Source organism: Hirundo rustica, chromosome 12, assembly GCF_015227805.2.
Source record: "Hirundo rustica isolate bHirRus1 chromosome 12, bHirRus1.pri.v3, whole genome shotgun sequence".
Lineage (NCBI taxonomy): Eukaryota > Metazoa > Chordata > Aves > Passeriformes > Hirundinidae > Hirundo > Hirundo rustica.
In genome coordinates this window covers 8,787,839-8,849,391 of record NC_053461.1, presented here as the reverse complement: position 1 = coordinate 8,849,391, position 61,553 = coordinate 8,787,839, and the positions used below count along the sequence as shown (strand labels likewise).

Sequence of the window (61,553 nt, the reverse complement as noted above, 5' to 3'; positions counted from 1 at the left end):
GGAAATGCTGCCTTGAATTCTCTGTGCTAACTTGAGGAAACACGCTTCTTAACAGAGTTAATGTGTGTTACACTTCTTAATTACACCACTTTTTCCTTTAAGAGGAAAAATCAGAAAATAGTAATTAGGACTCAGTTTTAATTCATGCATGCTTGGCAGTTGCTACACATTCAACCAATGAGCACCACATGGGCTAGATACCTTTTTAGACTTATTTTTGTACTGTGTGCAAGGCTCTAGGACTCAGATGACTTGATTTACACCCTCTTTCAACAGCCACAGCCTCCAAAATGAGATGACGATGTACAGACAGAATATTCACGGCAGCCCTGTGCAGACCTGGCACACATCCTTACCTTAAAGGCCATGTGTTCCATAAAGAAACTGGCCCCATTGGTCTTTGCATCTTCATAGCGGCTCCCAGCCTCGATCCACAAACCCACCTGTCAGCAAAACCAGTGAGTACCAACATTAGAGAAGAAAACAATCACCATTCCAACGACACAAACATAACAGCAGGGACAAGAAGTCTGCTCCACAGACATTACACTAGAAGAACCAAAATAAGAACAAACTAGCAAGTGTTTCCTGCACATATTTTGGCTTTTTCTCTCTCAGCTTCACCAAATCTGGTTTTGCCAGAGTGATAACTTTTACTGATCACTTACTGCTCATACAAAAACTGTAAGGCTGAGCAAATTTGTAGAACATGAAAACTTGTCTAAACACAATACAAACCAGTCTGGGCCTCCTGCTGCTATATTAATCCCACCCGTTCACAAAGAGAAGCAGTGGGGTCTCTGTCGAAAGTGCTGATTTAGACAGAGGTCTGTCCCTTTTGGAAGACCAGCTGCAGGCTAGGAAAGGCTGACTGTTTCAAAGAAGCCCCTAACTTATGTTAAACTTACCGTGCAGGTTGGCTGGCTGGACTCCTCTGAGGCTACACGGAGGCCGTTCTCCAGGGTGGTGACCTGGGTCTCAGGGATATTCTGGAGTGTTTGGGCATAGGTGGCAGCACCTCGCTTCCTCGTCACAGTCAATAAAGCTGCCTGTAAAAATAAAGGCTGTCACCACTACTAACAGACAGTTCCTCTCGGCAGAGCCGGGAACTCAAAAGGCTTGAAAAGGTGGGAAACCCCAGGGAAAAGCCGCACGAACCGGTCACACTCCAGTACCGGGGCGCAGAGAGGACAGCAGCTCGGCGGCAAGCCCCGCATTAGGTGACAGTGTCAGTCGCCGCTGCCCCCCAGCCGCCTGGCCCCGCTCCGGGACCCGGGGGCTCCCACAGCCACCACCGCCCAGCCTCCACCGCTCGCCGCGTCCCCATGACCTTCCCGGCCGGGGCACGGGCGGGGCCCGACAGCCATTCCGCACAGCGGCGCCGCCCGCGGCCCCGCCGGACTCCCCCTTCCCCCGCGCTGTCCCCGCGGGGCACAGTGACTCACGAAGGGGCGCGGGCCCCACAGCAGCGCCCGCCCAGCCGCGCTACCCGCCCTGCACACTGAGCGCGCCGCCATCTTCTTCCGCAGATTGAGCCACAGAAGGACAGCGCCGCGCCTGCGCAGGGGCGGGGCCGCGGCGGCGCGGGCAGCGGCTACAAGGGCGCGAAGAGCGGGCGGCCAGGCGGCCGTGCCTCCTGGTGGCGGGAGGGCGCAGTGGGCGTACCGGGCAGCCCAGGATGGGGGGCTGCCGGAAACGGGGGTTCCGGTGGATTAGGGTCCAGGGAATGGGCGAACCGGGAAAATGGCGGGGACAGGTCCTGGTGAATGTGGGTTCCGCGGAATGAGCATTCCGGGAATAGGAATCCAAGAGAATGGATATCCTGAAATGGGCATCCTGGGCATTCTCTGAGGGGGGAATGTGAGAGAGAACAGGAGAGTACTATCTTTTTTCGATTCCTAAGCAGCACCGAAATCAGCAACAGGGCTAACTCCTTAAAAATAAAAATTAACACAAGTCCTCCGAGGGGTAATTCTTGCAAAATGCAAAGACTTCCTTTTGTGTTCAAAGGCCTGGAATATTTATCTTTGGAAAATCAATTCATTTACAAATGTAACTGCAGGGGTAGCCATCATTACCATAATTAACCTTTATATGTGTATAACCTTTAGTGGGGATCCATCCTTGTGATGCACTGTATTTTATAAGGGAAGAGGTGTTGCTGAATGGCCTCAGTGAAAAAAAAAAAAATTAATTGCACTCTGAATAGAATTAGAGCAATAGAAAAGAGGAAGTGTTTCAGAAAAGCCTGAGATACTGCCTTTGATGAGATACTTCTTAGAGGTTCACTTAAGGGACTCAATGCTCCATCCAAATACTGGCAGATTAGTCAGAGGAGAAAAGCCATCTTTTTTAACGGTCCTTTGGGAAGACAGGGCTTGCAGGGAATTTGCAGGTACTTTCTGGTCTATTGCTTACATTCCAAGAAAGGGTATTAAATACTGAAACGGCCTAGGAAGGTGAAGTGATTGTGAATGTGAAAGTCCAGTGTATGGCAGTCTCAGAAAGGGAAACCCATCAAATGTGAGAGAGAGAGAGAGGACACAGCAATCAGAGATCTCTGGAATCCAGGGCAGCTCTTGAAACATGGTTTATTGCAAGAGCTTTGCTTAAGCTGCCAGCCACAGCTAAAAGCGTGCCCAGTTGTTGTTACAATACACTTTATTTCCTTCTGCGTTGAATATTCTAGTTTACACTAGTACAAGACACAAATGCTACAGAATTTAAATACAGCCTATAGGAACTACTGCATTACCATACTATGCCATATTCCAAACCCTAAAAGCTCGTTTCTAGACTCCTTTGCCCTGCCACCTTGGCATCCTTTTGTCTGTTAGGGGTATTGCTCAATCAGCAGGGATCTTGCCTTCAGCTAACTCAATCACTGTCTTCCGGCTTGGCGTCCTACATCTCAAAGCTTGCTTTCATTTCTATTTCACTCATAGGTTTCATGCTGTTAGAATCTTTTGCCAAGCAGTCATATTTGCAAGGTTTTCCTGTTTCATCCTCTCCAACAATCAAAGCCTTTTAAATCCCAACACAGAAGTTGTGAGTTGGCAGTGTATGCCACTTTTTACCAAACCACAGCAAAATGTAGATGACAAAAAGAGGCTGTTATAAATGAAGCTCTATATGTCTAATATAATAAACAACAAAGTTGAATTTAGCAGTAATGCAATTTTATTTAAGTAGCACTTTATAATGAAGCATATACAAAAATTTGGCAGTGATTAATTAAAGATAAGTAATGTTCAGATAAATCATAAACAAAACTGACCGGGGTACGGAGGGGGGTTTCTCACCCTACCTCACATACAAAAAGTAATCCAACTTAAACTTATATACTGTATGCTAATACATATTCATTAAGATTTCTTGTAAATCTTCCATTTTCCATTTGTAAAATCTACATCACTATACTGCACAGCGCATGCTCCACTTGTTGGAGGGGGTCTTCTTGGCTTTTTGGTGGTCTTCTTCAGATGAAGGCTGATCATCTTCCTCACATCCTCTGAATAACCTTACCGGTTGCGCATGTGCTCTAAGTTTTGTGTTACATATAACTAAGCATTATGTTCCAAAAAGTAATTATTTCATGGATCAAACCACCACTCAAACTCCCTACCTTGGAATAGTCCCAACTTTGTCCATCTCAAGGCAAGTTCTATCTTAAGACATCCTGTACCCCATAACAACTGCAAATGGCCCATCTCCCTACCTTGGAGTAGTCCCACCTTTGGCCAATCCAGCTTTGAAGTTCTTACTTATCTCAAACTGCATCCTGTATCTTATTTTTCTCATGTAGCATCTGCCAAGGGGCCCATCAGCTTTGTAACACTAATCACATATACTTTTTCCTTTACTACTTTAAAACAAATATTTTCTAAAATTTATATTTCTAAAATATTGATATAAGCTACAATTAGCATGAAGAATTTTCATTTATTACAAGGCCATTAGGTCAGATACAGTATGAAGCAGTATGAAAGAGGAAAGCAGCTGAGAGTGTCAACCCTGATAAGTGGTATAAGAAAAGTCAGTATTCTTATTGACATTAGCAGAGATTTGCAATGAGTTTATGAAAATTACAAACTGAGCAAAAGAAAAGGGGACTGATGACTACTCTGGCATATAGTTTCCTAACAGGTATTTTTAAAATGTAAAGATTGTATCATCCTTTGATCTGAAGGAAGGTATTAAAACGACAGTAAGGAAATGGCATCAAATGCTCAAAAGATTTAGGGCAGCATACTTACAGACAGAAATGCCACTGATAACACTGGGAAAACTGACACCAATGCAGCAACATTGTATTAAACTGCAGAAATGTCCACTGCTTCACTGTCTGGCATTTCATTAATACGCACATAGCTCTGCAACATTTCTACTGATGCCCTTCTTAGCAAACCACTCGTTTCTTCAGTGCCAAGATTTTAGGTAGATGATCTTAGAGATATAAATCTACGCCCTTCAAGTGAAACATATTATGGAGAGAAGATCCTGTCTGAGATGTTCAGTCATTCCATTTTCTAGACAGACCAAATAAAAAGAAAAGCAAGCGATAGGATTGTGTACTTGCTATTACAAAATGCCTGCTGGCATTGGAAAATGCAGGAAATCAGCATAAATGAGACTTGAGGCAAACAACTCTTTCAAGAGAATAATGGTGTGATAAATAAAAACAATACATTTCCAGGCGATTGAGATACTTTAATGTCAGAAAAAGATTGAGAGCAGAGGCTGAACTAATGGGAAGAGATTAAAAGAATCCCAAGAAAAACTTGACCAAAAATTCTGAATTATATGGGCAACTGACCTGTTTAAAACTTCAGGAAATCAGTAACTGGTGATTTAGATAGATTATTAAAGTAATTTGCACCTTCTGCTCGTTTTTCACCTGTCAACACAGGGTGAATTGTGCCCATGGAGTCAAGATTATTTATACTTTGTTTTAAGCTTTAGGAGAGAAGCACAGCAGCTGAAGTACGTATTAGTAATGTGATACCCAGGAACACAGATTTGACACATTTTATTCAAGTCCAGTTACAAACAGTAATACTAAGAGGATAGGATTGGTCTTTTTCTTTATGCTCTTCTTGTTTTACAGCCTACGCTGATCCTGGTGAAACTATTTAATTAGCTTCTCCATAAATGGGGGAAGTCAAATTTCCTTCCCTACTGGTGGAAGTTTAACATTTGGGTTGCTGAGCTTAAAAATGGAACTGGAACTAGCAGGAATGACTGTATTTTAAATGTCCTTTAAGACCATCTCAGTTTGATAAAAGCTTACATGCAAGTGACTAAAGAATATTCTGTTTCCCTCAAGACCAGATGCATGCAATTTAATAAAACTTTCTGCAGTAACCGTAGTAATACATATTAGTCACAAAGAGCAGGAAGAATTATTTCTCCATTTAGGGAACCAACCTTCTCACCCTCTTTTGGAGTCAGCAAAATCTGGTAGCTGAAGTAACAAACTTGAGAACAAAAACCTCCCTTCTACTGAAGTTGCCGAAACAAGAACCACCTAAGCTCTTTGACTTTCTCCTTTACATTCACTAGGCGTAGTAGACTAAAATTGACGGGTCATTCAAAGACTAATGCTAACCCAGTCAGAGGTCTATGAAAAGTCCAAAAATAATCTGAGTTGTTCTTAGAAAATGAGAAATGGAACCAGAACTACCAATATGGTTACTTGCAACATATCTCTAAAACTTAATTCCCTTCTATTTTTATCTAATGTATAGCCATCAGTAAACCAGGAAAAGATGAAAGTTACTGATGTCAGCAAGAGAAATATTATCAAGAACTAGTCCCATTAATAATCATGAAGACAATAACTCTACCATTAAAATGTAAGCACTTTTAATATCACCATCTGGAAATTTGGTATTAAACAGCATTTATAAATATTGTAAGATATATATGAATTTACATGTGCTGTAAAGCATATATGCCTGAAAAAAATCCAGACATTTTTCATTTTTTGTGCATCTTAGTGAGGTTGTTCTCCAACAGAGAGGACACATAAAAGATTTCCATATTGCATCTATGCACTTTCTGGAAAATTATGATTCTTGTCCAAAAGCAATGCAATGCAGTAATAAACAGAACTAAGATGACTTAAGATTCTAGAATGGCAGTAGTCAGAAACATTTTGGGAAGGCATCTGTTTTCTGTTGACTAAAACTTTTTGCTGAAATCTATATTTTCTTTATTTCCCTTTCCCTCTCATGCAAAAAACAAACCAAAACCCCAAACCATAAACAAATAACACACACACACACACACACAGAGAACAAACAAACAAAAACCCCACAACCAACCAAGCCTGAAGTCCTAAAATAACACTGTGAGTCACAAGCATAAAAAAAGGACAAGTGTTCTCTAATTGGAACTTATTTAAAACAATACATCATCTCAAGGACCTAAATCATGCAGAGGAAAAATTACTTTGATTTTTTCCCCCTTTCATACAAATGCCCTGACATGCTTCTCTCTCTCTTTCTCCTGCCTATTTTATCTTCCTATGTTTCTCCCAATCTCCAACTTCGCCTTTTTTCCTTACGCATAAAAATATTCTGATCAATTGTTTTTCCTCACTCACTTCAAAGGAAACTAATGCCAAAACAATGAATTTTTTTCTGTCAAACAGAATTCCTAGTTTATCACCAGCCCTTAGGAAATACAGACTCATTTCCAGCTCTGCTGGAGACATCATTGTGATCTTGAATAAATAATTTAATCTCCCTCCAACCCTCTTTTACACTGCCTGTGAAAAGAGCAAGTTCTTCAGTCTCCCTGGCATACTTCAGTTCTAGGCTTTGGGACACTACGGTAATGCAAATAACTGCAGATGATGCTCTGCAGTACAAACTAGTTTTCAGTTACTTGCTGATGGGCTCTATCACAACACTTACCCAAATATACAGTAATCACTTTCAATACCTGCTTACAAGCTTTTGGAACACTAGGCAAAGTCATCTCAGATTAGCAACCTCCTATTATAGCAGCTGATGGAAAAAGTAATTGAGAAAAATGTTACACAGTTCAAATCCCCCATAACTGCTGACCCATACACATCAGCCTAAATGCAATCTTGCAAGTACTGTTACTCTCTATCGCCATCTTCAACACGTCCCATCTCACGAGTGTATGACACCATGAAGGAAAATCACATCATATGAAATGAATAGCAGGACTTGAGAAAAAACACTATCTGATGTGATACATGAAGAGACGAAACCCACCAGCAGAGACAGAGAGACTGAGTGAATCTGGGTGAATATAAAGTTTATTCTGAAGCATCAGGATATATATCTTTATTTCTAAGAGGGGTTTTTTTGTGGTTACATCTTACAGAAGTGATCACAGTCCTACAAGAAATCTGTCCTCCTGACATTTCCCATTGTTCTCTCCAAAGCCATGGTAAAGGAGCATGAAGAGAGTGTGTGAGGAGTATGCATCTATGTTGATGCAGAAGCAGCAACTTGTCCATTCAGTTCTGTCTCAGATACACTCCATGTCAGAGAGACCTTCTGCTGGTGCTGCTGCTATCGTTCTCTGTTTAACTTTTCTTACATCAACATGTGTTAACCCCACAATCAGATTTACAATCAGATTGCAAGTCTTCTGTACGCTGAATTATAATGGTGTAAGTTGTTATTGTGGGATTTATAGGAGATGATTATACACGACTTACATCTGACTGATGATAGCTTCCATTTGAAGTCAGGATCTTCACCTTTGCAATTGACTGTTTCATTCTGTGCTGCAAATTGACTGGCTGAGGCACTTTCCTCTGTCAGGAAAATTAATCCACAAACACGGTTTTGGAGAGGTTTATGTCCAAAAGGGAAACAGAGGAGTTCTGTTACTTTATTCAAATAAAGGGAGAGTCCATGGGTGTGGGCCTGATATTTCTGGTCTAAGAGATTTTAGCCTGCTAGCAGCTGCTAATTTCTCCTAAGGGAAAAGTTCTTAAGAAAGCTTCTTCTCAAAACAATTTTGGCAAAACAACTATCCTTTCTCAATACAATCTTTCTCCAGATGGTGTTTTGCTGCTTCTCTAGTTTAACCAATGGAATTAGAGAAATGTCATTCCTATTCACCAATCATGTTAAGTCTGTATTGGAACACCTTGTAAAGGTGGTAAGAATTAGACAATAAAGCTTTTCTATACTCTTTGCCTTCTGAAATATTTGGAGTCTTTTGTCTTTCTTTTGTGTCCTACAGCAACACATGGGGCATTCCCCTGGGGTCTCTCAAATTTTTAGAGGACTCTGCTTCATCCTCCCCAACACTCTACCTCCTTTTTTTCCTAATTTCCCATCTGCACTTCCCTCTCTCTTTCCCCATTGGCTGAGGTACTTGAGAGGTACAGACTTCCCAAAACGCCTAATACCTAAGACCCCCTTGTAATGTATACTCCCCACCTTTTTCTTTTCCTTGTGTCAACCAGTGGAATTCCTGTGGAAATTATGGTTCTTCCCATTGTTCCTTTCATCCCTCAGTATGTAACATTATTTATCAGCAGATCCACAGTTTGTTTGTAAAGACAAATCTCTCTCATTCCATTCATCAATCAGTGGAATCCTTCTCACTGTTTCTTTTAGCTCTCAGTATCTACTTTTATCTGCCAGCAGACCCAGTTTGTTTATAAAGACAAATCCCTCATTCCTTTCACCTTTCCACTGTCCTCCCTAAGGATTCATATTAAAACCACTGATTTCAGAGCATATATATTCTGTCCATATATGCTCTGTCTGAGCATAATGCGAACTAAATATTTCAGAAAATAATTTAAAAGCAACAATTTGATGGAAAAAATCCCCCAAAATACACACTAAATAAAACCACAAATTAATCCCTCCAGAATCACTGAGGCTTGAAGACAAGACAAGTTCAAAAATCAACTGATTTTCAAAGCCTAGTGGAACCCTTGCCTACAGTTTCAGAAAAGGGTCAGTCTTGAAAGAATTGCAAGGCCTTTTGAAACCCACCAAATGCTATTGTAAATGAAGGACTGAGACTAGAAAGCCCTCAAACTATAGCTTGGTCGCAAAAAAACCAAACCAAAACAAAACAAAAAAACCCCACGCCTCAGTGCAATTTATGTTCCTTCTTGAGAGGAAATATCAAATCCCAGACTAGAATTACACACCACTGGGTCACTTAAAACAGAAGTCCAGAATAATACAAACACTGATGTTCACATTCAGGACTAAATTAGACCCAATAAAAAAAGCTTTTTTTTTTGTCTCAAGCTTTTCACTTCTGGCAATGACCAATCGTCTCTATAACTTACACATGGATTGAACTTGGCGGCATAAACAGGCTCTGGGCTTTGTAATGCCACTCTAATGCATTGCCAGAACTTAATAAGAATTCCAGAAAACTGCACCCAGTTTCCCTGAAGGATACATCCCAGGACATTCCGAATCCTTTGTCAGAAAAGTGCATGGAGTTTTCTTGATAGCACATCAAGTGCTTTTATTTTCTTCTTCTTCATTTTAGTCCACATTTTTAGAAACTAGCAAACCTGAGAATTAGTACACCTCGAAACCACAGACCTCTGCAACCAGAAAAAAAGATTTTAGTAGATTACTAGGAAAGCAATGTTACACCTTTATCTGGAGATTTCCTTCTTTTAAGCTAAAGGTAAAGCAAGTCAGTAATATTTGCTTTGCATTTTGTATATTGTTTTGTACAAAAGGACTCATCTTTTTCATAACCTAAAACATGCATGGAGGAGCACACTGGTTCCTATCATCAAATATTCCAGAGCAAAGGCTAAGTCATATAAGGAGAATGGTAAAATAGACATTTCTGACAGCTCTCTTGAGTATTCATAATTCTGGGAGTGGGTGGCAGGAAATCCAGAACACTGGTGTGAACTCAAGTCTATCCTTAATTCTGTCACGCTGACAAAGATTTCTCCTCTTGTTCTTCAATGCAAAGAATTCCAAATGGATGCACTCTGAACACATGCCTGTCGATGTTTGCTTTGCCAGTGTTTGCTGGTGCTCGTTCCTCACACAGGGCACCAGCTGATGGTGGACTCTGACAATGGACTCAAATGACTGATGCTGGAAGATGGTGGCAAGTGTCAGCCCCTTACTATCCCTTACTGTAAAACTTTCATCTTTCCCCATTGACAGTGGGCTCAAATGACTGACGCTAAAGACGGTAGCAGGCATCAGCGTTTTATTATCCTCTACAGTAAACTTTCATACCTTTCCCCTGCAAATTCTCACAGGCAGCATCATGCAACACTCCTTGACTCATCTCTTTCCTTCTTCCTTTTTCTTCCTTCTTCTATGACTGGTCAACTAACTCTGACCAGTCAACCCACTCTGTTATAACACAGATCCTTATTGGACATAGCTTTGACATATTAAGGGCAAGGCTTCTTCCACTCTTTGGTAATTAGTACAACTGCAACTCATCAGGGCGAGGTTGCCTACATCACCATCTCTATTCTCTTACAATCCATTCTCCCACACATGCCCCTTTTTCTTTAATTATGAAGTTGTAGCATCTCCAGAAAGACACATTTAAGTAAACTGATATTATGACACATTTACGTATTTCACTTAACTGAGAGTTATACAAATGTTTAGGCAACACGTCACAGTAAGAACATATGCTTCCAATCTTGGTCCTCCCAAGTAGTCTGCCTAACTTTGCTTTACGATTGTTTCTTTCAGCAGGTCCTTACATTTATGCTGTGAGAATTAATTATTTTATGTTTATTTTCTGCATTATGTAGATTATCATATAGCTCTTTTAAATAAATCAGATATTCATCTTTCTTCAGAGCCAAGAGTTTTATCTCACTCAAGTTTCTCCTCACGTATGAAACTATTCTGTATGTTAAAACTCTCTCGCTGCCATGTACTCTATATCTTCCTTTGGATGGGCTGCCTGTGTTATTCAAAATGTAGACTCAAAGTGAAAGTTTACAGTGGCATAACAACCTTTTCCAATTCAATCTGTGTTCTTTTCTCATTAACTATTAACACTCTCTTTTTGTTTGTTTTGGTTTAGTTTTGCTTTTAACAGTATAGAACATCAACCTACGGATTTTCATAAATTAATGCTGTGTTTACCATCCTCTGCAGGGCCCTTCACAGAGAAGACAGCAAACACGGTACAAGCATCTTTTGTGTAATTTCCATTAACTCCCAAACACGTCTGTGAATTGACCTGGATTCATTCCCCAAATTCATAGAGTACACATCATCAAAATATTCATACCTATGCCTATGGGATAAAAAATTAATAGCTGCATGACTTTATAAAGTAACATGCAAAAATAAGCTAGCAGCTATGCATTCCCATCACCCAAACATTTTTGCTATTCATACACCAGTCCCAATAATCAGAAGTTAAGGGTACAGTAATATACAAACATCTACAATCCTCATCCATTAAAATAGGGACATTCCATCAATGACCAATATGATTCAAATTCCACACCCAAATTGTTACTTAAGCAGTTTTCAAGCTAGTCAGCAGAAGCTTGACTCCATATTTCGGACGTCCCAGGGCTTCTCTGGCTACCTCTCGGTCTCTGCTTAAGAGCTAATTTTGTGTCACCTGGTCTGCATGTTATGGTCCATTCCTTGGGTTCTTCTACCAGGCCTTTAATTCAGTTTGCATGAGTCCATCCCAGCTCCGCAGTTCACACAGCTGATTCAGTGGTGAGCAATACCTAAAAGGGACCCTCCCACTGAGGGGTAAGGAATTGGTCTCTCCATGACGTGATCAGTATCCAATCTCCAGGGTTAACATTATGAATGCTGAAATCCAGGGTAGTAGTTTGAGGGATCATCCATTTATGCCTTAGCTCTTCTAAGGTCTGTGCTGTAGATATAATATATTTTCTGTCACTGGCTTCCCCTCCTCCTAAGTGGCAACTCACTGGGCTGAGGTCAAAAAGGGTAGTCCAAACATAATTTCATAGGGTGAGATGTCACCCTGGTTTTTCTGAGTTTTTTTAAAGCCTTCTACTTGTTCGTAAGATGGAGTCAGTTTCTTTAGTTTCTGCACAATATTAGGAGCAGTGTTTCGCATTTCTCACGCAAGGGAAAATAAACAAACCTTTTGGTTTTGTTCCCTGTCCTTTGTTTACATATTTCTAGCCTGAAAATAATGTTAGTTGACAGCTAGTCTGGCTAGTGGGGTGAAGGGGTAGTAACCCCAGAAGCCACTCCACAACCAGACCCAAAAATGTATAAAAATGAAAGAAATAAATAGGCTTATTCTCTCTGCTTGGGGAGCAGCTCTGCACTGCAGACCTCTTGTCTCCGTGTTATCGCTTTATGTGCCGCTACCACAGTGAGACTCCTAAATCTGACCAGGGTTGGGTCCTAATTCTTACCAGGGCTAAAGGGGGGCATTTCATCCATGAGATTTAGGTTTCAATCATCAGCCTAATCAGAGTTCTTTTAAGAGTTTGATTCATCCTTTCAACCCGGCCCGAACTCTGCAGATGCCATGGAGCATGTAACTCCCATCTTACCCCCAGGGCTTGAACAACTCGCTGTAATATTTTAGAAGTGAAATGAGTTCCTCAATCCGAACCAATTCTATTCACCACCCCGTATCAGGGAATGACTAACTCCAAAAGGGTTTTACTTATAACATTGGCATTGGCTATAACAGTGGACACCGCCTCTACCCAATGGGTTAAGTGATCTATGATCACTAGCAAAAATTTCCACTGTTGTATCTGGGGAAGCTCAGTAAAGTCTACCTGGATGTTTGGAAAAGGTCGTAAGGCTAGTTCCCACCCTGCTCTGGGTGTTTTCCTCATGACTTTCCTATTCACTGGTTAACATATCACACATCACTCAGTTACTTGCTTAGCTGTTCCAAAAAATCCCTATACAGCCCCTGTCCTTTAAGAACTGATCAGTCAGCGCTTGCGTACCCCAATGTGTACCATGCGTGCCTTCTAGCATTTTCCTAGCAAGTAGTTTATTTAACAACTGTCTCCCATCTAATAACTTCCCTTCATTATCTTTCTTTGCTCCCATTTGGAGTTCTCTCTCTTCAATTTCACTAAACACTGGGAGTTCCTGCATTTCTCACATGGGTGTTAACACCATCATCAATTTTTCTGTACCAAATTCGGCCACATCCTTAGCTTCCAAATCTGCTAAACTGTTTCTCCATGCCTCCAGGGTCATCCCTTTTTGATGTCCCTTAACATATACTGCTGTCACTTCTTCTGGTAATTGTTAAGGTTTCCAGTACCTTCAGAATAAGCTTTTTGTGAACCAATCCCTTCCCCTTTGAATAACCCTCTCTCTTCCCAAATTCTTCCAAAGGTATGCACCACCCCAAAGGTATACTTTGAATCTGTATATTCCGTTCCCCTCTTCTTGTGTTAATATTTCTACAGCTTGGTTTAGGGCATATAACTCACACACTTGGGCTGACCAGTTGGAAGGTAACTTTCCCTTTTCTATGGGTACTAGACTTTCACTCATCATAGCATACATTCAGTGTCCGTGGGTTACCTTTGAAGATCCATCAGTCTACAACCGCTTCCCCCCCTGGCATGGTTGATTTGTTAGATCCTCTCTTAACTTAGTTTGATAGTTAATGACCTCTAGGCAGTCATGTACTAGTTCTTCCACTGGTTCTTCATACAAAAACTGGGCAGAATTGAATGGCTATCCATGATTAGCTCTAAATCATCCTTATCTATTAAAATGGCTTCATACTTTAACACTCAGGAATCGGTAAGCCATTTCTCAGCCTTTTGACTTAGGATGTTGTTAACTGAGTGTGGGGTGTATATTTTCAATTTTCCTCCAAAGGTTAGTTTTCTGCTTTCCTCTACTAGTAGGGCGGTCATGGCTACTGCTTGAACACAAGCTCGTCACCCTCTGCTGACAGGGTCTAGCAGTTTTGATAGATAGGCCACTGGTTTCCTGGACCCTCCCCAGTCCTGGGCCAACACTCCATGTGCTACGCCGTTTTCTGCATCCACAAACAGATAAAAAAGTTTGTCTAAGGCAGGAAGACTCAATACCAGTGCACTAATTTCTGTTTTAAATCTTCAAATTTCTGCTTATCCTCCTTTCCCAACCCAATTTCATCAACTAGCTTTTCATACAAGAACTTGATGGCCTGAGTGTACCCTTCAATCCACGGCCTGCAATATCCTAACAAGCCTAAAAGCCTCCTAATCTCCCTCTTAGTTTTTAGCCGCAGGAGTGAGACTATCCCCTTAATTCTTTCAGGACTCAGTCTCCAGCTCCCTTGATAAATTATATGTCCTAGATATTTTACCTCACACTGTACAAACTGAAGTTTCACTTTTGATACCTTTAGTCTTTGGTTTCCCAGAAAATTTAATAGCACTGTGGTGGATTCCGAGACTTTCTTTTTATCCTCTCCTGAGAGAAATAAATCATCCACATACTGGATAAGTTTTATTTATTTAAGGTGTGGTGGAGAAAAGTTGTAGTACTTTCCCTAGGGCTTCACTGAATAATGGGGGATTCAGAAAATCCCTGGGGCAACCTTGTCTATTGAAATTGTTGCTTTCTTCCTGAATCAGGGTTCTCCCATTCAAAAGCAAACATATCTCTACTTCTCTCTGCTAATGGACAAGCCCAAAAAGCATCTTTTAGGTCTATCAGACTTAACTACTCATGTAATGGAAGAATATTACTTAATAGTATTTTTGGTTTGGGGACAGCTGGATATCAATTCACAGTTCTTTTATTTACCTCCCTCAAGTCTTGGACAAGCTGGTAAGTGCCATCTGGTTTTCTTACTGGCAATATAGGTGAATTATGGAGGGACATACATGATTTTAATGTCCCTTCTTTAATCAGTTCCTGGACCACCAGCTGCAATCCTTGTCTCCCCTCCAGGGAGAGTGGGTATCGCCATACCCGAACTGGGAGGTTTTTATTACTATTTTTATTACTATAGGAGTCATATTTAACTTGCCTCAGTTTCCAGGTCTTGCCCACACTATTTCATGAATCCTTTTCTTGTCTTCTTCCCTTAGATTGAAAAGCTTAACTACCATTTTGCCTTCCTTTGGAAGCACCCTGATGGCCAACTGCACCTGTAAATCCCACCCCAAGAGATTACACCCTGCTTCTGGAACTAAAAGAATATCCCTAATTCCTAACTTATTTGTCCCTTCAGATCTTACTTTTTTATGGTTAATGCTTTGAACTCTTTCCCTTTTGCACCCACTGCTTGCACAGTATTTTGACTCTTCTTGCATCCCTTTGGAATTCTACAGAGACAAGTTCTTTCAGCTCCCGTGTCTACCAAAAATTCATATTCTTCCTCCTGAGGACCTATTTTTAAACTTATCAAGGGCTCCTGATGGTACTCTGTCCCTAGGAGGTAGAGCTCCTGACACCCCTAGTCTTCCACCACCCCTTTTCACTCATTCTCATAAACCTTCAGGCCCCTTTCTCTTCGGGTGCAATTTCTCTTGAGGCATCCATTTTTCTTACAATACAATACAATTTTCTTACAATACAATACCATTTTCTTACAATAACAAAAAATCTGTCTTAGATTTCCCAGTTCCCCAATTTCCCTCTCAGGGGTTCTGTCCCAAAGAACCATATCCCACTTGTGCCTCTCTTCTCCTGACTGAGGTCTTTCTCCCTTACAGGTGTTAATCCTTACATGCTGGTTTCCTTCCTTCAATAAAGGATTTTCCTTTGCAACTGCTGCAGGGAGTCAGTGGTTTTTTATTCATCATTGCTACAACCATCCTCTGTAAAAACTGCATTTTCCAGCTCTGAAACTAATCCTTATTTCCCTTACCCTGATTTTAAAATAACTCACAAAATAATTATGCAAGAAAACTGCTATATCAGTAGATTGATCTTGCTCTATCATTATAATTTTTTTCTCCACAAGATTTTATTGTTACAAAAAAACAGCCTAATGACAGGTCCAATAGCAACACAAATGTCCCTAATCTAACTAAATTACTTACTGAAAAAAAATTATTTGTGAAGCTTAACAATTCAGAACTTAGGTTGATAGCCTGAGACTGATGATCATGTTTATTTCTCTATTCTGAAGAAACATCCTCTTTGACTTGATGTACAGTTTTAAGGCCCAGACCCTAAAAGACAGCAGTAATGATACAACTTTTGTAGAAAGGACAGACAGTAGTATCATGCCATTTGATTATCAAAAAACTCAAGAAGTTTTTACTACTGTGTAATGGTTTTAGTTACAAACTGGGCAGAAATACTAATTAATGTAGTGGTTTCACGTTTGCCAAATTCTGCTTGCTAAATTTAGTGTAGTGGTGTTAGTGTTTACTTTCTTTTTGTGGGGGAGGATCAGGAGGAGTAAAGCAGGCTTAAGCTAAAAAATAAACAAATAGTTTTATTAACACACACTAAAAGAATGGAAAAGTTGGAAAAACAAACAAAATTAAATTTTAAAACACTCTTCCCTTCCCTTACAAACTGTTAACTTTCCAACAAATAACATAGAGAGACACAACTTGTGATTTTCAGTCAGTTTCACCATTTAAACATAATCTTTCATCGTCTTGGGAGAAGAGTCTCTCTACAGTCTTATGGAGACACTCGCCACAAGACAAAAACAGTCTTTTGGCTCCCAATGTCACAAATCTGCAACTGCTTGAAGTTTTTTGCAGGTTGTGCTGTTCCATCCATTAGCAGCCTTTCCCCTGGCTTCCTATGGGCCTCTCAGTGTATCTGGGGTACTGTTTAAGAATGCCTCTTCTAGTACAAAACAAGGATTCTCTTCCATCTCTAAAACTGTCTCTATCTCAAAAGAAAATAAACACCTCTTTTTACCCTAGGAGCCAAGGGCTTCAAATCACTTTGTCTTTAAAATCATCTTTGTCTCAAAGGCTGAGACTCCCTTTTACCCCAGGAGTGACGGGCTTTAAGATTCCCACTTAAATCTCAATCACATTAATCTTCAACTTTGACTAAAACTAGCATTCCCCCAAAACAATATTAAGATGCTACAAGAAAGTCCATTTCTCCATCGTTTACCCCAGAGAAGTCTGGTTAAAAATGTCTACCTCTTCAATCCCTCCTTCTAATAATCTTTATCAGTTCGTTCACTCTTGTTCCACTGACTTCATGTGGTGCCTTTTCTACATCTACTGTGACTCTTTCTTCTCTTTCTTAGAGAAAGGTTAGACCTTGGAAGCTTCATGTTGCCAGGAAAGAGTTAAATCTGCCCAGGCCTGCAGTGACCATGTGATTTCTGCCAGCAGCAGTCTCTCTTCCACTGCATCTCAGATCGGCTGAGTTTTCCCCATCATATTTTTTTCTCCATCTAGGAATCACCAGAGGAGGGGAGCGGGGGGGGGCGCTGTGCCCACCCCTCGGTGACAATTGGGGTGGCCTCGGCCCAACGGGGCGCATAGCTGTTATCAGGGGCCCAGCAGAGACCCCTCCCTGCTCCAGGACTCCAGGGCTGTGCAGCTGGCCCGGAGGAAAAAAAGGGCTGACCTGACCAAAATCAGGGTTTATATGGGTACTTCCCAAAGTCACATTCAACATTCTTAGTGGTCAAAGCAGATGTCAATATCCCAAACTGGCTTCTGATAGGTCCTTGTCCTAAAACAATTCTAAGGTCCTGATAGGGCAATACTCTGCATTCCCTCCCTAACTAAAAACTAAACCGGGCCAACGTATGACATACTGTTTTTCAGTCGTGGCATTTTTTTCATACAAGTAAAATAACTGATTAAAAATGCTTTCCTCTATCTCTAGCTTTTTTTTTTTAAAAAAACACCATTGTTAGTTTCTATTTTTGTTTTGGTTTGGTTTTTTTTGTTTTCTGAACACAGTAACATTCCAATAGGTTCCAGAGTATAAATGTGACTGCTTCAGGCATATATATCAACAAAAACATAGTAAGGAATGACTATACTTTAAAAGATAGTGTTCACAAAACCTTCCTTCCCCCCCCCCCCCCCCCCCCCATTTTACAGTGGCTGACAGTTCATTCCACAGTGAATGCAGACAAATCGTTCCTCTTTATGCAGGTTTTAAATTTTCTGTAACTATTTGAAATTGCAAAATATTTAGTAGCATTTCTTTAACTGCCCTTTTAAAAAAAGGAATATAACATTACAATACAGTATTACCGTTATTATTTTTCCCCCAATGATATTAAAAGGCATGACATTTTGAATTAAAATAAGTTTACTTACCTTCTATTTGCATGCTTGACTTATCCACCACCACCTAACACTCATGGGAAGAAACCTCTTTCTTGTCAGCATTAGGAATAGGAGATAGTGGAAACTCTTCCTGTGTAAATATAAGACAAACCTCTCTAAACCATGAGTTCGCTGTTAAAATAGCCCATGTACATTGATATCTGTATGAAACATTTACTGCATTAATGTCCCAGTCACAGTCAGAATTGTTCACCAATATTTTAATATAATAAATTATAATATTTGCTTCCTCTCTAGTTGTTGTTTTCTTGGGGGGGGGGGTGTGGGGGGGGTATTTTTGTTTGGGGTTTTGTGGTGGTGTTGTTTAGGGCTCTATGTAAATAAAATCTAAACCTTACAATGATCAACAGTAGGTTAGCAAGTATGATAGTGATTAGTTCAGAGGGCACGTACTTTCTGTCACCTTATTTGGTCACATGAGACAATGAAATTATTCTCTGGTTGCCTGTATGCTGTGGCATATGTAATCTTGATCTTAATAAAACATTTAGCTACTGTATCACAGCTGTGAGGGATTAATGAACCATTTTTAAGACTTTTCTTGCTGGTCTTCTCATTGATCACATACCAGTGTTCCACATATACTATTCACTCCCTTCTTTCCTTTCCTTTCCTTTTTCCTTTCCTTTTTCCTTCCCTTCCCTTCCCTGCTACTGTCTCTTCATTGTGGCTGGTCTCTCTCACGGAGCTCTTGCCCTAGCTAGCTCAAGAGACAGACCGCAGTCAGAAGGAGTTCCCTCAGGGTCCCAAAACCCAGGAGCAGCCGAGAACCTTTCCCTTAGCAGGGAGAGCGAGACCCCGTCGATGGCAAAGGAAGGTCTGCACTTGATCAGAGGGTGAAACCGGGGCTTTACTCTTTCTTCTGTGGTCCTGCCCCAGCCTGACTCATGGGCTCCGTCCCAACTCTCTGAACCAAGAAGGAAGATCTCCTATTGCTTCTGTTTATATCCAGGGAAGGGGCTAAAGACGGGGACAAGCCACTACCCAATCAGGGATAAGGTGGGAGTGGAACAGGGTTGGATTACATTCCAGGAAGGGCACAATGTGGGAGATGGGCAGGGACAAACTGCGGGATAGTACATTTTTCAGGGGAACGGGGGGTATAGAACAAAGCATTCTAAAACCAAATATAAAAATGAAATATAATATGAAATCAATTAATTCACAGCAGCACTTCATCCTGGGGTGTTTTTTGGATTCTTTCACATTTTGGGATTTGTGGTGCATATTATAAGACTGATGGTTCTACTTTACTAGTGCTGGGTTTTTTTGAAGAGGCATTTTTAAAGAGATCTTTCATTGCCTCTTTCCTACTCAGGTACTTCTTCCTTTTTGTTAAATTTTTGTATAATTTTTGATTTAACTTTAAATGTGTCTTAGGAGTATTAAGTTCATTGCTGGTTAAGACAATCCAGAATTAAAGCATACAAAAATTCCCTAGTCTTCAAGACAAGGTTGACTTACTTTGTTCAATTCTGAAACTCACCATTTCTATATAGGTGTAATAATAATAACAGTAATAATAATAATTTGTTATTATCATTAGAACAGTACTGAACCATTAACTAAGCTTTCACCATTTAACTAGTTACTAGTGCTTTTAACAAATCATGTACTACATAAGTACCATGCTCAGTATAAATGATTAGACATTTTACATGACTAATTGCATAATTATATGCAATACCAGTGTGCTCCTAATAACCAGAGATAAAGACTATGGGACAACAAACAAACCTACCTAACTCATGTAAGAGTAAATGAATCACAAAAATTAGCATGTGAAATAAATATTGAATATACATCTGGAGAGCAAGAAAAGAATACAAAGCATGCGAAATATTAACATGCGTTAATATATAAACATTATAAACATATATATATATATATACAAATATATATAAAAATATGTTGTAAAGGAAGTAATACATTTAAAAATCTAACCTTTTTAGTTTTACAGGGAAAAACTATGCTATTTATTTAACATAAATAACATTGGTACTAAAGCTTCCTTCCCTTTTCTCATTACTCTAGCAGCTGGACTCTGCCTGTTTAGCAGCATCTGAAAGACATATATCTATGTCCTCATCTTCACCATAGTTGCCCGGTATTCCCAGGGACTGTAGAGGAGATCTGTCACAACCATCAAGTTTCCAGTTAGATATGCAAAAAGCAATTTAATGCCTGTTTCAGTAGTGAGTTCTGCTTTCTTTTCAAAAAACCCCAACACTAATAAAGTAGAACTATCAGTCTTACAATTTACACAAGTTCAAAAAGCTGACACAGGCAGACTTCTAAGCTTCTGTTAGCTGTAGACAAGGAATGTAGTTGGCTTGGTTTTGAGACAAATTTCAGGAGAAAAAGCCCTGGAATGAGTGTTTCCTCGAAAGAGAATGGGCCTCAATAACTCCCTTCTGCCAATGAGAGAAATGGATACCAGGGGGTGAAAGTGGAACAGCCCCCCCCTCCCCCCCCGTTTATTATCAAAACAAAAAAAAAACAACAAACAAGGCGCTTGTAAGGCACAGAAACAGAAAAACAAACAAACAAAGAATAAAGCTAGATATTGAAATTGTGGAACCACCCTTCCCCCACCCCCTGAAACCTGATAACAGCCTTCTCTTGATTGCAAGCACTTTCCTCTTTGGTGTAGTTATGATTTCAGCCAGCAGATGCTGATGGCTCCCCAGTCGGGTAGGGCGGATGCTGTAACTCTTCCGAGCATGGGGGTCCTCGTCCATATTGCTCCCTCGGCTGCAGCCCCATGAACCCAGAGCAGGTAATGGGGAAGAAGTAGCAGGAAAGCGCCAGAGAGGGTGCTGGGGAGTCCACCCACAGGGAGGCTGTTCCCAGCAGTGTCGGGGTGCAGCCAGGTGCTCTGGCCCAAAAGTGCCATTATTGAGGAAAGTGCATTGAAACCAACCCTGAGAAACACCATGTAGCTTTATTCACAACTCCAGCCCATTGCTGGGAGCAGGAAGCCTTTGGCCCCTCCACTGCCCCACAAGCCGCATCCTGGCCTGCTGGGGCAGGCCCGTACTGGGGCAATGTGGGGGCACCAGGTGGCCATTCAGCATGACAGCCAGCAGGAGCTCTGTCCAGCAGCAGCCTCACCACAGCAGGGCTCATGGACAGGGCAGGGCACCAGCACTAAGAGTCCAGAGGGGCTGGTGGGGTTCAGGGCATCTGGGCCCCAGGACAGGCGAGTTGGTGCCATCAGGGTGGCATAGCCTTCCTTGCCTGCCCGGCTCCTGGAGGAGACGTCTTCCTCTTGAGTGGCTACATTCTGGTGCTGTGGTCCACCTAAGGGGGGCAGATAGGGAGGGATCGGTGTGGCTGCCCTCTCCATTGCCATGCTGGGGATAACAAGGCTAGGTGCTCACCAAGGCCTGGTGCCGCTCCCTGCTGATGTGCACCACAGCATCATGCACCGAGGGGAAGAAGGAGTGCTTGGTGATGGCTGAACTGAAGAAGTTACCCCGCTCCAGCTGGGCCAGGACGGATACTGCGCAGAGGGATAAGTATCTAAAGTAATGGCACCTAGCTGAGCCCCCTGCCACCCACCAGGAGCAGCCTCCCCCCTGTTGTGAGGGTCACCAGGGTCACCACCAGGGACCAGCTTCAAGGCTCAGATTGGATCCATGGGACAACTCGCAGCACCTGTCCCCAGGGCAAACCCTGGGGATGGGAGCACTGTGGAGGGACCCTCCAGGCTATCATCTGTGTGCCAGCCAACGAGCTGGCCTTGCCTGACCAGGGCTCGTGACTCTGCAGATCCTCCTCACCTGGGCAGCTGGCAATGAAGACATCCACTTCTATCTCACGGAAATCCCTGAAGATCTGCAAATGGGAAAAAACCCCAAACATTTTACCCAGGAAGAGGAATGGGCAGCAGCCATCAGGGCACCCCACAGGGCCCCAGAGTCATCTTCTGTGAGCCTGCTGTCCTGTCTGCTCCCCAGCCCCTTACATTCTTCAGGATCTTGATGGAGACAGTGTCCACAAAGCTCACGGGGCTGAAGTCCAAGATGATGGCGTAGAAGCTGGGCTGGGGCAGCCCTAGGCTATGCAGGGTGGGCTCTGAGGGCTCTCCCGCACTCAACTCAATCACTGCCAGGCCTGGACCATCCTCTGCATTCTGGGGAATGGAAGGAGACCTGGCGTCATTGCTCCAGGGCTGGCAGCACCCTGGTTATGGCAGTGTTCCCCCAGGCTCACCTTGGTGAGGCTCTTTAGCTGTATGAGGGCACAGTGGGTGGCCCTGGGAGTGGGTGCCCTTCTCACATCTTCACCCACTTTGGGGCTCTTTTCAGATGTGTCAAAATCCACCCCTCTCCCCAGCACCACTCAGCAGAGCCAGGCTCATTAGCTGGCACCAGGCCAGCCTTTGCTCTTGCTCTTAATTCCAGTTAACTCGCCAAAAGGTTAATGATTTGGCAGCTGCAACACGTAATCATTAACAGCCTGGCTTTTCCACCGACCTTGGGTGTAACACTGTGACAATTCAATCCCAATGCCTTTCTCACTCATTGACCCTAAACTGAACTGGGAGCCGCATGAACCAGCAAGCCCCACCAGTGCACTGACAGAAGCTTCAGAGCCAGGGAGGGAAGAGGTGCAGGATGTCACTGGAGGGGTGTTCCCCTGCATCAAGGAAGCACCTTTTTCCTCTTTGCCTTTTCCTTCTCTAGTTTCTTCTGCTCTTTCTTCAGCTTCTTGAGGGCCTTCTTCTTCTTCTCAATCAGGCGGTCCACATCAATGCCGCTCTGCAAAGTAATGTGGCCTTGTGTCCCCAGCTGCCCCAACACCATCCTGCTGCTGGCAGGCAGGAGACGCAGGAAGCACTCTGAAGCTGGCGGCTCTTCTACCTTTTGTTTCAGGGCCTCAGCATACAGCTCCACATTGGCAAAATAGACGGTGGAGGAAGAGCGGAAGATCTTCACGCCAGGGACCTCCTGTGCCTGGGGACAGATGGGGAGGGTGCTACCCCATGGATGGAAGCACCTGCCTCCCTTCTCTGCCCCCCACCCCCATCAAGATGCCCTCAGTCCCTTTTTCCAGCGAGCCACTACTGAGGATCCTTTGAACTGCCCCCTCATTGCAGGCAGCTCTTCCCCCACCCCTGGTGCTGTTACCATCTCGTATTCCACCACATCCCTGTAGACATCGGTGTCGGAGATACGCCCCAGGATGGAGTAGTGGGGGCTGCAAGGAATAGAGCAAGGGTCTGAGATTACCACAGGCTCCTCCTGCCCTTGGGATGTGGCACTGGCCCCATCCCTGGGGTACTTACAGCTGGGTACGGAAGATGACCGTGAGCAAGCCAAAGGCCACTGAGGCCGCCAGACCGATGTCCAAGTTCAGCAGGAGGGTGGCTATGAATGTCATAATCCAGACCAGCTGGAGAGGGGACACAGTCACCTTCAGCACAACCTCTCCACTGGCACCCTCAGGTCTCAGGGAGGGTGGAGAAATCCTCTCCAGGAACAAGAGCACAGTCCCAGGGCTGGCCAGCACCTTACCAGGTCCACCTGGTTGGACTTCCAGAGAGCGCTGAGGTCACTGAACTGCTTGAACATGCCCTTGAGGTTGGCAATGATGATAGCAGCTAAGATGGCCTAGGAGAGAAATCTCTGGTGCTATGAGGAAGCTGAGGGCACATCTGGGGGTAGTTCTTTGCTGTTCCCCTACCATATCACCATGTCATTGGACAGGCACAGGTGTGGGATGTGACACAGGGGCTGTGGGACTAGATGTACCTTGGGCAGGTCCCGGAAGAGCTCTCCAATCTTCAGAATGGTTACCAGGATGACCATGGATGCGATGACCCCAGCTACCTGTGCAGAAGGAGAGTGGGAGGTGAGGGGCGAGCCCACACTGCTTGCTGTGCTTCCTGTCCCTGGCTCAGCCCCGGAGAGGGAGGCAGCACTACCCAGACCCACCTGGCTGTTTCCCCCCGTGCTCTCCTGTACCAGGCTCCTCGACATGGAGCAGCTGATGGCAAAACACTGGAAGAAGCCTCCCAGGAAGTTGCAGAGGCCCAGTGCAATCAGCTCCTGCAGGAAGAGAGCAGTGGCAGGGGAGCACCATGTTTTCATCTGGCTGCAAGCAGACAAGATTAGCTTTCACCCTAATCACCCCCCCAGGGTGGGGGGCCCTGTGCCTCAGAGCATCACCTGGTTGCTGTCCACTTTGTAGCCATGTTTCAGGGCAAAGATTTTGCCCAAGGAGATGCAGATGGCATAGCCTACCACAGCAATGGCAAAGGCATTGCCTGCCACCTGCCCAAAGTAGCTGATGTTAGGGGCCACAGGTGGCTTCAGCCTACATTCAAGAGAGAGATGGGGCTCAAACAGGGGTGCTGTGGGCAGCATGGTGCCCTGGCACAGCCCCCTTCACCATCGGGCCCTGCTCACCCGCTGGGGATGTTGCCCACCACAGAGATGCCGAACTTGTCATTCAGGTTGACCCCATAGGAGATGCCGGTGGAAACGATGATCTGGGGGAGAATGACTAGAGTGAGGCAGGGTCTTCCTGCACAGGGACTGTGGTGGAGGAAGAGGAGGAGGGAACAGTGCATGCCCTGGATCTGTACTTGCCAAGGAACCCCATCCCATTTCTCCCCACCCTGAAAGGGGACAGGGATTCCTGGCTGCATCCCCACAGGAAGCTGGGGCAGCTCTGGGTACCGTGATAAGCTCAATGGGTATGGGCATGGGCAGTTTGGCGGCAAACTTGTGGTTGAGCTCTTTCACAATCAAGATGACCACTATGGCAATGATGGAAGTAACCAGGGTGCCCACATTGGTGTCTGGCAGCTTTTTGCAGAGGTCGATGATGGTCTAGAGAATACAGGAGGAAGGAATATGCTCAGGAAAGCAGATGCCTCCCCAGCAGGTTTTTGTAGGCCCCTGCGTGCCCCACAGGTGAGCACCAGGGTTTCTTGGGTGCCAGCAAGCCCCAACTCACCACAAACAGTGAGAGCGGCCCTGAGTGCTCGCCTTGGGAGACTCCAAAAACATTTTTGAGCTGGGAGACGAGGACATGCACAGAGGCAGCAGTAGTGTAGCCACGCACCAGCGGGTCTGAGAGGTAGGTCACCACAAATCCAAACTGCAGGAGGCCCAGGGCCACCTGGAAGAAGAGATGGCAGAAATGACCCACAGGCTATGGTCTCCTGTTCTCTGCTAGACTAGGCTGGGACCACCTTACCTGGAAGATGCCTGTCAGGACAGTGATGGTGGCCACCAACTCCACCCTGGCAGCATCGCGCAGTTCCTCATTGACTGTTGCATTGCTGCCATTGACGGACTCCAGGAAGTTCTCGCTGGGCACCAGGGAGTCCGTCAAGCTCCCGATCATGACAGAGATGACGGCAAAAGGTCCTGAGAACAGGCAGAGTATGGGCAGGGAGCCCAAGGTGGACACCAGGACCTCTCTGAGAGGACTTCTTAAGGGGTCAGCTCCTCTCTCCTTAGGCCAGGCTCAAAGCACACACATTATACTTTGGCTCTGGCTTGGCCAATCCCCTTCTTGGTGGAGTAAAGTAAAGGCAAGAAAGATTCCCCCAGCTGCTGATGTGGTAATGCTGTGCCATGGACATCCTTGCTCCCTCCCCACCATTGCTGTGCAAGCACATGGTCCCTCAGCTCACCCACGGAGTTGTGCCTTGACGTTCCAAAGAAGAAGTAGAGGAAGACGGGGTAAAAGGAGGAGTAGAGACCCGTGACTGGTGGCAGCCCAGCCAGCAGTGCATAAGCAAGCCCTAAAAGGTGGAGCAGGGAGAAATGTCACCAACGGCCAACCCCTGGCCACCCCACCTGTGGGGAGACCCTGGTAGATTGGGTATGGCATCACTCACCCTGGGGCAGGTGCATGATGCCCACACTGAAGCCGGAAACAATGTCCCCCAGAAGCCAGTCCTTGATGGGGTAGCGGGGCAGCCAGCGCAGGAAGGGCAGGAAGCGGAACAGCAGGGACTTGGCAGCAGAGCCTGAGCATCTGACAAGGAGGGAACAGGAGCTGAAGTTGAGCACAAGTGCAGGGGGCTTGGGGACATCAGTGAGGGTGGACAGGGCTCCATGGGAAGCAATGGGATCTGTGGAACCATCAGCTCCATCCACTGGAGCCTGGTGTCACTCCAGGAGAACAGTGTGGAACATGGGTATTTGAATGTAGGACAATGAACCTGCAGGTCTGCAGCTGCCTGTGGTGGTGGTCCTGGGGTGCCTGGCAAGGTCCAGGCACATCCCATTGGCCACATAGTCTTACCTGGTCTTGCGGAGACAGCCACGCAGAGAGGGCTTGGTGGGAGGTTTCCTCTGTGCCATCTCCTCCAGTTCAGCCTCACTCAACACGTCGTGGGGTGCTTGGTGGCTCAGTGCCATCTCTGCTGCCATGCCCACCTGGCTCTCCGGAATGCCAATTCACTGCAAGGACACAAGGGACAGCTCAGCCACATACCCATGGCCAGGGGCAGCCAGCACCTCACCTACCCTGAAGCTCCAACTCCGCTTGCCCATGGGACCATCCCATCCTGGCCAGGTGGGCAGGAATGGCCTGGAGGATAGCTACAAGCCAAGTTTTGGGAGTCCTGAAACAGCAGCAGTGGCTCAAAATGGAGAGCAGTAGGCAGTCAGCAGGTGGGCAGGGAGGGAACTGAGGCTTCGGCAATCAGTGCTGCCCACTGCTGCTCCACAGCAGCCCCATCCACCCCACTGGAATGCACAGGTAGGGTCTGCCAGCAGAGCTGCCTTGGCGGGGTTCCCCCTCCACCTGCCCATGCAGGACCCACCTCAGTGCCAACCACCTTCCCCTCTGTGTACTGCAGCAAGGCAGGGCAGTGAGCCAGCACAGCTCCTGAACAGAGCCCCAGCCATTCCACAGCCTCATCTGCACTTTGTCCCTTTACACATGAAGGGAGCAGGAATGTGAAACCCCGGCAAATGTCACAGCTCACTATCCTTCCAACAGTGCCTTCCCTTTACCCCTGCAGTGCAGAACAGTATGAGCCTGAGAGCAGAGAAGCTGGGCTGGGCTGAGGTCTCACCCTTCACAGGGCTAGGATGGTGAGACTGAGGAATCCCTGTACGAATCCACAGCTTGTCCTTACTCAGGGCTCACTCTGACAGCTGCACCATCAAGCCCACCCAGCTGGTGGCCTGCTCAGTCTTAAGGTGCCCATCCGCTTGCAGCTCGATGCACGATCCTCTCGTGCAAACGGACCCACATCCCATCCCCAGGTGCCTGGGGCTGTGCTAGCCTGAGTCCCTGTCTTACCCCCAGCCTGCTGTGCTCAAACTGGTCAGGAGGCATCAGTCAGGTGCATGCTCTACTTCCTCCTATTTATTAAAACCAGCTAGTGATCTTTGAGACACTGTTCACTGCCTCCTGCCCTTCCTCCTCCCCGCCAAGAAGCTGACCCACTTTCCCAGCCCCATAGATGCATAGCACCCACCGTGCTCCCCTTGGTGCCCGGGTGTGTTGGGTTCCCCAGCTATGGCAGACCCAGCCCAAAGCCATCCCATTCTGGGGACTGTCTACTACAGTCTCAGCTCCTGGTCTCCAGCCATATCCAGGATGCTGTCATGCCCGACCACCCATGCCATCTGCAAGACAGGGGGCTTCTTGCCACTGGGTACAACCTGGTGCCAACCTCCTGCCATGAGCTACCTCCCCAGGGCACTGCTGTGCCCCCACAACTCCCATGGATGTCCACTCCCCAACCTATGTCCTGTAGCAGGAGTTGTGACCAGGACAAGGAGGGTTACCCACAGCCTCTGGTCATGGCATCCAGGGTATTTTCCCCAGACCCTTGCTTACCTGCTGGAAACAGGTGTGCTATGCTCTGTGGACTACCCTGGTCTCACACAATTCGCACAGACCCAGCTGTTATCTTGTTCCAAAGGTCCCCCGCGGGCACTATAGACCCACTGAACTCATCATACTTCCCTGGGCTTTATCACAACCTAGAATTGGTTGCAGGGAATTTCTGAGTCACGTTTGGCCCAGGCCCATGGGGATATGGCAGCAGAAATCCATGCTCAAATGTCTGACTGGTAGCAAGGTGTGGTGTGAAGGCAGTGGGCAGGGCCACGCATTAGAGAATCCTGGGTCCTCTGCATGGTGGGATGAGATTGAGAAGTAGCAGGAGTGGTGACGTCCAGGATCACAATCCCTGGAGTTGGAGCAACTTGTCTCCATCCCTGGTGCCTGGTGGGGGCAGCCTGTGGCCACCTTGGCTCTCTGTGGCGAGCACAACCCAGGACCCACAGCTTTCAGTGAGGTTAAACCTCTTCCCTCAACCCATCCCTGGCCCTCCCTGTCCACCCTCATGCCCATCAGTTGTCAGGTAAAGGCATGTCCAACACAGGCACCCACATACCACTGCTGCCTCATTTATCCACTCGCCATCATTCATTCCTCCAGCATGGAATGAGAAGCTGTAACAGGGCTTCTGCTTGGAAGCAAATATCACCCTGTGTCATTTATTGCCTCCTTATCACTGCTCCCTGTCCCTGCCCGTGCTATTCCTTCCTGTACTCCAGCCTCCAGCCCTCCACCTGCACTCCAGTCTGGTCACTCTGCCTGTGGTCCCTCCTCACCACTCCAGGACCCCACCAGCTCTCCTGGGCCCTCACCCCCCAGCTAGCCTCTGTAAGAGCTGCAGGACAAGACCACAGCTCCTCCCACTGCCAGCACCATTCCTGAAGGCCACCCTGAACTCAGCCCCCAGCAGCTCAGGTGACAGAGCCTGTAAGGGACAGAAGGATAACAACTGATGGCGACCCTTGCTCAGGGCGCTGTGGATCAGTGCTGCCCTTTGCTCACCTGCTATCTCCTCTTCAACAAAAGGGGAGGAATGGAGGGCACCAAGATCATGCTCAGCCTCCCCTCCCCACACTTCCTTCTTGCTGGCAACCAGCTTGACTCTGCTGAGGTCATGCAGCCTTTGGAAAATGGATCTTCTTCCCTTAGCCTAGGTCAGGCTGGGGGTGCTAGCAGCTGCCAGGCATAAGCCCCACAGCTCACCACAGCCACTGTGGCATTGCTGCCCTGCCAGCCAGGCCTGGAGCCACTACACACCCCCACAGCCAATCCCATCTCTGGGTGATTCACAACGCAGTTCAATCACTTCACGTGAAGTCCCCATCCCCTGGTCACCTTGCCCCAGGCCACAGTGACTCCCAGGCAGCCTAGGAACTGGCTGTGAACTCCTGCCCAAGTCCCCTCCCAACATGACCTCAGGTACTGCATCCATAGCCCCAGCCATGGATCCCCAGCAGAGGGAGAGACAGCACAGAGGCCAGCACCATTTTATAGACTTTTATTTCCAAATCTGGCACTTCCATTTTACACTTTTACACAGCCAATAGGGGGGTGTGGGCATCTCCCCACTCCCTGCCAACAGTCAGGAGAAAGAGAAAGGAAAAAAAAAACCGCAGACCAAATCCCCCAAAAGAAAATATCCAAACTCAAGGAGGATGCTCCCCAGAGCCCAGGTCACAGCACTACAATCAGGGACCAAGCTGCAGAGTGGTCTGCAAGAAGCAGATTCCTGCTTCTTGACTGGCCCAGCTCGGCAGGGATGGCCACCAGCTCTGCTGCTTTCTTCTTTTTGGCACTTGACACTTGCTCTCCATTTGGCAGCAGAATAAAGAGCCCCATGCCCAACTTGGCAGAAACATGGGCCCTACAGCGCAGCAGGGACAGGATCCCAGGACTCTGGTGCTGGCACTGCACAGCTGGAGAAAAACTTGTAAACGAGCTTGTTTCCAAAGGCAAAGGTGGGCAGCATGGAGGTGCCTGGCTGTTCCCAGCATGTGGGGCCAGCAGGCTTTCCCTCTGCACACTGGTCCCAAATGGCATGTAAACATGTCAGCAGGCTTTTCCCTCCTCATACCTGGGAAAAGGGTGACAGTGAGCCTACCTCATCAGGGCTCTGCTGGGGACCCAGAGCAACCCAGATCACCAGCCCTTCTGTTCCCTCCGTACTCTCCCCACTGACTCGGGGAGGCAGCCAAGAGGCCTTGGCCTTCCTAGAGGCATGAGGATAGCAGCACGAGTCCTCTCCTGTAAACATGTCAGGCTGGGCTACAGTAAGATGCCACTGCAGTGTGGTAGTAAGGCAGTAAAGAGCACATGGTCACGCAGCCCCGAGAACACCATGGGGGTGAAAGGGAACATGCTGGCCCAGGTGAGCCAAATGCCCTTGCCTGAAGCTGGGGTAGGCACAGAGGAGTGCCATCTCACAGCACAGCCAGGGGTCAGGCCCCAGCCTGAGCAGAGACACCATCTAGGTAGCCTGAATTTCCAGAGAGGGCAAAGTGCTGATCGTCTCCCAAAATTCAGGCCACTCTGAGCTGCAATCCTCTGCTACTCAGGAAAAAGCAGGTGTACACAGAGCCCCCAGGGAACCACCTAGATACAACTTTTTTGGGCAATGGTGGACCCTGAAACTGGAGCCACATCATATTCCTGTGGACGTTAGTCCTCTGCAGAGTTAGGACTGGCTCCGGGAAAAGCCAAACCTGCTGCTAAGCAGGGCAAGGGTCATCCAGCTCCTTTACCAGACCCACAAACCAACAGAGGTTTGTTCTGTAACAGGCAGGTTAAAGAGCACAACACCCAGTGGGTAAAAACACACTGCTCACTTGCTGAGTCGAGGAAACCAGCACTGACAAGATCCTGGTACAGGACAGAACTGCGTAGCAGAGGTTGTCTCCTTCCCAGCAGGTTCTGAGTGTCGTATTTGCTGCCCCATTCACATGTGCTCTCACTGGCACACAGGCCCAGCTCACAGACAGGGGCAGCTCCAAGGGGTGGTCCCACGGCAGGGCAGAGGGAAGCCTGGCTGCAGGGAGCTGAGGGACACTGTTGTGTTCCTCTGAGGAATGTTTTTTCCCCTCAGAGTCCCCCTGAAGCCTGTGCTATGTAGTTTAACCCTTTTTCCCTATCATACCTACTCCTGACCCTATTGACTCAGGGCCAGTATCTTTCCTAGGCCCAAAACTAGATATACCCCTGTTTCTTCCTGGTTTGCTCTCTCTCTCCTTGGCCTCCTGGAACACCACATCGAGAATAAAGCTTGGACAGAAGCTGGGGGTGAGAGCCACTCTTTTGAAATCTTTATTCCGTCTCTCTGGAAATATATTTCCCTAAAACCCCTGAATAACTGAGCTAGCGAGAGCCGGGGGGTGGCTAGAGGGAAGTATAGTTTCAGGACACCAGGCAGGAAGGTGGCACAGAGACATTTGGAGCTGCACAGTGGGAGGGTGGGGCAGGGGGGAAGTGGGCCAGCTGTCCTGTAGTGGGGATGGGGCAAAGCGGTGCCAGCAAAGCCTTAAGGAGTACCTGGCACTGTTTCTCCAGTCCACTGGGATTGTAGTTTTAGTAGCCCAGGGAAACTGACAAGTGGCTGTTGGTGAAACAAATGCTCCAGGTCCTGGGAACAGACCATCCATAAAAATAACCATAGAAATTTCTCTTCTCTCTGATTACAAAGATACAAAAGGATAGAAAACCCTCCCCATATTCTAGGCTCCATTTCTGCCCCCCTGCCACTGCCCACCCTTCACACACACACAGGCACACCCCACATACAAACAGCTTGCAGAGAAAGAGCTTGGCCCCAGGAGGTCGGAGATGCCACCTTTGCCCAGTACTGCCTGTCACACCAGGCAGGTGACAGACAGCATGGTGGCAGCTGAGAGCCTGGAGGCTCCTAGCAGTGGGTGGCGTGAGCTGCTGGCCCCTCAGCCCACAGGTCAGGGGAAAGCAGGGCTGGTTTTGGGTCTCTGACAACCATCAGTTCTGGCCCATGCTCCATGGGGATACCAAACCTCAGCTGGCAGTGCCTGGCAAAGGGCCCTGCTTCTTCCATCTCTCTTGTGGACAGTTTCAGCCCCTCAGGAATGGCCATCGTTTCTCATTATTCTTCTCAGAGGAAAGAAAAACAGTGTTAAACCACGGCATCTCTCCTAGGCTCCAGCATCCTTTCCCTGCTATGCCACATGGGGACAGGGCAGAAAACCTTTCCTGTGTTAAGGCAGGAACAACTGTCTCTGAGTCCTTGAGATTAGGGATGAGGGAAGGAGGGATAGGGTGGGGTGGAGCAGGAGCAGTACCAACAGGGAGCAGAGCTAGAGGGAAAGAAGTGACATACTGGAACAGGGTGCCTGGGGACAAAAGTGGCTGGGGAAGGCAGGGCTTCCTTAGGACTTGGGCTCCCTCCTCTCCAGCCAGCCTGGCCCTTGCATATATCCATTGGGACTTAGAGCCAGCACTGACCAAGGGACCAGCCAGGAGGCCAGCCTAGCTGCACAGAGCACCTTCCCTGAGTACCCACAGGCCACAAGCAAGGGCCATCACTCTTGGGCAGAGAGGACAGACTCACATACGCAGAGGCTTCTTCTTGTGCTGCACTACAAACTTCTGGAGCTGTGACACCTGAGGCTTCTCCCTGCCCAGTCACTATTCAGGACCAGGAGACACCTGCCACTCACCCGGGGAACTCACCCTTACACAGCCCTCTCCCTCCAAACTAAGCCCCTTTGGGAAGAAGCCAGGCATTGGCAGGTGGACAATGCACAAGATCAGCTGAACAAGATCTGGCTGAGGAAGGAAGGAACACACTTACTCTGAGTCTGGTGACAGCTCTGAAATGCTGTGGGAGGTGGCAGAGTGAGGTGTTGAGGGACACACTGCAGAAGGCGTTGAGGTCTGCATGGCAGAGGGTGTGGCGGTGGTCTGGGGGCCTGAAGGTGTGCTGGAAGATTGCACTGAGGATAGGATGGAGGAGTTAAAAGAAGCAAGGATGGAAGAAAGTATATCTAACTGTTCAGTGGAAGGATGTTGGCTGGGAATGGTCTCCAGGTTCTCCCTAGAATGCTGTCTCCTTGATAGCGGTGCTAGGCTTTCCCTAGACAGCTGCCTCCGAGAGAGATTCCCCAGGTTGTCCTGCGAGGGCTGCCTGCTAGGCACTGTGTCCAGAGGCTCTCTGGAATTAGATCTTCTGGACACGAAGTCCAGCTGCTCCCTTGAAGCTTGTCTAGCTGATGCTAGCAGGTCCCTTGAAGGCTGTTTTCTAGAAAGCAAATCCAATTGCTCTCGAGAAGTATTTCGACTTGGCAACATGTCTATTCGGTCTCTGGACACTTGCCTAATTGGCACTGTGTTTAGCCACTCTCTAGAGACTTCTCTTACTGGCCCACAGTCTAGCTGCTCCCTTGATCCAAATCTGCAGGGTAAAGTGTCAAGGCAGTCTCTGGAGCCCTGCCTCCGGGGCAGCGTGTTCCCATGATCTCTCTGACTGGGCCTAGCAGCGAGTAGATCCACATTTTCCCTAGATGCATGTCTGCTTGGGATACTTTCCAGGTGTTCAGCAGACCCATGCCCACTGGGGATAGTGTCCAGCTCCTCTCTGGACCCATGCCGACTGGGCACAGCTTCCAAGCACTCTCCTGAGTTGTGCCTGCTCAGCTGCTCCCGGGACATCTGTCTTCTCACCAGTATGTCAAGCTGCTCCCGGGATGAGTACCGGCTGGCTGGCTGGGACAGACTGCCGGCCCCAGAGTAGATCCTGCCATAGGAGGCAGCAGGGACAGCCCTGTGACCCAGTGTGGAAGTCTTGTACCACGTCAGCTCATTGGTCATTCTGCCAACAGATGGCAAGCCTGGGAGGGTTGGAGGGTACTGGAGGCGGTTCTTCAAAATCCCTGCACCGGACAGAAAGAGAAGTCAAATACTTGCACAACAGCAAGAAGAGCAGGAAGACCAGGGAGATTAGCCATGCCTCCCTAAAGGGCATGGCCACACAGATCTGATGCTGAGTTTTCACGTGAATCTGACACAGGCAAGGCCATCCTTTCCTGCTTGCTCCAGATTATTACCTTTTCTCTGCCGTTGGGTCTGGGTGAGGGACTTCTCATCCCCACTGGTCAAAGCCAGGTCTGGCTGATTGTTGTTGGCGGCATCCTTATTGATGTCAAATCCCAGCTTCCGCTCGGAGCCCCACTTCTGCAGGGAGCAGGGGTGAACCTCACACTCACCCAGAGCTGGCCAATATGACATGAGGTCATTGCCATCCACATCTGATGAAGGACACAGCAAACCAGGCCCCAAAGAAGAGGAAGAGAATATTTCCATGAGCAGCAATTGGGCCATTACAAGACATGGCCTGACCCCCAGGGAGCTGAGCTCATTCTTTTCCCTGCCAGAGCCCTGGGACTTGCCTTTGGGAGTGGTGTTGCCAGGGTTAGTGAGGAGGCGTTCACTGTGTGCCGCCCGCTTGAGCTGGCGCTGGAAGCGACCCCGCAGGCGTACATTCTCCTCGCTCTCTGAGGATGGGATGGAGAGGCTGCGCTCTTCATCCAGAGACAGGTCACTGTCTGAGTCCGAGTCCTGGTCTGTGAGAACATGGTGTGTTGGGGAGACATTTGGAATGAAGGTGGGTTCCTGCTGACAGTACCAAGAAGGCAGAACCAGCCCAGGCTGACCACACTCGTGAGAGTGCCTTACCCTTTGTTGCCCCTCCCTCAGCAGCAGCCTGTGCCAGCTCCCCTGGCCCTATCACCAGGTACCTGTGAGAGGAGCCCAGTTCCACCTCATTGCACCTTCCTGTAAGGCAACTGCAAATAGCTCTAAGATCCCCTCTTCCTCCTCTTCCCTCCTCTGCTTCTCAGTAAACCCACATCCCTTAGCCTCTGCTTGCCTGTCCCACACCCCTGCCCCAGCTGGTCTAGCTCCAGTGAGTCAAATGTCTGTGCTGTACTGGAGAGCCCGTGTCCCCAGAGATGCCACAACAGCCAATGTCCCCTCTATTGCCTCTCGCATTTCTAGCCCCTTGGGGACTGGCTATGCCCTTTGCCACCTGTGCAGGAGGAGGCTGTGCTAAATGACACAATGGCTGCCTCTCCCTCCTATCCACCATGTGTTTGGAAGTCACAGCTGAACATGGCGTGGAAGATATAACTATACAGTCAGAGCCTGCACGAGGAAGAACTTCCCAAACCCAGGAACAGGGCTGAGCCTTACCTTCCCCAGCATCATGGTGGAACATTGCCATGTCGATGTCTGTGGGGCCAGCGTGACCCAACAGGCTGTGATCCAGGGCCGAGCCCTGACGTGCTGCCACATTGTCTCTGAAAGAGGGAAGGCTCAAACTGTCACAGTGGCAGGAGCCTCTGGCTCTGCCCAGGCACTGCTGGCCACCAGAACCCTGGCTGCTCCCTACCTGAGGTAAACTCGCTGGCTGGAATGGGTGCGGGCAGAGCGCACGCTGCTCACTGATGACACTGTGGAGGCCCCCAGAGTGATGCGGATGAGCCCGCTCTCCTCAAACAGGGCTGTGTTGTTGTAGGTGTTGGGGCCCTGGGGAGGAGGGAGAGGGCATGTGCCCTGTTAAGGAGTTGCCATGGCAGCCCAGGGAAAGTGGGGATATCGCTGTCAGCTCCTGTCCCAGACATGCAGCCTGAGCCCAGCACCCTGGTTCTGCTCTCGCCCACCTGTGTGCTCCTCGTGGCCTCCTCACTCGGCCCCTTCTTGTTAAGACAGGCCAGCTTCCACGCCTCCCACACCTCCTCATTCAGTACACAGAACACGACCAGCACTGCCAGGCCCTGTAGGGAGAGATGCCATGAGAGACAGCCAGCTGACCTGTTTGCCCACAGTGCCAGCAGCAGGACAGTCCCTGGCTCCTCCAGGGTGGCCACCAGACTGGGATGCACCAAAAACCATTCAATACCAATGAGAGCTAACACCCAGTGACCATGGATGAGGGAAGAACGGATGGGGTGTCCACCTGTCTGGCAGTGGCCAAAGAGCAAATGGCAGTGTCCCCTGCAGCAATATCAGCCCCAGTGGTAGGAGAAGGTTGGCAGGGTGCTGCTATGGATCATATTTTGGGTGTCCAACACCTCTGTCACATTCTCTTACTCTGCCCTCTCAGGACATGGAAGTGCCTCCCCTCCAGATGGTACTTGCTATCCCTTGGATGTTACCTCTGAACCAAATGCGTTATACCTACCTCCTGCTCCATGTGACTGCTCACCACAGGCACAGCAGCAAGGTGTGGCGAGAGTCATTCAATGCCACAGAGATGAGAGCAGAAGGGACAAAGAGCTCAGCAAGATGTTGGGAGCTCAGCATAGGGCACCCACTCTCCACAGATGGCCATGGTGACCATAGGGATGCTCTCCTGGGCTGACCTGTGCCCTTCACAGCAGAGGCTGGGCAGTTACCTGGAGGCTGCAGAGGACAGTGTAGAAGTAGTGGAAAGCCAGGACACTGCTGTTGACAGCCAAGAGGCCAAAGAGCCAGGTAGTGCTAATAACAAGAAGCAGAACAAAGGAACTCCGTAACGTCATGCTGGAGAGAGAGACAGACAGGGACATAGATACACACTGAGAGGTTAGAGTGTACTGTTAATCTGCAGTCTAGTGCTCACAGAGATCCAGAGGGGAAAGCTCCTGCAGAGACCTCCCTGCTGCGCCCAGCACTGCAGGCACATCCCTACACAGTGGCCCAGCTCCCCGACTCCCAGGCCTTCCCTTCCGGATCACATATGGCAAACACAGGGGACCAAATGACACAGGTCATTTCAAGCCACATAGAGCTCAGCCATGCTCCAGGGCTGGCTCAAGAGGGAGTGAGGAAAGGTCTCAGGAGCATGTAGAAGAGGAAGAAACAGATGCTCATAGCTGACAAGGGCTGAGTGCTGAATCCAAGCAGACACAAGAGGTGACTGTGAGGGCAGGTGGTGAAAGGGGACCAGTTGGGAAGTCAGTGTGGAGATGGGGATGTAGGAACAAGAAAGAATAAAGTTTACAAAGGGTTAATGTGGCTGGCAGGTATGGGAGAGTGGCTGCAAGGCTGACACGGATGCACAGAAGAGCCCTCTGCAATGGTAGAAGGAAGAGGATGGTCACTGAAAATGCTAAAAACCACTAGCTGCCAGAGCACTGCTGGGTCACTAATACTCACAGAATTGATTTCTTCTTGGTCTCCTTTTGGCCTGGGGAACAGGACAGCTTGGCCACAAGCAGGAACATGACCCCATTCATCTGAAAGTGTTGGCACTAATTAAAAGCTGTGCCAAGGGCTGGCTCTGACTTGACCTCCCCAGTGCAGACTCCAGGTTCACTAGGCCCTGCAAACATCCCCTCCTTTCCCCTTCATGCTTGAGCTGTGGCCTTCCCCAGGTTTGGCCAGAGTGAGGGACAAAAAGAGGGCCTCTAACTGAGGAAGAGGGACACAGAGAATGGGACAGGCAGTGGGCAGCCAAGGAGGGGCAAGTGCCCATGGTGGAGAGAAGGGAGGCAAGAGAGGGTTGTGGGTGAAACAGGACAGGGTTTTACCACAATGACGACAGTAATGGGGCCTGCAAAGCTCCAGACCAGCTTATCATGAATGGAAATCCAGCAGAAGTCAGGGTTCCCATAGCCCTCAGGATCCAGGCCAACGGCCAGCCCTGCAAGAGGAAGGGAGAGGTCATGTCCAGACCCAACAGCCTTGGATTTCTCCAAACCATGTCAATCCCATGCCAGCACTGTCATCACTGAAGGGGCTTTCTCCCTGTTCCTTGCCCTGTGCATAGGCTTCCCCACCACGGGGGGAAGGAGTCAGGACTGTGAGAGTCAGCAACAGGGACTTTATTTCCTTTTCCTCAGGTGTTCCTGACACAGCAAAGTCCAGAAGGCATTCACTGCCAGCAACAGGTCACCCAAGTATGCAGGCTTGGGAAACCAAGAGACTTTAACTAGAAGACCTGAGGGGATGTGCTGAGAAATTACTTCTCCTTAGGAGGCAGGATGACAGCCCCTGATAAGTGGTCCCCTGACCACCACAGCACTGCCTGCTGCCAGCACTGCTGACCATGGCAAGCCCACCCTCTGATGGATGAGCTGGGCAACATGAGGTAGTCAGGAGACTGTTGTGAAGATGAGTGGCTGGTTAGGGATGGCTGTAGCACAAGCAGCTCTTACCAGTGATGATGGCAGGCACTCCCCAGCCGATGGCATAGTAGAAGTGCATGGCCCCGAAGTTTATATTGCGGGCTTCAGTCTGCATGCGGTAGATGTGGAGGCCCTGGACGAAGAGCCAGGCGAAGGTAGAGAGGAAGAAGCAGTGGAGGAGGATGGCAATCACAGTGCAGAGAAACTGAGGAGACAAAAGTGACTTAGAGATGGTCCCACTCTGCCGACGCTAATGGCATCATCCACACCTCACCCTCACACCCATGGGCGAGCTTGTTCAAGCCCACAGACCTGGTTCTCAGTGCGGTTGATACCCAGGAGAAAGAGCAGCTCAGAGAAGAAGAGGGTGGCTGATATGTTGGAGTGGATGCCACGTGTGTTAGACTTGAGGCCTTTGAGGCAGGTCAGAAAGGAGAAGGTCAACAGCAGAGACACCAAGGAGAGAGACACCAAGGAATAGGTGACAATTGCCAGTGTCTCCAGATCACCTTCCACTTGCTGCAGCAGCAGAGAACCAAAGGCAAATAGCAGTGTTAGGGGCAAGCACAGGAAGCTTGCAGAACTCTCAAACTGTATTTGTGTCCCACAAGAAATTTTTTGCCTGTGCCCAGGTCATTTTCTGCCTGTGCTGGGACCCAGGTGCTAACAGTCCCCACCATCACCCACAGCCCCACAGGCTGAGGTTACCTCTCGGTGTGAGCTGTCCATCAAAACCCCAAAGGTGCCAAACTGGGAGCACTGGCAGTGGACATGGGTGGTGTTTCGGTACACCAGCTCGCAGTCCCTGGCTGTCCAGAAGCCAGAGGGGTTGGTCCTACAGCCACCAAAAGCAGAGTGCATTTAGGAGAGAAGACACACAAATGTGGGGGTGGAGGGGTGGGGCAGGAACCACAGAGAAGAGGGGTGACTGACAAGGCTCTTCTGCCAGCAGATACAACTGCACTCATAAAGCTGAAATACTGGAGCCAGAGTGTGGACGTGGCACTGAGGGAAATGGGTTAGTGGTGGACTTGGTAGTGCTGGGTTAATGGTTGAACTCCATAACCTTAAATGTCCTTTCCAAATGAAATGATTTTATGACCCTGCTGTATCCTCCCAGAAGAAACAAATCCCATGGGAGAGGGCGGAAACCCCCACATCTCAGTGCTGCTCAGGGAAATTTGGGGAACAAGGAGGTGTGTGGGGAAAGCAGCTCAAAGAGAGTGGCCTGGTCATGCTCAACTCACAGGTTGGAGTGATTCCACTGGACACAGAGAGGTTTGCTCCTGTTGGCCGTCTCCAGCAGGTAAAATTCCAGCACAAGAGGGGTGTCCAGGGGTCCTTGCAGGAAGGTATGATTGCTGAACACAGACACACTCACAATGGGGGAGTTCATCACAGGATTCTTGGGGAGTCTGCAAGGAGCAACAGAGCTCTATCATCACTAGCAGCTGCAGACACCTAGAGACTTCTCAGGTGTCCTGCTCTGACATCTCACAAGGAAGAGCTCTGCCAGTCTACAACATGGAGCACAGAGCGGCACCAAAGCTGGGAATCAAACCCTTGCCACTGCAGACAGACTTGGCAACTGCCAGAGGGAACAGAAAAGAGCCCAGACAGCCCCTCTCCACTAGTGCTTGTGGGGGCAAAGGGGAGGAGGATGTACCTGACACTGCTGCGATCCGCTTGGTAGCGTGCAGGCAGCAGCCCCCCAAGGGTGCGGTACATGACGAGGATGACCACAGTGAGAGCGGGCTCAGGTTCTGGCAGCGCCTGCTTCGGGGAGGAGTTCTCCACAGTGTAGTTCCCTTCACCCCCAGCCAGCGTTGGCACTACTGTGGGGACAGCTGGGGCACACAAGGGGGTGGTGAGAACACACAAGACACATACACACAAAAACACGCGCGCTCGTTAGCACATGCTGCTCTGAAGACAATTTGCAAGGCCATCAGGAGCCTTTGGGAAGTGGTGAAGTGTAAAGCTCAGGCTCTCAGGGTTGGCTCTTGGACCTCTGATAGTGCTATGTCTCAGTAGGGTATATGCAAACTACATGGCTTTTAAAGGTCCACTCCAACCCAAACCTTTCTATGATTCTACATCTTTCCTGCCAGCTGTACCCACTCATGTTGTTTCTTGAGTGATGTTCACGTGCTCACCTTCGGCTTTCAGAGGGTTCAGCACCGACAGTGGCAGCACAACGTGGGTGTGGGGGTCCCAGGCAGGCTGGCCCCGGAAGAGGTTGCTGTGGTAGCGAGGATAGCGCCGGCGGATGTGGGAGTGGTTCTCCATGCAATCAATGCTCAGCACTGTGGAGGAGCAAGGCAGTGAAAGTCAGCTCAAGGATGGACACCTGGAGAGCAACTGTGCTCAAGGGCACCCCAGGATCCAAGTCCCTGGCAAAGAGACCGTACCACAGGCTGGGTTGGGGCTATGACCTTTATTTGGGCATGATGCAAAATCTCAGTACCTACAGTGCTGCTTCTCAGCCCAGATCCTTGCTCTGCCATAGGGCAGACTACTCCTGCCACAAAGACCAGCTGCTTTTTCACTAGAGACTATAAAGTAACTGGGAGCAGGCAGCACACTCTTGGCTCTGCTAGCTCTTGAAGGTCAGCTAGTCCAGGCAGGGATGGGACCAGGACATCTCTCACAAATGCCTCCCCATATTTGAGAGAGCCATCAAGGATATTACCAACACTTTCCTTGAGATGCAGTGAGATGAGAAGGGAACAAGGTGACATGGCAGAGTGTCTCTGCACACGGCAGCCCGCTCCTACTCACTGATGTTGGGGGTGACAACACCAACAGGGTTGAGGTAGGTGAGTTTCATGTTGCTGGCCAATGTGCCTGAGTAGTCCCGCAGCTGCTCCATGAGGCTGGCGCTGCCATGCTCCCCGTGTGGCAGCATGGCCCAGTGCTCCCGGTTCTCAGGCGCCAGCACAGAGCTGCCTGCGCGCAGCAGGTTCTAAAGGGGAGAGACGTGAAGACAGAGGGTGAGTATGGCCTTCGGGCCTCTCCTGACCACCCCCAGACTGCAGAACTGTGCTCTCTGCACAAGGGCTCTGGGAAGAGAGGTACATTCTACTGTGATGGGCCTCCACCCTCAATTCTCATCAACCAGTGCCCTACAAGACATCTTTCCTGTACCCTTGCCATGGGGGACCTGCCAGGAACAGTAAGGCCTCTCTCTGCCTTCCCAGGCTGAGCAAATCCAGTTCTCTGCCTTTTCTCAATCACTCTTTGCTCCAGCCCTGACCACACAGGTCTTGCTTCCAATACTGCTGGTGTGGACTGAGGAGCCCAGTGCTTCTGACAGGGTCCCACCACATCCTCAATCCCCTCAGAAACACAAGGTGGCTGCTAAGAGAAGCAGCAACAGAAGCCACTCTGATTTGGGGGAAGGACTCACCTCGTTGAAGTGGGCGTCCTGTGTAGCTGTCAGGCCAAAGCCACGCTGCTGGCTCTCGAAGGCCATGAGGCGGGACAGCAGGCGGAAAGCAATGTGCACATCATTGCCAAAGTAGTGGTCCATGTGGTCTGTCACAGCCCGGAGCCGGTGGGCCAGCTTCTTGGCTTCAATTGTGTTGAGCTCAGTCTTGTTTGTCTCCAAGCCCTCTAGCTGTCAGCAGGGAGAAAAGAGAGGGTTAAACAATTCAGCAGGTTCCTTACCAGGAAACTGGGATGCTGCAGGCCCTGCTGGACACAGACATTATTTTTGAGGCCGCGGCAGAAGCCATGGACACTCGCAGTGCTGGTCACTAGAACAGGGAGAACATCTGGCAGACAATCAGCCTCCAGCAACACACCAGGATCTGCACTGGCCCAGCTAACCGAGTGCTATACTCGACAAAGGACAAGGAGATGAAAGGACAGGGCAAGGGCCTGGCAATACTTCCCTGGAAACTCTCCTGGCTTCAGTTTCAATTCAGCCAAGATGACTGTGTGAGGGTTGAATACAATTGCCTGGATATTTCAAAGGGATTTGTCCCTGACAAAATTGGAGGGCTAAAGAGGTCCCATGGAGCAGACATCCCACCAGCTTCAAACCACTCAGCTCTGCTCAGGGTTATTGATGTTCCCCTCAAACACTCTGGCACAACTCAAGGCATTTCTGAGGGGGACACAGATTAAATGAAGCCATATGAACTTAAGCTCAGACCACTGCTCCCACAGGAGGGATTTGGGGGAAGGACATGAGAACAGAAAGGCACTGAGCACTGTGACAATGGCCTCTTGTACTCCAGGCACCCCTGAAGAGCTGAATGCTTTGAATTCTGGCTGTGAGCCCTTGTTCAGAGGGCGCCTGTTCTGTCAGGGCTGCAGAGCTGAGAGGATTACCAGCACAGACAACTCCTTGAAGGCAGGTGAAGTGCAGTTGAAGAGATCTGGCTCCAGCCAGCCCTTCTCCTCATCACAGTGTCTGATGGCTGCACCTAAAACAAGGAGGAAGGGCTTGTTGAAAATTCAGCACAGGAGACATGGCTGCCTTTCTGCATCCTCCCAGCAGGGATCCTCTGCACCAGCTAATCCCAAAGAGTGGCACTGACAAGTGATGGGGAGGGTCCCTTGGGCCATCGTCCTGCTTTGCACCAGTGCAACCCATTCTACTCGATTTGTAATACCTCAGCAAGCTGCTGCCATCTCCTCCCTCCATGAGCTGGGTGCCTATGTGTGCTTTGGGACTGCATCACACCAGGTGCCATCACACAGGATTGCAAAAAGGACTGACTTGGCAGGACCCAGGCTGGAAAAGCCCAAGGGGACATGACTGTGCCCTTAGGCACATCTGACCCCAAGCTATGGAAGCCCAAGCAGCTCTAGCCATCCCCCAGCTGACAGCCTGCAATGCCTGCTGAGGTCCTGCTCTCTCTACAGGGCAAAGCCTCCCTAGGAGCACAACAGCCCTGCTGTTGGGCTGGAAAACCAGCCCCTGAGATGAGCCTCTTCAGTCAAGGGGGATGGAGGAGTGGAATGGTGGACTCCAGTGTGGAGGATCCACAGGAGCAGTGTGGGTTCAGCATCTAGTGCTAGCCCCTAGTTGGAGCCCAAGCACTTGTGTACAGCAAGAGAGTTTCCAAAACTGAATGGGATGAGATGTTAACCACCACCAAAAACGCTGCTAAAGACAACACAGAGAAAAAGATTCTCAGCTGGGTGTGTTACCACAAACACTCTGAGCAAGAAAAACCAGGCAACTCCAGTGTACCCAGCAGGACTGTGGAGCAGGTCCTCCTGGGGACAGCATCAGGGTACAGGAGCCCACCTAAGTGCCTGTGGCTGGGAGAGGGTAGCAGGGGAGGGAGAGGAAGCTTAGAGCAGACTCCAGTTGCTGCTCAAAAAAGCCCCAGGGACAAGTGCACCTCCTTCCACCACCTCCAGCTCCTAGCAGTCCTTCCAGTCACCTTTCTCGCAGCTACAAAATCACAGGGACCAGTGCCATTGCAGAAGGGAGCAGGAAGAACAAGAAGTCCCCATATTAATGGCATTCCCTTTGCACAGAACAGAGATTGACTCAAATGCAGATCTGGGCAGAATCTGACCCCCAGGTCCCTGTGCCTTCCCCTGCCAGCCAGGCAGAAGGAACAGGACCTTGTGCTGTGCCTGCCCATCAATTCCTGCTCCCATCCTACCACCCCCTACTCAAACAGTTTCCCCTTCTTCCACCACACAGCCATTCCTCTCTGGACTCACCACCCATTGTTCACCAACAGCTTTCTCCACCCAGCCTAAGCAATCAAGTGGCATCCAGGAGAGCCAGCATCCATCCCAGCTGGCAAGCAGAGCACAGACCTGCCCAGAGCCAACACCTTGCCACAGAGGGTGGCAAGGGCTGCATTCAGCTGCAGCTGGGCTTGTGCTGGTTAGCAAGCTGGGGCAGGAACACTGTGTAGGAGCGGTGAGACCAGGCAAAGCATTGGGGAGACCCTTGGCAGCTCCAGAAGCAGTGAGGAAAGTGCAGGGGTGTGCAGAGTGTCAGGCAGGGAGCAGGGAAGGAAAGCCATGTGGTGCAGCCCTTACAGCACAGGGGGAAGGAGATGGGAACAACCTTACCTGCACCCCTCAAGCCTGTGCACAGAGGGCAAGAGAACCGGGGAGAGAAGTGACAACAGTTAGGAGCTGAATCTGCCTCCTCTGGGAGCAAACAGCTAGGGAAGGACATGGTTTGTATTGCCCCCTGGGGCCTGCACTGCCCTACACTCCCAGACACCCTGCTGACACCTTTTCTGTCACTGAGGACAGCTTTGCCTCCTCCAGCTCAGGATGCTGACTCCTACCCAAAATTCACTGACAGCACACTGTGCCCTGCTTCCCTTGCAGGTCACATGGGTATGGGGCCGGTGGAGCCACAGCAAGGCACAGTGGGTGCTGTGCCAGGCCTGACCTCAGCCTCAAGCCTGGTGAACTCAAAAGCAGAAGAAGATGGGGACCAAGACTGAGGAAACAACAGAGCCCCATGGCTGGGTGATGGGTCTTACACTCCATAGCTTTTACCCAACCCCAGTTCTATGGCCAGCACCCTTCACTCTCTGCTCTTCCCCAGGCTGTGGCATTTTCTCTTTCAACCTCCTTCTCCCAAACTTCAAGCCCAGCTGAATGGTAGTGCAAGAATGGAGTGATATTGCCAAGGCTGCTACAGGACAGCCAGGCTGCCCCCTCCCCTCTCCATCACATCCTCCACTCACCCAAGGAGCCTTTGGGACACAGCACTGCAGCCGAGAAGCCAAACTTGGTCTGAGGCCACCACACACCCGCCTTCAGGCTTTTGGGGCAGCCGTCATAGAGCACTGTGGAGACACACTGGTCACAGGGCGAAGCCACTGACACCAATGCCCACGGCACCAGCTGCCCATACTCCTGTGCCCACACTCACCCTCACAGCCACTGGGCGTCACCTCGGCAAAAGGGCTGTCACAGCTGTTGCACTGACGGCCAATGACCCCGGGCCGGCAGTGGCACCCGCCAGTCTCCCTGTCACAGGAGCGCGAGGTGGAGCCCACAGGGTAGCAGTCGCAGGGCAGGCAGGTGTCACTGCCTCTGGGGCGGTAGTGGAAGTCCTGGGAGGAGATGGGGACAGTCATCAGAGAGCCCACTGGGACAGCAGCTGAGGCTGGCTGGGGAGCCCCTTGAGCCAGAGAAGGTCAAGGCTTTCCTGATTTTCAAGCACCCCACTGCCCCCATCATCACCGTGCTGGGCCAGGAAGGCTGTGCAGAGGAACTGAGCAGGGATGCAGCCCAGATTCAGGCACATAAAACAGGGCCTGGACAACCGCCAAGCCTTTGTGGGGGGACAAGGAACAGAATCAAGAACAAGCAGGGTTTCAGAGAAACCATGGTCCATGTCCCCATTGGCATAGCGGCCCCTCACCTTGCAATGGCACTGCCCGTTGGTTTTATTGCAGTCGGGGTCAAAGCCCTTGTTCACATCACAGTTACAGGGTCCACAGGTGGGATTTCCCCACCAGCCCTTTGGACACTGCTGGTCTATCCTAGAGAGAGAAATACCTTTGATATTACAACAATCAAATTCCCCAGGCCTTGTTCTGCCACCAGTCCAATTGCTCAGCAGCTCCAAGGAGGAAGGTGGCACTGAGGTTACACATCCAGGATGAGACGCCAGCATGGAGCCAGGCCCAAAGGCCATGGTCCTGCCCTGGATCTCACCTGTGCTCACAGTACTGCCCAAAGAAGTTCCCACTGCACTCGCACACGTAGCCCAGGCGTGAGCCTGGCTTGCGGCGACACACCGACTTGTTCTTGCAGGGGTTGAGGTGACACACATCGACACAGTCCCCTCCGTAGTACCCTGAGGTGTGGACAGAGACCATCATGTAAAGCAAATACCTTCTCCCTGAGAGCTGCTGGAGTACCAACAAGGGAATTCAGGGAGCTCAGGAGGGATCCTACCCTCCAGAAAAACTGATGAGTGTCTGAAAGAGTGTCAAGGCATGGACAGGAGAGCAGTCACAAGCCAGGAGGGAGTCACAGAGGGAGAGGAGAAGATAAGCAGCCACAAAGAACAGAGGAGTGGCAGGGTGCTGGAGGTCCTACCTGGCTGGCAGACACAGGAGTAGCTCTGCCACTCATCCTTGCAGATGCTGTTGGCTGGGCAGGGATTGGAGTCACAGGGGCTTGGTACACTGCAGCCAGCCTCCACCCGCAGGGCATGGTTGGGCTTGGGCAGCATGGTCCCAGTGATGCTGTCACCAAGTCGCACACCCTGCAGTGCAGGTGACAAACCCACAGTGAAGCTAGGACAGACATATGTGGCTCCTGTTCTCCTGCCTTCCACAAACCCCCAGCAGTAGCCACTCTCTATCCACTTTATTTAACACTACCCCATGGCACCTCAAAGCCTTAAATGCCCAGAGGGAGAGTAACACCAGCAGGATGGATGCTGGCAGCAGTTGTCAGACTTGTGTTTCCAACTCTCCATGTAAACAGATCCGCTGAAAAGGGAAGGCTCAGAGCAATGGACTCACCTGTATGCAGCCCCTCAGCCCATTCTGCACCTCGCCAGAACCTAGGACTCCCCCCACATGCAGGTGTTTCACCTTCAGGCCATGCAGCTCATTTCCCACAACGAGTGTGTCCTGCAGAAGAGACTAACATGAGGCATGAGGCACCAGCCCTGTCCCAGCCCTCTCAGGAAGTGCAGAGGCACAGCTCTGCCTGTGTTTGCCAAGCATTCCCCACAGTTCCTGTCCTGGTGCCAGGGTCTTAAGCAGCACCTACCTGGTAGAGCCCGAAGTCCAGGGTGAGAGTGATGACGTAGCGCGACTCTCGTCCACTGTGGACATCCCGCAACTCCAGCTGGAGGTCGTGCCATTTCCCATCACTGAGCTTCAGCTGGTCCAGGATGAGGCTGGTGCTGCGCCCTGACCCCCTGCTCACCATGAAGGAGAGCAGGCCCCCAGCCAGCTGCAGAAAGGGAACAACAATGACAGCAGTGAGCAAAAACCTCATCAACTCTGGCTGCTTCCAGCCTACCCTCCATCAAAGCATGGGGAGGAAAATCCATCCCTGCTAAATGCCTCTCCCCTCAACTACCCTCTGCTTCGGATGGAGCCAGCAGGGAGAACAAGGTCCCCATGCCCTCCTGGGGCAGACAGCAGCAGAGGCTGGGCCATGGTGCTGTGATTGAGGCCGTGGCCATACCTGGCAGAGTAGGGTGGTGTACTGGCCTGCGTAGGCCTGCAGAAGCACCCCATCTTGCTGGCGCGTCCGAAACGCCAGCCCCAGGTACCATGGCAATGAGATCTTCATGTCTGCCTTGAAGTCCCAGGTCAGGACACTGTTGCCCTGAAAATAGTGGGCATGGTGCATAGCTGGAAAGGAAAGTGGAGGTGAGGAGAAGGGAAGAGCACTTCACAGGGAGCACTAGATGCAGGGACAGCAGAGTTAGTTCATCTCACATGGACCCATTGCTCTGCTTCTGAAAAATCCCAGCACAGCCTTGCGCACTGTGCCCAGCACTGTCCACTCACTCACCATGGCGGCAGTCTTTGCCCCCAAAGCCAACAGGACAGAGGCAGGAGTAGGTCCCCCAGCTGACAGAGCAGGTGCCGCCGTTCTTGCAGGGGCTGGAGTCGCAGAACGTGTGCTTGGCATGACAACCTGGAGGTATGAAAGTCACTTGTATCAGCCTCAACCAGCTCACGTGGAAAGGGACCCCTGCCTGCTGGCCTTTTCCCTGGCTGTCAGAGGAGCAAGCCCTGCTGCTCAGTGTCTCCACACAGACTGTGCCTGCTCAGGGAAGAGGGTTAAGGCTGTTGGTGCTCCTTATGCCAGAACAAAGATACTGTAAAGCTGGACTGATGATCTAGCATCTCCCAGGGCAGCCAGCTCAGCAGGCTCTGCACTTGGGATCAGGGGACATTCCCAGAACATTAGCTGAGGTGGGCATTGGATCATTCAGGGGGACCTTGAAGGCCTTGTTCTCCAGTGAGAATCTGCTCAGCTCCAGCTGTGGTGCTGCGATGATGTTACAGCCCAGCAGCACTGCTGTGTGAGAAGGAGAAGCCATTCCCTGGGCAGGGGTTGGCAGGAGCAGAGGCACTGGTACCTGCAGCAGTTCCGTTGTTGGCAATGTAGGAGGCCAGGTCGATGCGTTTGCTGTCAATGAATAGGTCTCTCATGCATCCCACAAAGTCCCGGTGAGTGACGGGGAAGTTTTCTGGCAGGTTGGGGACCCCTCCAAGGAGCAAGGGACCTGTGAGGTCCAGGGACCTGCAGGATCAGAAGCCCAGGGCTTTAAGAGGTACAGTGACCTCACACTAGCCCAGCTAGTTCCCCCAGTGCCTACAGGGCTGGGAAGCAGACATCCTCAGGGATAGGAACACACAGCCAAGGTCTGGATGTGAAGGCCTGGCTCCTCAGGGGACCACCTCTCCTCACCACAGCAGTTCCAAGGAACTCACTTTTTCGAGCTGGTCTGCACACCTTCTGCAGCACAGGAGTAGTTTCCAATCTCGCTGCCAAACTGCAGGGCCACTGAAGCATCACATTCATCTATTGTCAAGATGGCCACCTTGTCCTTGGAGGGGCCCTGCACCACCCCTAGGGTGCTGACCTTGGGCTGAAAGCAAATGAAGTGTGTCAACAGCACACATGCCCCAGAGCCAAGCACCCAAGGGTTCACACAACAGCAAGGGAAGGCCTGAGCATGGCCCAGGCTCAGCTGTGCTCCTGGAGGTGTGAGCAATGCAGGAGGGAAACCTACAGCTGAGCCCAGCAAGCAGCACCAGGCAGGGACATGGGCAAGGACACTGCATGGAGCACATTCCTGCAGCCTCCAAGTGAGGTCCTGAGAGTCAGTCTGTCCCTGTACCCAGCTCTACCCATTGCATCCAACCCTAAGGGCTGAGAACCTCCTCTACCTTCTCTCCAGAGCCCCTGCCCTGGGACAGAGCCAGAGAACAGGAGAGCCAGAGTCGCTTACTTGCGGCAAGAGAGAGCCATGAGCGTTGGGGACAGCTGGGGCACACGTACCTTGTTGTAGTAGCGGAGCTGCAGTGTGTGCCACTGCCCATCACTCACACCCCCTGGCAGGTAGGGGCTCACTACTGTGCTGGACTCTCCTGAGGAGACAGGGATGATGGCAGGCTGAGGGAAGCCAGACAGCCTTCAGACGTTCCCACCCTTCCTAAGGCACCAAATCCACTTGTGAAGCTCATAGTGACACAACAGGACAGAACAGCAGCAGAGACAGCAAAAGGGTTTGTCCTGGTTTGTACTCACAAACTGCACTCTTAAGCCCAGGGAGAGTCTTGATACACACAACTTGTCCCCTGCACTGTCCACTGATGCTCACCAACACTTCTTAACCCTGCTTCCCTTAGCACAGGTTCCATCCAGGGCAGCACTCTTCTCTCCCCACTCAGCACAGGCCTTCTCACAGCTCCCATGACACCTATCCCACAAGAGAGAGGGTGAAGTGTACCTGTGGAGTATTTCAGCTGGACCTGCCCCTGGATGATCTCCACAGCCAGGAAGTCGTGTCTCTCATTCAAACGCCCATTGTAAAGCAGGAGGCCGCTGGGCTCCACAGTGCTGAACCTGGAGCAGGGTAGGAAGAACGAGGGCAGGGTGTGTGCAAGGAGCACGTGGAGACCCCCTTTCTCCCGTGGCATGCACGAGCATCCCAGCACAGGGACACTAAGACCTGAGCACAGGGGCCTGGCATGGAGGCAGAGAGCTGGCAGCAGCAAAGAACAGAGGCACTGCAGGAAGGAATAAGCTGATGCCAGTGCAGATTCAGAGCCCTTTGGCTAAAGGTGCCAGGGCAGCCCCATAGGGAAGTAAAGCCAGTAACACAGGGGTCTGGAGGGCATCAGGCAGTTCTTGGACTGGCTCAGTGTCCTATGCATAAGAGCTACCAGAGCAGGGCCAGGTGAACCAAGGATGCTGGTGTGCAGTGGAGGAAAGAGAGAACTCACGAGAGGGCAAGGGTGAGGTGGAAGCGCTGGCGCAGACCCCGGAACATGATGAAGGATCGTGGTGGGAAGGAGCGTGTGGACACCTCGCAGAAGGGCATCTCAAAGCCGCCCGCTGGGCACTGGCAGCGGAAGCCGCCGTCGGCATCGTTGGTGCAGGTGCCACCGTTGCGGCACATGCCGGGCACACACTGCCCTGCGCGGCTGTCCACTTCACAGTTCTCGCCTGCAGAAGCAAGGCCAAGGGCTTGGGATGCATACACAGCAGCCACCCATGTGCTCTTTGTCTTGGGAATGCAGACCTCAGCCTGGATTCAGGACAGGGCAGCTGAGGAGAAGGAGTCTGTGGAGCAGCTGAGGGCCAGTGAAGGATACAACACCCAAGTGTTACCCAAGTGTTCCCCACAGTAGCCAGTGAGCTAGCAACCACTGCCAGCCTGGCACAAGCCACTGATGTGATGCCAGGTCCGAATGAAAGGGCAACTTTGGATCCAGTATAGCATGGGAATGTGACAGGAGGACACTGGGCTGCAAGTCCTAAGAATGGAGAAGCAAGCCATGGAAGTCCTGGTAATGATGAGAGTGCCTCCTTGGGTCCTGCCCTCACACAAACCTGGGATAGGCATCTTAGTCCTGTCTCTGGGGTGGGGGGACAGCCCAATGCCACTGAGCTCTTGTTAATAGCTGTAGAACTATCACCCATGGCACCGGGAGCTTCCAAACACTGCATGCAAGTGGGAGCAACACAGGGAACAACAAATACCCTGGCACCTTGCTAGCAGGGGTAACAGGATGCCACTCATGCCACCCTAACAGTGTAGTCCAGGGCATATGTCAGCCCATTTTCCCATGCTAGCTATCCCCACAGAACTCAAGGAATCACTCAGCTGAAGTCCTACATCCAGGCCCTGCTCCCATTACTTGCTCTGTGATATACAAGGAGGATGAGGAGACAGCATGAAGTGACAGGCAAATGAGCTCATTAACCCTTCTGCTAATGGTTGTTCATGCTTCAAATGCCGGAGGTTAATTACCACTGACTCTGCTTATCTCACCAGGAGCCACCTACAGAAGAGCTCCAGGCAGCCATCTGCTGCCATGCTCCCTCCAGGCAGCAAGAGCAAGGCAGGGGATCCCTCCTCAATAGCCTGAGGCCACCTCCCCTCATCCCCCAGTTGCCAGTTCTCCACAGCCTGTTGGGAACTTGCGGCAACAAGACACTGACTGGACTGTGAATTCCCCTGCCAGCCCCCCCAGCTAGGACCAGATTTGCCTGGATCAGATCCTGCCTGGTGGGGCACCTAGGCCCAGTCTCCCCTCCTTCTGTTCTGGGTGGGTTGCAGCTTAGCCACTGCACATGGGGCCAGTGTGGCTCCACACCTCTGCCCGACCAGATGAAGACTGGCACAGCCGGAAACCAGCAGACGGTCCCAGAGCCCATCACCCTCCTAGCATGGCGCACAGCTGAGAAACCTCCAGTACCCCAGCTTAGCATAGTCTAGCTTAGTCCTCCTCCTCTGTGAGAAAGGGTGGAAAGCGATGGCCAGGGTCCCCAAGAGTCCTCCATGCCAACTCCTTACAAGACAGATTTCTATGGCAACCTCAGCCCTGCACATGCAGCACCATGGAAACACAGAGCTGGGAGCAGAGCTGGACCGCTGCAGGCACTGAGGCCCTGATACCCACTGCCCTGGTGGGAAAAGCACCTGCCATGGTTACAGCAATGCCAAGGGCCCCACCTAGCCCTCCCCTCAGGGCCCCAGCCCCAGCACTCACCGCTGAAGTGCTGGCGGCAAACGCAGGTGTATCCCCCCTCCTTGCGGGTGCAGATCCCCCCATTCAGGCAGGGGTTGGAGTAGCACAGGTTAATCTCCATCTCACAGTAGTCCCCAGTGAAGCCCTGGGGACAGCGGCACCGTAGGCCAGTGATGGGGTGGATGGGCCGAAAGAGGGTGGAGTGAGAGGCAATGAAGGGGGCAGAGCTGTCGAATTTGAGGACCGAGATGCACTTCATGTAGTTCTGGCAGGGCTCCCGCAGGCACACGTTGTCGTCGAAGGGCAGCACCTCCAGCATGGAGGTGCCTGTCAGCACCATGCGCTTCATGTACAGCTGCTCCTGCAGTTCCTCTGAGCTGAAGTAGCGCCCGCCCCATGGTGCCAGGGCTGAGAAACTAACATTGAGTACCATGCCACCCACGTCTGTGTCATTCTGGATGTTGAAGATGAAGATGTCCTCCTTGGGTGTTGCAAGCACAGTGGCCACGCCTTCCAGAAAGGCGGACAGCAGCGGGGAGAGGAACTGCTCCTGCCACATGTTCTCCAGACGCACTGTAATGCTGTTGGCCAGCATGTCCTCCGTGATGATGATGACCCGCAGGACACACTGAGCTGTCACGCTGTGGATCCCATCTGTTGGAGAGAACAGGAACACGCTGCAGGTCTTTGCCTGCTTGGAGGCTGCTTGGAGGGCCTCCTCCCTCCCAGCCCAGGGCAGAGCCCCGCACCCCAGTGTGGCCCCCAACAGGTTAAGGAAGCTTGTAGCCACAGTCCCAAAGGCTAGCAGGGGGCCACTTGGGATGGAGGGGAAGTGGCCCGTGTGGCTGCACCTTCTACCCCCCATCAGGCTCTCCACTGAAAGAACTCTCAGATTTTCTCCTTGTTCTGGATCTCAGCAGCAAACAGCTCTCAGGAACAACGGTGCTCAGGAACAGAAGGACGTCCCAGCAGGAGGTTTGGCAAACACAGGAGCTGATGCCAGGGCCTGGGGTGTTTTGCTTCCCTGCTGTGCCCTGTGTGCCTTCCCCATGCTGCCTTTTCCTATGCTCTCCTCCTGCCATTTCCTTCCTCTCTCCTCCAGGCTCTCCCAAGCTTTTGTGTTGGTCTCCCTGCTTCCCTCCTTCTCACCATCTGCTCTGCATCTCTTCCTCTCTTAGGCCATCTCAGGTTTGTTTAATTCTCTTTAATCTCTATTTTCCTTGGAAACAAACTCATTCCCTTTGGGATCCCACACCACATGAGCAATCTCCAAGCAGGAGCAGAGGAGAACACAGGGACACTTGGAAGGAGTATGCCTGCCCGCTCTCTCCCAGATCTTGGCCAGCAGCAGCAGCTCACCCACCGCACATCGGGTGCACTCCCGGCCAGAGGCTCAGGCTGTAAGAGGCACAGGCAACACAGCACAGCCCAAATGGGCAATGGTGCAGCTTCCAGCCTAGCAGATCTGTGATCATGGGTCCCTGCCTCACCCCACCTACCCAACTCCCAGAAACCAAATGGATCCTAATACCCCAGGATACTCCATCTGCTAGCAGCTTTGGCCAGGGCAACCAGTTGGGAGAAGCCTGTCTGATGCCCCCCAGGAGGATGCCTCCAATCACCTGGTCCTCTCCTTCTGGGCCTCTAGAATAGGCTCCAGCAGGCAGACCCAGACTTCAGCCTGGTAAGGCAAGACTGTGCCAACCTTGGCGGCCCCAGAAATGCTCAATGGGGCTCATCAAGGACCTTACTCCATCTTCCAGCCCACTGCTCTAACCCCAATGCTGGTGCCCCATGGGCACGAGCAGCACACAGCTGTCATCTCTTGTTCCCATCTCCCACCCCACATTCACCTGAGAGCCTCAAACCCATATATTTCCTTGGAAAACTGGCTCTCCATCATCATACCAAGACAATAGTTACATCAGCACATCTCAGCAGTGACTCCCATGACTAATCCTGGATCCCAAGCCTTGCTGTAACCTCTCCTATGTGCTTCACCTCCTCCAACCCAGTGCAAGGAGGCACGAGAAGCACCAGGATTCCTGTCACCCTAGTCAGCCCCATCCCTGATGAGGATCAGGTGCGCAAATGCCAGCCACTCATCTCTCATCCATACCTCAGCTCCAAGCCTTCACATACAAAGCTGCCTTTACTGCTCTTCTCTTCCCATGACTGCTGTGCTGCAAAGTCTTTTGATTTCCCTTAGCCCTGTTTGATGTTTGCAGTGCACGAAGATTTACAAATAGAAACATCTCCGTTTCTTCCACCTCTCTCTTCTACTCCTCAGAAGGTGAAAGCTTTCTAGTGACCCTGCAAATTCCTGCACAACCAGCAGCCTGTGCACCAGGGCTGGTGCTCTGGAGATAAGGCTGGCTCCAGGCTGGGGGAGCAGCATGCCAGTATAGTCACCCAGGAGCTAATCTCCTGGAGGAAAGGGGGGTTGCTTCTCTCTGAAGTCAAACTGCTCCCACCCCATATGGAAGCACAGTGAGGAAGTACCCCTCTGTGTGACACCCTGCCTGCTCTGGCACAGAGGGCAGCATGAGCAGCAGCAACTAAACAGCTCCATTCAGCATCTGGTTGGACATGCCATCTGTCTAACCCCAGGGCAAGGAACTGGCATCATCACCTGCATTCACCAAGGCACATTCTCTCTGCAAGAGGCTCATGGGGTACTGAGACCCCCCCAGACCTTGGGAGGGAGGAGTGTGAGGAAAGCCACAAGTCATACTTGGCATAAGATGCTCCTCAAGCCACCATCAGCTTGGCAGCTCTCCCTGAGGAACCACCTGGTGAGACAGTATCCCAGGATACCACCACTTTGACACCAGCTCTCTTCTCAGCATAAAGCTGGGTCCTCTCCTCTCCTCTCCTCTCCTCTCCTCTCCTCTCCTCTCCTCTCCTCTCCTCTCCTCTCCTCTCCTCTCCTCTCCTCTCCTCTCCTCTCCTCTCCTCTCCTCTCCTCTCCTCTCCTCTCCTCTCCTCTCAAGGAAAGCATGAGCTCCACAGGAGCCCAGCTCCCTCCCCTCTCCTCTCCAGCTCATAGCTCACCCAGCAGCCACAAGGCCTGAGGGCAGCTCTTGCTCTCCCCAGGGGCTGCTCAGTCTCCATCAGATATCTGCCTAATTTATGGCTGTTATTTGGCCTTGGATGACATGATGCTGAGGATATTCTGGGACAGCCTGGAGGCCAGTAATGTCATAGGAGCAAGGAGCCTGTGCCTGGGGAAGAAACTGAGTTGAGGGGAACCTTATGCCTTTGGTGATGCCCAGCCCACAGCAGGAAAGCCAAGCATCCCTTTCCTAGTTCCCCATAGCAATGTGGAGCCAGGCCTAGCCCCACAGCCTTCCCCTCCTCTAACACTGTCCCACCTTGGCATCACAACCAAGGCTGCCTCCTCCCTCCATGCAGAGGGAAGCAGATGGTTAAGAGAATGACCCACTGCAAATGGGGAAAGGAAAAAAATAAAGCTACCGGAAGAAAGCCGAAAGCTGGCTAGAGGCACTGACCCCTCACGGGAGGCATTTTAATCACGAAAGCTCAGCCTTTCTGATTAAATCCTGTGGCTAGAGAGCTGGTGCCTGGTGAATATTCATGCAGCAGAGTGAGGAGTCCTAGAAACACAGCTACAGGGAACGGAGCAAGGGGAAGGGACAAGGGACTCTAACCCTTGTGCTGGACAGCATTGGGCCATGGTGTTTACAATTCCAAGACTGACAATTACCACCTTCAAAAGCAACAAAGCTAAAGAAGAGCTCTATGTCTTCTGAGCTGTAGCAAGTGTCCAAGAGACCAAAAGCCACTATTCCGACTGCAGTGGCTACCCAGAGACAGCAAGAGTGCTCTGGGGAAAGACAGGGTGACTTTCATGTTTGCAGGTGAGGAACAGTAATACATTTCCAGAGAGAAGTCAGGAAAAGAGACAGGTGTCGGTACAGTGAACATTCCTCACCACTGCTGAAGGGCTTTGGCAGACCTCTCAACATTTTTAAAACACTTTACCCGTTAAGAGATCATGAAAGTAAATCAGGCTCCCATCACCCAGCACAAAAGATGAATGTCCTTCTCCCACAGCTGAGCCTCCACACTTGCCATCAAACCCACAGAAACCAGTCTGAAATGGTTTAAAGTCAACATGATGTCAGTCTCTTACACTGCCCCAATTTCACAGTGCTGCTGGCCATAGACAGCCCCTCCATCCCACTGTCCTGCATTCTCAGCAGCCCAAGAGCAAATTTTAGCAGCCAGAGGTGTCCACACACCTATAAGAAGCTGAGGCCAGTTTTGAGGCAATCAGCCCCACTGGAAAGGCACTGGTTTGTGATGGCCTAAGTCTTCTGCCTCTTACAAGGGGATGAGCTAAGAATACACACAGCTCACAGGCACGCAAAACGGCCCCTTGCCCTTTGTTTTAGGGGGATTCAGCCTCCCTCAAATGCACCATAAAGGCAGGGAAGCCACTCCCTCCTAGGATGTTGACCCTTGGGGCACCCACACAGGAGCTACTGCAGCCTTGTGGCAGCAGGAAAGTGCTCTGTCACGGCACAGTGTCTGGGGCAGACAATGCAGCTGGGTCTGAACGTCCTGGCTGCCAGCTCCGCAAACTCATCCTCTCTCTGCACACAGCGACAGCATGGGGCTGGTGGAGCTGCCAGCTGGGCAGGGGGTTTCCAACAACAAAGACTGAAAAACCAAACAAGACTTCCACCTCCACAGCCAACATAAAAGCTAACAAAAGATTCATTTTCCAGCATCTCACTTCCCTCACCAGAACAGCTCTTCCCCTTCCATCTTCTCCCCTCCTTCACAAGCACACCTCTCCCATTCTCCCTTTCCGCTGGGAGATGACGACATTCTAATTGCAAGGGCCCCCTTGCCACAAGGCGGCTTGATACAGGACTTCAGGATGTGATTTCTGCCTTTGTGCAGGGTTAAGTGTGTGAGGAAACACACTTAGTGAGGGCTTGCATAAACATACCCAGTATGTTTTTTCAGCAGAAGCTGAAAAGGCCAAAACCACCCCCACCTCCAGCAATGGGCATGTGTTTGCCTGCAGCTGCTCTCGGCCAACCCTGCAGCTACAACTAGCCCCCACAGAGCCCCAACCCACTGCCAGGCTGGTGCTGCTCATGTACAGATCTCCTTTTAAAGCCCTCACTCCATCTTTTGAAAGAGATCCTCCTCTCACAGAATAAAGCAGATCAAAAGAGCTGAAAGGGAAGGCAGCTGGTAGCTGGTGGTCAGCAGAGCATCACAATTTAGAGTACAGCTCCCCAGGAACTCTTGGCAATTCACTGCTTGACCCCTCTAGAGAGGGCTCTTGCCCTCCCTCCCACAGCCACATGGTTCAGCAATGGACAGATGCCTCCATTTCAGATCATGCATCCACCAGCTAAGAAAGGCTAGTGGTGAAGGCAAAGCTCAGGCTCTGGAAGCTCCAGGTCCAAACCCTGGTTGCTTACAGGCAAGTCATTAGGTCTGTCTTTGTCCTGTCCTCAGCTGGGCTAGATGGCACCCCAACACCTCACAAAGCCACCCCTAGCTACAGCTAGCATCTGCATTTGGATACTCCAACAACACACACCATGCAAGAGTTCCAGGTGCTGCACACAGATTTGTCACAGCTGTCCCCTGCAACACTTAGTTGGCTGCAGAAAGGTGGTCTAGGCTTTAGAAGCCACCCTGCAAAGCAAGTGTTGGCAGGTGCCACAGCCAGAATCCGGACTGAATTGTTTGCTACCAGCAGATAGATGTTTGGGTGTTTTAAGAGGGCTCCTTCTGCACTGAGCTCAATCCTTCCTTCCTGTGCAGAGCCAGGGAAGTACTCAGTCCCAGCAGAGAGAAGAGCCACCTGGGCTTGGGAACAAAACAGTGTACCAGTCCCTGGGCCAGCAGCCTGGCCATCCTGGGATTCGCCTCCTTCCTGGGCCAGCACCCTATGGCACACAACACAGTCTGGCTGGCCACAGCACCTCCAAAGGTACCTCACTAGCAGCCGGAAGTGATCTCACAGCTCTGTAATGATGCTTTGTTCTTGCAGGCCATTTCCAGCCATAGTCCCTTTAAAGAGCACTGCTCAACAGCCTTTCTCCCATGCCACCCCTCCACCCATCACACCACTCCAGTAGTATTCTCTGACTGGAATAGACTCCCAATCCAAATCTGGTTACCAGTCCCCAACCCAATCCCCAGTGAGCAATGGATTTCCCCAGAGGGACCTTGCAGAGCCTCACAAAGGTAATGTACTGAAGATTTAATGATTTTCACCCCCTACCTGTGACAGTCACCAGCATGGAGGCCACAAGCGGACGGTTGTTGTCCAGCTTACGGCTCAGCCTCAGCTCCCCGCTGGATTGATTTACAATCAACAAGTGTAGTTCATTTCCCCGCTCAAAAGAGTAGAAGAGGCGGTCAGATGCATCTGGGTCATATGCTGGGACCTTCCCTATGACCCCTGAGGGGAAGGTGTTTGACTTATTGGACACGTAGTTATTGAACAGGATTTGGAAGTTCTTCAGAACAGGGCTGTTGTCATTCTGGTCAATGAGTTTGATGTGGACTGTAGCTCTGCTGACCAGAGGGGCAGAGGTGGCCTGCACTACAATCACATATTCAGATTTTGTCTCATAATCCAAATCTATCAAGGCTGTGAGCTCCCCAGAAAAGATGTCCATCTGGAATATCTCAGGGATGTTGCCTTCCACAATTTGGTACATGATCTGGGCATTGGGTCCCTCATCCGGGTCAACAGCTGTGATCTGGGCCACCACAGAGCCTACGATGCTGTTCTCCTTAACCAAGACCTCAAACTCTTCAGCAGGAAAGACAGGGGCATTGTCATTCACATCCTGAATGATAACCTGAATGTGGACAGGAGTTCGCTGAGGAGGGATGCCCCTGTCCACAGCGTAGGCAGTCAGTTCATACACAGGAATGTTCTCGCGGTCCAGCCTGCGCACAGTGCGAATGATCCCCGAGGTGGGCTCTATGGTGAAGTCCCCATCCCCATCCTCCCCATTCTGGAAGGTGTACTGCACTCGCCCATTGGTGTGGGCATCCCGGTCGGTGGCAGAGATCTGGAGCACGCTGGTGAAAGGAGGTGCGTCCTCGGAGATCATGCCCTGGTAATGAGGGCTGACAAACTGGGGGGCATTGTCATTAACATCATTCACCATGATTTCAACATATGTGGTGTCCGCCTTCTGGGGGATCCCATTGTCCTTGGCAGTGATAGCCAATGTATATGTGACCTGGTCCTCATAGTCCAGTTCAGCCTGGAGAGTGATGGCCCCAGAGTCTGGATTAATACGAAACTGAGGGACATTGTCTTCCAGGTAGTACGTGATACGAGCATTTTCTCCCACATCATCATCCATGGCACTGATCACCACCACAGTGCTGCCCACAGGCCGGTCCTCATTGATGCTCACAGAGTAGTGGGCACTCTGGAACACAGGCCGGTGTGTGTTGGCATCAGTAATGTTGATGTGAACGTGGCAGTTGTCACGCAGGGTGCGATCAGAGGCTGTCACGGTGAGCACATAGCGCCTCTCCTGCTTGTAGTCCAGTGGCAGAGACAGAGTGATAAGCCCCAGCCCACCTTGCGTGCTGATAGAGAAGCGGTTCCGTGTGTTACCTCCTGTGATCTGGTATGTGATGGCACTGTTCACATCCCGGTCAACTGCTGTGACGCTGAGGACGCTGGTCCCCACGGCTGCATCCTCATTCAGGCGGATGAAGTATTCCTTCTGGGTGAACTCAGGACGGTTGTCATTGACATCCATGACAGTAATGGTGACGCTGGCCGAGGCAGATAAAGATGGAGAGCCATGGTCACGAGCCTCTACCCCAAAAAAATAGTGCTCAACCAATTCCCGGTCCAAGGGCCCACTGACTGTGATCCACCCCGTGGCACTGTTCACCACAAAGGGTGTGTCAGCTGAGACCCCTGTTAGTTTGTACTCCAGGCGTGAGTTCTCACCGTAGTCTGCATCCACGGCCTGGATGTGGATGACAGAATGGCCAAAGGGAGCATTCTCCAGGACAGAGATTTGAAAAGGGGTGCTGACAAAAATGGGGGCATGGTCATTGATGTCCACCACCTGGATACTCGCCATGCCAGTGTTGTTAGAAAGGGGAGGACGCCCGGCATCCTGAGCCCGAATCCTCAGGGTGTACTCCCGCTCCACCTCAAAATCCAGGGGGGCCACCACCTGTATTTCCCCAGTGACACTGTCAATAGAGAACTGACCACGACTGTTCCCACTGATGATGTTATAGTGCACCAGCGCATTGTTGTCCTTGTCAAGGTCCGTGGCGGTGACCCGCAGGATCTCGGTGTGGGGCCGTATGTCCTCCCTCACTTGGACAATGTAGCGCTTCTCGCTGAACTGAGGAATGTTGTCATTCTCATCAAGGACCGTGATGTAGACCTTGACAGTGGCAGAGCGGGGCCCTGGCTCCCTGCCCTGGTCGTTGGCTTCCACCACCAGGGAGTACTTCTCCATCTTCTCCCTGTCCACTGGCCCACTGGTGGTGATGAGGCCGGAGCGGGGATCAATCTCAAAGACATCGTAGGCAGCCTGTTCATTGACAAAGCGGTAGCGGATGTTGGCATTGGGCAGGGAGTCGACATCCGTGGCCCGTAGCTGCAGAATGGGGTATCCCTCCTCAACGTTCTCCCGGATAGTCTCCCGGTACTCGCCCTGCTCGAAGACGGGGTCGTGGTCATTGCGGTCAGCCACAGTGATGGCCACCATGGTAGTGGCAGAGAGCCGTGGTGCCCCGTGGTCCGTGGCCGTCACTCGGAAGTAGTGCAGGTCCATGCTCTCGCGGTCCAGGGCCTGGGTGGTGGATATGAGCCCAGCCCGCGGGTCGATGCTGAACAGATCCCGCGAGCGGCTGTTCATCAGCGCGTCCATGGAATACACCAGCCGCCCCGCCTCGCCCCCGTCGGGGTCCTGGGCCGCCACGGCCACCACCGTCGTCCCCGCCGGCTGGTTCTCTGCCACTTCTGCCTGGTAGTTGTACTGGGGGAACAGCGGGTGGCGGTTCGGGGCTGCGCGCCGGCCCCGCCGCCCCGGGGTCGGCGCCGGGACCAAGGGCAGCGGGCGCGGCTGGGCGGCGCGAGGCGGGCAGCGCGGCGGGGACCGGCGGCGCGGCGCCGGGAGCAGCCCCGGGGGCACGGCCGCCGCCCGGCACGGCACGGCGGCGAGACAGCCCCAGCGGGCCGGCGGCCCCCAGCCTGCCGGCGGCGGCGGCGCGGTGGCCCCCCAGCTCGGAGGGGAACAAAGGCAGCAGCAGGAGCGGTAGCAGCACCAGCAGAAGCGGCGGCGGCTCCTGGTGGCGGCGGCAGTAGGAGCGGCTCGGGACGGCCACCGGCTCCTCTGCCGCCGCCATGGTGCCTTGGCGGCCGCCGCCCGGCCCGAGCGCACGGCGGTGGGCTCGGCGCTGCCCCGCTCGCGCCGGCGATGGCCGCCCCCTGCCCCGCCGCCGCTGCTGCCGGGGGTGGTAGCGGCTCCTCCCGCAGCCCCAACATGGCTCCCGCCGCCCCGCCCCGCCGCGTCGCCGCCCGCCCTACGCCGCCATCTTGAGAGCGGGCGAGCGGGCTGTGGTGGGTGCTTCGTGTCGGGGGGGACTCCGGGCTCTCTGTGGAACACGCGTCCCCCG

At 50.6% G+C, this 61,553-nt stretch overlaps 3 protein-coding genes across 3 annotated transcripts in view; all 3 read right to left on the bottom strand.

Annotated features, from left to right (window-relative positions):
• The window catches only part of LOC120758189 (cytochrome b-c1 complex subunit 1, mitochondrial), an 8,917-nt gene extending 7,343 nt beyond the window's left edge, over positions 1-1,574 (bottom strand). The window contains exons 1-3 of the mRNA XM_040076158.2: positions 1,446-1,574; positions 909-1,049; positions 357-443 (exon numbers count right to left, since the gene is read on the bottom strand). Coding sequence (XP_039932092.1) covers positions 357-443; positions 909-1,049; positions 1,446-1,517 — 300 coding nt within the window. The 5' untranslated portion in view covers positions 1,518-1,574. The remainder of the gene's footprint in view (positions 1-356; positions 444-908; positions 1,050-1,445) is intronic.
• Positions 1,575-20,722: 19,148 nt separating this feature from the next.
• On the bottom strand, positions 20,723-26,640 carry SLC26A6 (solute carrier family 26 member 6). Its single transcript, XM_040075932.1, has 19 exons — positions 26,513-26,640; positions 26,103-26,242; positions 25,896-26,006; positions 25,454-25,626; positions 25,211-25,375; positions 24,931-25,083; positions 24,658-24,740; positions 24,418-24,565; positions 24,184-24,297; positions 24,001-24,078; positions 23,764-23,859; positions 23,535-23,641; positions 23,377-23,446; positions 23,110-23,202; positions 22,903-23,007; positions 22,212-22,379; positions 22,027-22,081; positions 21,625-21,746; positions 20,723-21,544 (listed from the first exon to the last, which is right to left on the bottom strand). Exons 1-19 carry the CDS (start codon positions 26,638-26,640, stop codon positions 21,521-21,523), a joined length of 2,133 nt encoding a protein of 710 aa, XP_039931866.1. The 3' UTR covers positions 20,723-21,520.
• Positions 26,641-29,551: 2,911 nt separating this feature from the next.
• Positions 29,552-61,283, bottom strand: CELSR3 (cadherin EGF LAG seven-pass G-type receptor 3). Its single transcript, XM_040075931.1, is given in 36 exon segments — positions 29,552-32,176; positions 32,880-33,957; positions 34,132-34,332; positions 34,474-34,647; positions 35,276-35,382; positions 35,475-35,611; positions 35,746-35,859; positions 36,481-36,607; positions 37,223-37,302; positions 37,597-37,709; positions 38,224-38,398; positions 38,506-38,712; positions 38,902-39,028; positions 39,441-39,608; positions 39,860-40,040; positions 40,350-40,499; positions 40,975-41,158; positions 41,603-41,812; positions 42,532-42,626; positions 44,877-44,978; positions 45,065-45,248; positions 45,560-45,680; positions 45,856-45,997; positions 46,243-46,411; positions 46,674-46,784; positions 46,927-47,112; positions 47,350-47,519; positions 47,683-47,808; positions 48,257-48,420; positions 48,612-48,769; positions 49,183-49,271; positions 49,634-49,749; positions 50,130-50,352; positions 51,903-52,535; positions 58,159-61,168; positions 61,170-61,283. Coding segments are annotated over 36 exon segments (9,474 nt in total). The 3' UTR covers positions 29,552-32,148.
• Between the last annotated feature and the right edge of the window lie 270 nt (positions 61,284-61,553).

Bases quoted from the DNA above. Each gene is read 5' to 3' on its own strand.
- SLC26A6 (XM_040075932.1), bottom strand. From the start codon at position 26,640: ATGGCAGCAGAGATGGCACTGAGCCACCAAGCACCCCACGACGTGTTG. The intron at 23,642-23,763 runs GTAAGGTGCTGG...TCCCCTCTCCAG, and splicing joins AGTCCAACCAGGTGGACCTG to CTGGTCTGGATTATGACATT. The intron at 22,380-22,902 runs GTGCTTCCTTGA...TCCATTCCCCAG, and splicing joins AAAAGGCAAAGAGGAAAAAG to AATGCAGAGGATGGTCCAGG.